The 72,089-nt window shown below is 36.3% G+C and overlaps 4 protein-coding genes across 8 annotated transcripts in view; 2 read left to right on the top strand and 2 right to left on the bottom strand.

The window, feature by feature from the left end:
* The window catches only part of LOC127516581 (C-type mannose receptor 2-like), a 14,688-nt gene extending 4,158 nt beyond the window's left edge, over window positions 1-10,530 (top strand). Inside the window, exons 4-5 of the mRNA XM_051901355.1 lie at window positions 9,559-9,903; window positions 10,069-10,530. Coding sequence (XP_051757315.1) covers window positions 9,559-9,903; window positions 10,069-10,433 — 710 coding nt within the window. The 3' untranslated portion in view covers window positions 10,434-10,530. The remainder of the gene's footprint in view (window positions 1-9,558; window positions 9,904-10,068) is intronic.
* A 9,029-nt stretch (window positions 10,531-19,559) lies between these two features.
* Window positions 19,560-34,448, bottom strand: LOC127516574 (protein KHNYN). Of its 2 annotated transcripts, none has more exons than XM_051901346.1 (9): window positions 34,029-34,448; window positions 32,106-32,353; window positions 30,646-30,780; window positions 27,389-28,833; window positions 25,726-25,856; window positions 24,817-24,913; window positions 22,323-22,430; window positions 21,304-21,405; window positions 19,560-20,356 (listed from the first exon to the last, which is right to left on the bottom strand). In XM_051901346.1, exons 2-9 carry the CDS (start codon window positions 32,340-32,342, stop codon window positions 20,050-20,052), a joined length of 2,562 nt encoding a protein of 853 aa, XP_051757306.1. In that variant the 5' UTR covers window positions 32,343-32,353; window positions 34,029-34,448; the 3' UTR covers window positions 19,560-20,049. The 2 variants fall into 2 exon arrangements, with proteins under 2 accessions (XP_051757306.1, XP_051757305.1); XM_051901345.1 differs by having other exon boundaries at window positions 19,560-20,359; window positions 34,029-34,447.
* Window positions 34,449-35,785: 1,337 nt separating this feature from the next.
* On the top strand, window positions 35,786-48,205 carry LOC127516575 (receptor-interacting serine/threonine-protein kinase 3-like). 4 transcript variants are annotated; one of them, XR_007931027.1, is made up of 13 exons: window positions 35,786-36,153; window positions 36,457-36,781; window positions 39,432-39,583; window positions 41,153-41,202; window positions 41,271-41,426; window positions 42,414-42,496; window positions 43,084-43,141; window positions 43,352-43,398; window positions 44,649-44,685; window positions 44,758-44,804; window positions 44,885-44,903; window positions 46,434-46,705; window positions 47,661-48,205. XR_007931027.1 is itself a non-coding variant. In XM_051901347.1 (12 exons), the coding sequence occupies exons 1-12, from the start codon at window positions 35,996-35,998 to the stop codon at window positions 46,577-46,579; spliced, it is 1,278 nt and encodes a 425-aa protein (XP_051757307.1). In that variant the 5' UTR covers window positions 35,786-35,995; the 3' UTR covers window positions 46,580-47,613. The 4 variants fall into 4 exon arrangements, 1 of the variants encoding a protein (XP_051757307.1); XR_007931026.1 differs by having other exon boundaries at window positions 47,615-48,205; XR_007931025.1 differs by lacking the exon at window positions 47,661-48,205 and adding an exon at window positions 47,420-47,613.
* A 2,734-nt stretch (window positions 48,206-50,939) lies between these two features.
* On the bottom strand, window positions 50,940-53,236 carry LOC127516587 (cerebellin-1-like). The gene is made up of 3 exons (XM_051901362.1): window positions 52,676-53,236; window positions 52,467-52,586; window positions 50,940-52,099 (listed from the first exon to the last, which is right to left on the bottom strand). Exons 1-3 carry the CDS (start codon window positions 52,943-52,945, stop codon window positions 51,902-51,904), a joined length of 588 nt encoding a protein of 195 aa, XP_051757322.1. The 5' UTR covers window positions 52,946-53,236; the 3' UTR covers window positions 50,940-51,901.
* Between the last annotated feature and the right edge of the window lie 18,853 nt (window positions 53,237-72,089).

Raw genomic sequence — 72,089 nt, 5'->3', positions numbered from 1 at the left:
ACATAACATTTTAATTTATGTAAAGTAATCAGAAGGGAAAAGGGAAAGGAGTAGATTAAGTCGGGAGACACATCATTAGAACCCGGTGCTCCACCCATTACAAGAAGAGGGTAGGGGGCGCTACACATTTATGGGGGCTCGTCCGGGATTTCTTCTTTCCTGTCATTAGTTGACCCTAGTAAACAAGAGTTGAATTAAATATTGAGTTTATTTGAGTGGACCGACAATAACTTTCCAGAGCTCCAAGCATGGCTTTTGCACGGGATCCAATTCTGCTTGCTGAGTTGTCCAAATGGTGTAAGGAAGTGGACATTGAGGAGAATCATGGCATACTGTTAATAGGAGTGCCTGCTAAAACTGATGTGGTGTTTATAGAAGAGACAGTGCAGACTGTAAAAGCTTTTGGCAGGGTTCGTGTGAAAGACTCAAGATCAGGACCAAGTCCTGATACTGGCTTGGTGCTCTGTGAATGCAAAGAAGTCATTGATCCAGCTCGCATTCCACCAGAATTACTGCCCGCTGAAGGAGAGGAAGCCTGGAAAGTAGTAGTGGCTTTAGCTGAGGTGCCCATTTCAGAATTCTCACAGAAACTGTCCAAGTTCTTAAGTGAAGAGGGAAAATCTATGTCTGACTTGCAAGCTCTATTCACTCAGTCTACCTCTACTGCTAGTTCTCCTGAATCTATCATACGTGCCGTGGGTGAACTATTGGAGAAAACCTCCAAACCATCGACTGATGCTAGTGCTTATCGCCGATTACGTACCTTTTCGGGTACTGTTCCCACACCAACAGGAGAGGAAAGTTTGGAAAACTGGATGGAACAAGCCAGATTGATGACTGTAGAGTGCGAATGTTCTGAAAAGGAGAAAAGAAGAAGAATAATGGAGTGTTTAAAAGGCCCAGCATTGGATATTGTTAAGGCTGTGAGATTTTCAAGTCCAGATGCTAGTGCTTTGCAGTATCTGGATGCTTTGGAGAATACTTTTGGAACATTTGAATCTGGAGAGGATCTCTACTTTGCTTTCCGTCTTCTTCGACAATCACCAGGAGAGGCGTTGTCTGATTTTCTGAGGCGAATAGAGAAATCCTTAACTAAAGTGGTTCAGAGAGGAGGATTGGCACCACAGTTAATGGACAGAGTGAGGATTGAACAACTGATCCGAGGAGCTGTTGAAGCGGATCTTATGCTGCTGCAGTTGAGACTAAGGGAAAGGAAAGCAAACCCTCCCAATTTCCTAGCATTACTGAACGAAATTAAGGAAGCAGAGGAAAATGAGTCTGCCCGTCATAAGATCAAAACCTCGGTAAAGCCCATACATCTGAAACATGATGACAAAATGAACTCTTCTGAGGTGAAACAACTACGAGAGGAAATACAGGAGTTAAGATTACGATTGGGAGATGATTCTGGGAAAAACCCAGTTGCATCATTGAGAGTGGAGTCTAGAGACCAACAAGTTAAGAAAAAGGCTGAAACCCAGGAAGAGTCGGAGGTGCAACTGTTAAAAAAACAGGTTCAAAAGTTACAAGAGCAATTGTCAGTGATGAATGTGTGCTCCACTAAGCAATCACCACAGGACATTTTGAATCCAAAGCCAGTTCAGTCTCAAAATCAGAGAAGATCATCAAGGAATCGAGAAGATTTCTTCTGCTACCGTTGCGGAGAGGATGGGCACATTGCCACTAAGTGTAAAGCTCCAGAAAATACCACGCTAGTGATACAGAAACTAGTGCGCTCTCTTCGGCAAGCCAAATCTGAGAAAAGCAGATCGGCTGGAGACAATGCTTCTGCTAATAGTCTTAATTGTTCCTTTGATCAGAGTCAAATGGCCAACAATAAAGCCAATTCTCTCCCCAGTGGACTAGTGGGTCCTGTTTCTACCATTCCTGTGGAGGTGAATGGATGTCCATGTACAGCCCTTCTTGATAGCGGATCGCAGGTGACTATTGTCTTTGAACAATGGTATTCCAAATACTTGTCCCACGTTCCTATTCAACCGCTTGCTGGATTGTCCATTTGGGGACTGAGTGAATCAAGTTATCCGTATAAGGGCTACATAGTGGTAGACATCTCCTTTCCTGCTATACTCACTGGTGAAGCTGAGACTGTTTCTATCCTGGCATTGGTTTGCCCAGAACCGCAAAGTACTCAGCAGGTTCCGGTTATTATTGGAACCAATGCAAACTTCTTCCAGCGACTGACCACATTCAGCTTAGACTCTAGTGCCTCTAATCAAGCCTACTCGTTGAGAATCCAATCAGAAGTGCTTAAACTACATGTGCCACAGATCAAAGGGAGAGTGGAGGTCTCCGACTCAGATGAGGGACAAATATTGTGGACGGGACCAGGAGGGTTAACTATACCCTCGAGAGGTGAGAGGTATGCAGTGTGCAAAGTAGAAATGAAGAAGCAACTGAGGAAAGACATTTTTCTTCTCGAAGCATTTGAGGATAACCCACTTCCAGCTGGAATTCTTGTTCCACCTATGGTTCTCCATTCGTCTAACCTGAATGTGGATAGTTTCAAATTGCTAGTGTGCAATGACACCTCCCGAGACATCACTATACCTGTAGGGACGGTCATTGCTAAAGTATTCCCCACTGACATTGTCACAGTAGCACAGGGAGTTCAGACTGCTTCCAAAAGATTAGATCCACAAATCTTTAAGTTTGGTGACTCCCCTATTCCAGCCAATTGGAAAGCAAGGATGAGAGAGAAGCTGTCAGAGCGAGGAATCGTGTTTTCGGTGACCGAATGGGATGTGGGGAAAGCTAAAGATGTGAAACATACCATAAGACTAAATGATTCCAGACCCTTTCGTGAGCGATCTAGAAGAATTGCACCAGCAGACATCGATGATGTCAGGCGACATTTGAAAGATCTACTGGCGGCAGGTATCATAACTGAATCTAAAAGTCTGTATGCTTCACCAATAGTCATTGCCAGGAAAAAGAATGGAGCCATTCGAATGTGTATTGACTATCGGACTCTAAATGCCAGAACCATCCCAGACCAATATACCACCCCTAAGATAGAGGACGCTTTAGACTGTTTGTCGGGGAGTAAGTGGTTTTCTGTTTTAGATTTACGCAGTGGATATTACCAAATTGAAATGGCTGATGAGGATAAAGAAAAGACCGCGTTCATTTGCCCTCTGGGCTTCTACCAATTTGAACGTATGCCACAGGGTGTGACTGGGGCTCCAGCCACTTTTCAACGATTAATGGAGAAGGCTGTTGGAGACATGCATCTCCTACAAGTTATTGTGTACTTGGATGATATTATTGTCTTTGGACGGACATTAGAAGAACATGAGGAGAGGCTGTTGAAAGTGCTGGATAGACTACAAGAGTATGGTCTAAAAGTCTCCATTGACAAGTGCCAATTCTGTCAGCCGAAGGTCAATTATGTAGGGCACGTGGTATCTGCAGCAGGAGTATCTCCAGATCCTGAAAAGGTGAAGGCTGTCATCAACTGGAAAATTCCCACTGATTTAAAGTCTTTGAGATCTTTTCTTGGATTTTGCGGATTTTACCGCAGATTTATTAAGAACTACTCCGCGATTGTAAGACCATTGACCGAGTTAACTAAAGGGTATCCTCCTGCGAAGGGTCAATGCAAAGCTGTGCTAAAGGGGAAATACTACCAGGAATCTGAGCCGTTTGGTGAAAGATGGGACAAGGCATGCACAGATGCTTTCCATCACATCATTCATTGCCTTACACATGCTCCAGTGCTTGCGTATGCTGATCCAGCTAAGCCCTACATATTACATGTGGATGCAAGCTTGAGTGGACTGGGTGCTGTGCTGAACCAGGAATACCCAGAAGGGTTAAGGCCAGTTGCCTATGCAAGCCGCAAATTGAGTACGGCTGAACAGCGTTACCCAATACATCAATTGGAGTTCCTAGCATTAAAATGGGCCATAGTTGACAAATTTCATGATTATTTGTATGGCGCAAAATTCACGGTTAAGACTGACAACAACCCCTTGACTTACGTGTTAACAAGTGCAAAACTGAATGCCACAGGTCATAGGTGGTTGGCTGCCCTAGCCACTTACGATTTTGATCTCCAGTACAAACCTAGTCGTCACAATATTGATGCTGACATGTTGTCAAGATATCCTATGTCCAGTGATGTGCCGGTTGAATGGATTGACATCCCTAGGTCAGGTGTGAAGGCTATCTGTAAGCTTGCAGATACTAATCCTTCTGAAGAATCTAGTGGTAGGCTAGTAGATCAGTTAGGAATTCCTTCAGAAAGTATCCCCTCTGCATATGTTTGCCCCATACAGTTGGAACTGGAACATAAGGCGCAGTTGTCCAACCTAGACTTGAGACTAGCTCAAGAGCAGGACTCCATCATTGGACCTGTGAGACTAGAAGTCAAAAAAGGGAAAGTTCTTTCAGCTACAAAGAACTCAACTCTTTCTGAATCTTTGCTGAGACAACAGAGAGACAAGTTAGTCATTCGCCACAATCTTTTGTACAGAGTTACTAAGAGCCCCTGTGGAAAGGAGATTCAACAGTTAGTCCTTCCAAAAGAATTCAGATCTCAAGTATTGTATTCACTTCATGATGAGTCTGGCCATCTTGGGATTGAGAAGACCACAGAACTATGTAGAAACCGTTTCTACTGGCCATGTATGAGCACAGAAGTGGAGCAGTACATCAAAAACTGTGGCCGATGCATTGCAAGAAAAACATTACCCCAAAGATCTGCTTATCTGAGTCATATCACAAGTAGTGGGCCGATGGACCTAGTTTGCATTGACTTCCTTTCCATTGAACCTGACTCTAAGGGGATTTGCAATGTTCTGGTTATCACAGATCATTTCACTCGCTACGCCCAAGCATATCCAGCAAAAGACCAGAAGGCATTGACCGTAGCCAAAATCCTAGTTGAGAAGTTTTTCGTGCATTATGGTCTGCCTGCCCGCATTCATTCCGACCAAGGTCGTGATTTTGAAAGCAAACTCATCAAAGAGTTGCTGGGAATCTTGGGAATTCGTAAGTCCCGAACGTCACCTTACCATCCTCAGGGAGATCCACAACCTGAGCGGTTTAACCGCACTCTTCTTTCCATGCTGGGAACACTAGATCCGGCCAAGAAAAGCAAATGGAGTCAAAGTATCAGTCAATTAGTACACGTGTATAACTGTACTAAGAATGAGACAACTGGGTACTCGCCCTATTATCTGCTTTTTGGAAGAGAGGCTCGTCTTCCTGTAGACGTACAGTTTGGAACTTCATCAGAAGGTGAAAATGGTCTGAAACATCACCAGTATGTTAAGGGTGTGAAAGAAGACTTACAACATGCATACCAGTTAGCAGTGGAGAATTCTCTGAAGACGCAGAAAAGAAACAAAAGGCTCTATGATCGGAGAGTAAAACATCAGATTCTGGAAAAGGGAGATCGAGTTCTTATCAAGAATCTTGCTTTAACTGGGAAGCATAAATTACAAGATCGCTGGAACTCCCTTCCTTATATAGTCCAGGAGAAATTGTCAAACTTACCAGTTTACAGACTGAAACCAGAAACTGGTACTGGAAGAATAAGAACATTACACAGGGATCATTTGCTACCAATAGGAGAGAGTGTGAGAATAAACTTACCTGATCCAAGACGCGATGTTTCGCCAAAACGGGTAACAAGGTCCAAAGCTGTGAAACGAGCACAGAAACAGCAGATGAAAGACAAAGACCAGGAACCTGTAGAAATAGAGTCTGACAGTGAAAGCAGTAGCATTGATGAATATTATCCAGTTCAGCAAAAGAAGTCATTTGACAGACTGCTCATTTCTTCATTGGCATCAGAGAGAGCCAAAGTACCTTACAGAGCTACTCAAAGCTCTGCTCAATTGGAAGTGACAGAAGACCTTACAGAACATGAAATGGGGAGTACTGATTCACCAATTCCTGATTGTATTGAAGGTCTAGAATCAGAAGGGGGAGACCATCCATCCTTTAGTACACCAAAAGTGGTGGAAAATGAGAAGAGGGAACTTCGTCCTAGGAGAGAATTGAGGCCTGTAAAGAAACTAAGTTATGATGAACTGGGGAAATCCACAGATAAGCCCTTAACACTAGTCTATAGGGGTATGGTGGTAAATGTTCAAAATTCTACCAGGCAAAAAAAATCATGTAATACATTATGGTGTCATCCTTTAGCTAAATGTGATTCATGTGCTAGTTGGGGAACTGACTACAAACCCAAAGCTCTAATACAAATGTAGGGGGGAGAAAAAACTCATGGGGACATGAGAATATCAGAAGGGGGAGAGTGTAGCCCAGCTAAGGTTATTTATTATCTCCTAAATGCATATTTCTGAATATGTAAATGTTTCTGATATTCATGGGTTAAACTGGTATAAATGCCATGGGCTCATATAATGGTATATCATTTCACTTGTACAAGTGTTACATAGATTATGGTAAATGTTTATGTGAGATGTACTGGCTAAAAACGTGGGTTTGACAAGCATGCATGTTCTTTTATTTGTGATTGGTCTTTATTTTATTTAGTCCCGCCCTTGTTCAGGCACTGAGAGTTCTGATTGGAAGCAGGAGTAGTACGAGGGAAAAAAGGATGATGGAGGCAGATCAGAAAGTGATGTCGCATTTTTTCCTTCTGATTCAGAAAGAAATAGTAAAGTAACCGCTGATTAAGTGGTCGAAGATTATATTCAGCGAATGTAGGAAGTGTTAAAGAACGTTTCTTTAATTTGTTTCATTTGTTCTACTCTGACTAAGAGTTTAAACGGACTTATATTGATTATTGCGGCTGTGCGCGCTGTAATCTCCCTTTCTTTTACGGAGAGTAAGAGACTATAATGTGATGATTGACCAGAGTTTATTAATCGCTCCTAAGAAGACGTCAATAGGATGGAGGAACCAGATAGCATTCTAAATCCCCGCGCGGTTTAGAATTCCTCTGGCATCGCGGGATTCATTGTCAAGTCAAGTCAAGTCACCTTTATTTATATAGCGCTTTTTACAATGTAGATTGTGTCAAAGCAGCTTTACATTGATAACTGGTACATTGTTTGGCTGCACAGCATCTCTTAAAGAATAGTGTCAATGCAGGCAGATCAAAAGCACTGTTGAATATCAAATGTCAAGTCAAGTGTCCCCAACTAAGCAAGCCAGAGGCGACAGCGGCAAGGAACCCAAACTCCATCAGGTGACATCAGGTGGCAGACAAGTGGCAAATTGGTGTTAAAATGGAGAAAAAAACCTTGGGAGAAACCAGGCTTAGTCGGGGTGCCAGTTCTCCTCTGGCCAACAGTGCTTTGTTACAATTCATGTTGCTATCATAGGTCCAATAGGATCGCAACATTAAAAGTATTTATTTCAGTTCCATCCAATTGAGGATCGTATTCATCACGCCGGTATGGACGGTTGTTGAGGAACTGTGTCGTGGCTGTCGTGTCGATGAGGCCTTCACAGGGGATGATCTAGTTGACTCAATCTCTGCTGATACTTCAGGGCTGCGTTGTGGTCGTGTCAAGGTGCAGGTCCTTGGTCTCACCTGGATACGGCCCGGATCCGGTTGACTACGGTGAACCTCGGGATAAACAGAAAGACTAATATTAGCGTAGATGCCATTCTTCTTCTGATGTAACGAGTACATCAGGTGTTATAGGAAGTGTTCCCGGTTCCGGCTGACCTAATTTATGCAGCCTAATAATCCTTTAACGGATTTGGAAATATAAATTGGTAATGTGTTATGTGTATGCCAGGTTAAAGAGATGCGTTTTTAGTCTAGATTTAAACTGACAGAGTGTGTCTGCTTCCCGAACAATGCTAGGAAGATTGTTCCAGAGTTTAGGTGCCAAATAGGAGAAGGATCTACCACCTGCAGTTGATTTTGATATTCTAGGTATTATCAGCTGGCCTGAATTCTGAGATCGCAATAGACGTGAAGGACTATAATGAATTAGGAGCTCGCTCAGGTACTGGGGAGCTAAACCATTTAGTGCTTTGTAAGTAATTAGCAAGATTTTAAAATCTATACGATGTTTAACAGGAAGCCAATGCAGTGTTGACAGAACTGGGCTAATATGGTCATACTTCCTGGTTCTAGTAAGAACTCTAGCTGCTGCATTTTGTACGAGCTGTAGTTTATTTATCAGGCGAGCAGAACAACCACCCAGTAGAGCGTTACAGTAATCTAGCCTTGAGGTCATGAACGCATGAACTAACTGTCATTCAGCGGACAGCTGGTGAGACTGCAGACACATACGAAGTTCATAACGCGATCGGTAGACAGCGCGAGTGTCAACACACGGAGACACAGGTACATTCGTTTGTTTATTTAGCTCTCTGGAGCGAAGAGGCCATTTGTTGGTTTTGACGGCCACACCGTTCTCAAGCGACGACACAGGCCTGCAACAGGTTGGGGGTTTTGAAATTGTGAGAGTGTGTGTGGGCCCACATTACATATTTGGTTTATTCACGTGATTTATACTAAGTGTATATTGCATTTGATTTTTGTTGTTATATTACTATACCTCAAAAGAGAATTGCATTATTGTTTCTTACTGGTAAAATTTGAATATTGATATTTGAGTATCAGGGTTTGGACTTTCTGATCTGAGAAGTTCGGAAAGTGATTTTATGTGAAAGAAAATACATAACAGACGTTTGAATTTTCCTTGAGTCATTTCACTCTTGATTTACAGTATTTCAGTATTATTTTCTGTTAAATAAAATTACTTAGTAATTGATAAGAACTTACCTTTTTGTGATTTACATTAACAGTTCTTCAGACAGACTATCACATAACATTTTAATTTATGTAAAGTAATCAGAAGGGAAAAGGGAAAGGAGTAGATTAAGTCGGGAGACACATCATTAGAACCCGGTGCTCCACCCATTACAAGAAGAGGGTAGGGGGCGCTACATTTGCTTCCAGAACGACAAACAAACACTCGGCTCCGAAGCAAAAGCTGAAGTATGCGATGCACCTGCTGCTCATTAAATACCCGCACTGCGGGGTGGCGCAGCTGATGCAAATATTACATGCCAATGTGCATTGGCTCGTTTTAGTTACACTCGAAGTAGATTGGCCTCTCTAGCGAGATCCCAGTTCGTCGGTCACAATGAGACGTCGAACGTGACCGACTGAAAGGGAACAATCAGACTAGAAACAAGACAAACATTAATATTAATATTGCAACAATATTCATTTGTCTATATTATTAGTCTAAAATCCAACATTTTGAATTGACTTTTTACTGACATATTTTAGGGACTAGTTAAAAAAAATATTTAGCTGCAGTGAAACATCTTCATCTGTTTGATGTTTCTCTCATTCGGCTCTTTGTGTCTGAATCAAGTATTCTAGAGAAATGTGTAACAAAACATAATGAAGAAATATAAAGTTATATTAAAATTATCACAAAAATTCACAAATATTATTTTGTTATATAAGCAAAATCAGTTGACACGTGTTTCTGATGCTTCAACTGCTGCTCCTGTTTACAACTAAACCCGCATACGAATAATGAACAAACTGATTCATGAATCTGTTTCCATTTGTTTTTCTTAAAGTGAACACAGGACTCGTCTTTGTTAATCAGATGAAGAATTGGAGAGACGCTCAGAGTTACTGCAGACAGAATCACATTGATCTGGTCAGTGTGAGGAACCAGAATGAGAGTCAACAGCTTCAGAAGTTCATCAATGATAGTCTCATATCTGGTGATGTCTGGATCGGTCTGTTCAGAGACTCATGGCAGTGGTCAGATCAGAGTAACTCCTCATTCAGATACTGGAATACTGTTGAACCTGATAATTATGGAGGTGTTGAATTCTGTACAGTATTTGATCAGAAGATTCAGGGACAATGGCATGACATCCCTTGCAACAACCAACATCCTTTTGTGTGTCATGAAGGTGAGCAGATCCTCACAAAACACACACAATCCATCCATCACCTCCAGATATCTTAAAGTTCACACTACATGTCTGACATGACAAATTCCTCCACAGTGTTTGTTCTGCATGTTGTTTTTGATCAGTCTCTCTCTAGTTTCTGCTTGTGGTTTGTTTTGTGTCCAGATAAACTGATTCTGATCAAAGAGAATCTGACGTGGTCTGAAGCTCTGAGATACTGCAGACAGAATCATACGGATCTGGTCTCGGTTCATTCAGAAGAGATTCAGCGTCGTGTGATGAATGTGGTTAAACGGGCGTCTACTGAGGAGGTGTGGTTGGGTTTACACAACTACTGCAGCATGAACATGTGGCTCTGGTTGAGCGGAGAGATCGTGTGCTATCAGAACTGGGCCCCAGGGAACGGAACGACACCGGAAGACTGCCGCCTCGAGAAGAGAAAAGGAGCAGTTCAGTCTGGAGGAGATCAGCGCTGGATCAGCCTTCCTGAGACTCACAAACTCAACTTCATCTGCAGAAATTATGAGTGAAAAGACACGTGTTTGTGTGTTTACTTACATTCACTGTTTTTATTCTCCATTATTTTTCTTATTTACTTGTTTGATTTGTTCTTTAATAATTTCTGAGTGAATCTACTAATTGTGTTTTAAAAGTCTCTGTTTTATTTCTGTATGTTAATGATCATGACAATGTGATCTTATCAAGGTTTTCTAACATTAATGTTTAATATTCTTTAAATATCTAAAATACAAACACAATATATGCGTGTTTTAGGAATCTCTTTGCATATCTGGTGTGTTTATGTGTCTTTATGTTTTTTACTAAAGCAATAACTGGTTGAATGTGATTCTGTGAGCAGTAGATCTTAATGTGGCAGAATAAGTCATTTCATCTTATTGGTTGGTTGGGGTATAGTTTGCAGACCAATGAGGTGGTAGCAGCCGTACTATTTAAGGACCCTTATTTCCATTTCCATTCCCATTCCTATCCAGGAATGTTGAGTTTCGGCTAATGGTGTAATGATGCATGTGTTGCAAGGCTAATATGCGCTATTTATAGTTTAATTTAGAGCGGGGCTGGTGGCGTTGGCGTTGTGGGCAAGTCGTGGCGGAGTTTGCTTGCAGGTATGTTTGGTGTTTAAATCTTTTGACCGCCTCAGTCGTGGTATTTATTGTGTGTTGCTCTCAGTAATAGCAGCGAGGGCAGGTGTGTGAATGCTGGCCAGTATTCATACAGTAACCATACAGCTGTGCGTCTAGTGTTTGTTCAACACAAATCGTGAGTATGCCTCTCTTGCCTTTCACATTTGGGGATTTGTGAATTTAGATTAATTCTCGTACTTCTTGGTTAAAGGTAAAGGGGGAACATCAAGATTTTTAAGCCCTGTTCCAAGCCAACGACTGCATGCAGGCGCGCCGTTGACACGGGGGACGGGGGGTCAGGACCCCCGCAGTTTTGAAAAGACAGAAATCGACCCCCACACTTTTGATAAGGGCTGCTTCAATCAGTCACACTATATCATCTTTTAGCTTAGGATATTTTCTTTCAAATGAGACCATTTTCACGTTTCTGTGAGCTTTCGTTTGTAAATAATCAACTGTTTTGTCGCGGATGTGAACAGAAAATGCGCTCTCCAACGGAGAAACACGCGATCTCCACACAATCGATCAAAGCGTGCTAACGTTTTAGGACAGGTCGATGGTATATAAATCATGCCCGAACGTTAGCGTTTGTCAATCCAGCCAAACCATCCATTCAGAAACCGAGAAATTTTACACTTTAAGGTAAGGAGGCTGATCTCTCAGGTTGACGCGCGAGCTGGTTTGACTGAAGTTTTCGTGAGGATAGTTTAGATAGTTTATGGACTGTTTTGATTTTGGTAATTATATCTAGAAAGGTAAAAGCATTGATGGCATCTATAAAAGAGATATCTGAAAGCGAAACGAAAGTGATTATTGATTCGACCAGCGACGCACTTGGGAGGGCGCACGAGAGAAGACCTGCACGTTTAATTGGTATGTGTATACTGTAATAGTGCATTTACAATGCTTATCAGTGGCGTGCACTTTGATCGCGAAAGTAAAAGTGCCCTTTGCGGTCGCATCGCGCTGCCCCCGCGTTCCCATTTCGGAACGCGATTTCTACCGCGGGAGAATTATTTCTATCATTTTTGGTGTGTTTTGTGAGAGAGAGAATTTTATTGATGATGGTGATTTTATAATAAAGTATATTTTGGTATTGATACGTCTCCATTTTTCTCTTTGACTTCAATTGGTAAAACTTACCTGTCTGTCTTTATTGGGAGTTATTTCCCTGGCATCCCACCAGGGTGGCGTAGTCTGACAAATTTAAATTGTGATTCATATTTTCCTTCATTTGGTAATGCCACATCTTGGCGTAGTCGGCAGGGTTTACCTGGCAAGGCAAAGATTTTCCTAAGTGAGACGTGGGTGAAATTCTGTGTTTTGAAATTGGTTGTGATTTTGTTTTTCTTTCTCCTCAGAACAAAACAGCAGCGTGTGTTTCGACCTCTTGGACAAGTTGTATTCCTCCATCAGTGGCCCTTTTCTATTTTTGGGGTGAGTGTAGTTATGACAAGTATGGAGGAAGAGATGCAGGAGTTGCGAGAATTAGTGGCACAGTTGAGAGCCGATAATGTCCGGTTGCGTCGTGAGTAGGTGCCAGGTGAGTTACCTGGTCCTAGTACTGCACTCTGCAGCAATGCCTGACCCTCCTCAGCCAGCCGAGACTGATACTGTTGTGCCGGACTGGTTTGTTTTTGTGCCCAGCAACAGACGGTTTCCAAAATTTATTGGCAAATCCGGCATAGGTATTGATGAGTGGGTGGAGGAAACTGAGGCATGTATGTGGGCTCGTTATTTGTCCAAAGCTGACAAAGCATTCTTTCTCTTCGACCATTTGGAAGTGCGTGAAGAGATTAGACACCGTCCCAGTGGGGAACGGGGTGATCTGGATAAAATTATTGCGATTTTAGTGAGTTGTATGATTGCTCTCAATCGTATGTAGCACTCCAAGAAGCCTTTTTCTCCAGGAGGCAGCAAGATGGGGAATCTCTGTTAGAGTTTTCCCTGGCCTTGATGACTCTCCTGGAGAGGGTTAAACAGCAATTACCCAATGCTATTCCTAATGCTGAAATTGTATTGCACGATCAGTTTGTCGAGTACGTTGCTGATGGTGCCCTCCGCTGGGAACTGAAGCAATTGGTTCGCCGCCAGCCCGCCTCTACCCTCTTAGAAATGCGTGGGGAAGCGATTAGGTGGGAGCGGGAGGGAATGCCAGGGAGTGTGAGGGGTAGGAGTCAGTCAGTTTCAATGCGGCATCCAATACGGGGTGCAAGGACATTCTCAGTCGGAGTTGAAGGAGCTGCGGGAGATGTTAAAATCACAGCAGCAACAGTTAGATCAACTCACTCAGAGTGTTGCCGGCATGCGGTTTCCTCAGAGTGTTCGCCGGCCCTCCTGTACTGAGGTTTTAATCTGTCGTCAGTGTGAAAAACCTGGCCATTTTGCCCGCCAATGCAATGGAGATCGCGTTATTCCTCCTTCCTCCTTAGCTCGGCATGAGTCGCCTTCTACGATGAGGGCTCAACATACTTTTTTCCTAGCCAACGGAAAACTAGGTCCCGCCGAACTGCAGAGTCACAGTTCGGTACGGAAAGATTGTGACTCAGTGACGTTAGGTCCCTTGTCGCATTTAATGGCATCATGTCCTCACCTCGTTGTTTGTATGGGAGGGGTACAGGTGATTAAACAACACACTATTCTTTTTAAAACAAAAACTAATGAATGTCAGTGTAGTGAGAGTGTAGAACATGTTAATGAAATGGATTGGTAAAATGGTCTCAATTTCACAGCAGTCACTGGTATTATGAAGAAGATTGAAAACTAAGGAGAATTCTGTCCTCCTTTCTCCCCCCAAAACAGGTGTTGGTGTAATAAATATTTACAACCCTTTTGTTCTGGTCTGTATATAAGGTAAAGTGCAAAGCAGTCATGGGGGATCATCTGTAGCCAGAAGTTGGATGAATGTCTGAAGACACTCACACATCACTGTGTGTATATGCATTTCTTTGGGTAATTGATGTTATGCATTTATTATTTCTGAATTGGCTTCTAATTGTCCAACTATGTAATTGGCATGATACATTTTTACTTGACAAATAAAATGTTATATTTGGTTTATTCTGTATTATTTTTGATTCATTACTTCTAGTAGATTAAAGCGAAGGTATTACCGCAAATCTGTGTTCAGGATTGATCATACGGAAGGTTTAACAGATGGAGCATAGGGCACATCAATTAAGTTCGATTTCTGACTATCGCTGCCTTAAATAAGTTGCGGTTTTCGTAAATATATAAAAACTATGCTTTTTGTTACGAGTAAGCAGAGCGCGACCGACTTAAAGGTAGATATTTACCCTGCATCCAATGTTTAAGGTCAGAACTGGCGAGTTTGTGTCCGAGAAGAGCACTCAGTCGGCCGAAGTGACTTTTCTAAAGCGACACCGGGAACGAATAATTGAAGATATAAGGTAATCAGAATAATCAAAAATCTAAATTAATGCATAACCAATGATTCATTTCTAACTGGAAACATAACCTAATAGTAAATCATTTGAAATTGGAGTCAGATTAAACGAGTGAAAATTAAGTGAACTTCACAGAGGCGCTGAAAAGACATAAACGCGTTAACCTTCGCCCAGGCCGTCGGATTCCGTTTTTGGGCTGATGCAGGGTTCCTTACAAAAGTCAGCACCTTCTCCTCTGATTCTGACCACCTTTCATTCTACATCTCAGGAATACCTATCAATAATCACATTTTGACACCTATTTGGGCATCAAGAAAGTCTGCTTTGGCATCTATTACTATCATTGATTCTGCCAATTTGTGTATGTCATCTTCATTTGATTTGCAGTTTGATGACAAACTGGTACTTGACACTTTTAGATCATCCACCTCCTTTTGTGTAAATTGGAGGCTAACTTTCAGTTCCTGCAGTTCTTTCAAAATGGCATCCATTCTACTGTTTGTTGTTTCCATGAAGGTACACATACAAACTTTATAATTGCTTTCTTGTTGTTGTAACGGTTCTTTATAGAAAGCTTTCTGTTGCTCCATCAATTCACACACCAGCTCATGTGAGATACATTGTCCATTGTCCTTTTCTTTCTCCTTACAACCAGCCATCTTGTGTGATTTGAAGAACCTTTGTTGTAGGCCACAACTTCCAAAAGTGAACAAAACGTCTATCTCCATCAAATTTCAATCACAATTTCACTTTTATGTTGTGTAGAGAACTTATTTAAAACCTATGAAACTTTAATGTAAAAAACAATGAGGATTTGAAAGATTTCTGATAGATTCCAACAACCAAATTAGCAGGGACTAGCAACACCCAACCAGACAGGAAGCAGAAAGCATTGCAGGTCAGCTTGTGTGCGTAGTGGCCGCTAAAGCAAACTCAGCATTGGCACCTCCAAAGTAAAATTAACTGAAAAACCTGAAGGTCTTTAGGAGGAAGGAAAATCTGAAGGATTTTAGGAGACATATCTGAAACACTACTGATATTAAAAACGCCATTTGAGTTACTTTTTTTTTTATCACTCGATGTCTGTGATTTCATGTACCTATCCGGACGGGACTAACATCTCTCTGTGTTTATTACAGAGGTAGGAGTGTGTGTTTTCTAGACGTGGGCGTTAAAGAGGGTCATGTGCTATGCTTGCATGCATCATGTGTGACGTATAAGTCTTTTAATGTATTGTTTTTTAATATAATTTTAGTTGATTATAAAAACCCTACTTAAAGGGGACCTATTATGTCCCTTTTACAAGATGTAATATAAGTGTCCCAAGAATGTGTCTGTGAAGTTTCAGTTCAAAATACTCCACAGATCATTTATTATAGCTTGTCAAATTTGCCCCTATTTGGGTGTGAGCAAAAACACCCCATTTTTGTGTGTGTCCCTTTAAATGCAAATGAGCTGCTGCTCCCGGCCCCCTTTCCAGAAGAGGGCGGAGCTTTAACAGCTCACGCTTCGGTTGCTCAACAACAACAAAGCTGGAGAATCTCACGCAGCCAAAATGACGATTTTTTTCAGCCTTACATTGTTCAAACCGGAGTCGACACTGATGGAGAGACTCAGGAAGAAGTTACAACTTTTAGAATGAAACTGGACGTTTCTGAATGGTTAGTGGATAAATTTATGTAGTTGCTGTGGAGTTGATTCATGTTAATCTTTTGTGCAAATCCAGTGTTGAATTGACCCTCGTTTGTGAAGCAGTCCGGCGTAAAATGACGGCATGTCAACAACACTCTACTACAACAACTCTTCCTCTTCTCTAAAGCAGCCCAACATGGCCCCGCCCCCTTTGTTGCGTGTTCTGGAGGCGGGGTTTATGTACGTTTTTGGGCTTCGTGACGTCACCAAACCAAGAAGAAGCTTGTTGTAGTTCCTACCAGCCATTTGTTGTAGTCCTTAAAAAGCAATTTCTGTAAAAGAAAATATCTTCCTTTTGCATTGAAACGCAGATGCGTTTTGGCCAATCGGATCACAAGTGGACGACACTAAATACAACTGTAAATGGGGTCTAAAACGTTTTGAGCTTGTCCACTTTCGACCACTTCCAGAGGGAGTCGAAAAAAACACATTCGACCGGATTGCTTCCGTAGTGTAGACGCTCATGTCTGGTCTTGCAGCTGTCAGAGCAAAAACGAAAGCTGATGCTCTCTGTGTGTGTTTTTTTTCTTTCTGTCATCTCTGGTCATGTTAATATGTACATTGTGCTAGCTTATTTTGTCCATTAGATTGAAAGAACTAAAAAAAAAAAGCATGCATTTACCCACCCATAGATCCTCCCTTCAAAGAAATCAGGACAGAAGTGCTTGAAAGTGGACAAAGGAGACGGATTAAAATATCAGGTGTAAACAGGTGTCTCCCTTCTCTACTTGTGATCCAAATGACCATCTTAATACCAGGTGGAAACAGGGCCTAAAACACATTCGTTAGCCAGTTGTTGATTCTCCACAGATTTTGGGATTGGTGTCTTTTACTTGGTGATGTTCCTCAGGCCTGTCCAGACTGATGCCGGATTGTTGGATGAAAACTGATGTTTCAGTTTTTCAGAGTAGATACTTTTAGCCACTCTGATTTCCTTTGTTAGTCTGTTTCTGGCCTGGATATTCAATATTTTATCCCCACTTAGTAAGCATCCTTATTGGCTTGACAAAGCTGTCTGAGTTTTCCGGTAAAGCATGGTTACACATTAGAGAATAATAAGAATGTCCTGGTAGGATTGCATGTATCCTCCAGATCGGTGGCAGCTGATTAAAAAACACACAAATCTAAGCAGGCTTGTAAATCCTGCTCTGCTTCACTAGTCCATCTCTTAACAGTCCTTATTACAGGTTTAGCTGATCTCAGTTTCTGCCTATAGGTCGGTATAAGATGAACCAGACAGTGATCAGAAAGCCCCAAAGCTGCACGCGGGACAGAGTGATATACGTCCTTTATTGTGGTGTAGCAGTGGTCCACTGTCTCTGGTGGGACATGTAACATGCTGTCTGTATTTTGTCAGTTCACGGGAGAGATTTGCTTTATTAAAATCCCTGAGAATGATTGAAAGAGAGTCTGGGTACTGGGTAGAATAGTGGGTTGGTGGACAGCTCCACATTAGTCTCTGTTCAAGGGTGTGGCTCTTATTATTCCTCCTCATCAAGGACATCAGAGTATTTTCCCTAAGGAATCTCTTTATTTGCTCAAATTTATTTATATATTTCAATATATAATAAATATACAGTTGAACATTTCATTCATTAATACAGTTTATTCTCTATAGTTTTAAAAAATTGTAATAAAACATGACAAGATCTCAGAGTTAAACTGTGTCAGAAAAAAAGAATCTTAATTATGTCAGATAACAAACATGGTCAGGTCAAATTTTTATCAATTTTACTGGTAGTCCACTGTATGAAGAATTTTTAGGTATAATATGCCACAGTTTACTTTATTTTGCTCTCCTCACTTACATAAATGAACTATAGTGTCCTGCACCCACAGTAAAAATATATCAAAAATGTCTGAATAATTTTTGGTTTGATTGTATGTGTGTGTATAAAATACATTATATATATATATATATATATAATGAACAATGTTGATTTTCTCAGATTGTTTTCAAATGACTCAGTGTAGATATAGTGCCCTCTACCTAGTGTACATGGCATGTCCATGCATATTTAGTTTTTAAAAAGTTATGTGTAATTTACATTTATTATAATTTGTTGTGTTTGTTTGTATTATAATGTTGTATTTTAATGTCTGATTAAATTTCAAAAAACTCTAATGCATCATTAATCCACATTTTTCATTAGCAGTGTCAGGAATATAGATTATTTCTAATGACATTCTTGTAAACTGTAAAAAAAAAAAAAAAATTGTAGTTAATAATTGTTCTCAGAAAATATTACTTTACTTGCTCAAATTTAATTATATATTTCAATAAATAAAAAATATCTCCGACCGGTTCTTGTCAATGCAACTGTAAATTTTATTTATTCATTTCAATGCAACCCGTTTTATTTATTTATTCATTTATTTATTTTAATTGATTTTAATAGGGACATTGCATGTTAATGAACATCAGTATAAAAATACAAAATATAAACATGCCAGATTACAGCAACATCGCTCATTTACATCTGTAGTCCCTGAAAGAAAATGATGAAAGCAAAAAAAAAAAAAAAAAAAAAAAAAAAAAATTTAAAGTAAACATTTTCAGTTTTTTCTTTTTCTTTTTTTTTTATTTGTTTATTTCATTTTTTAGTTTGGTCCTTTAAGAAAGGAGCATGTGAAAATAAATAGTAAATAGTCATCAACAACATTTCAAATACTGGTAACACTTTATAATAAGGTCTTATTTGTTAACATTAATTAATGCATCAACTAACATTAACAAACTCTGTGCTCTATATACAGTGGTGCTCCAGAAGGAAACACGATGCATTAAGAGTCGGGGGGTGAAAACATTTGAACAGGATGAAGATGTCCAAATTTTTCTTATTTCGCTTGAATATCATTTTTTTTCATTTGGTACTGCCCTTCAGAAGCAACAGAAAATACTTGCATGTTTCCCGGAAGACAAATTAAATACAATTTACCTTGATCTTTAAATTCCACATGTTTTCACCCCCCATCTATTAATGCATCGTGTTTCCTTCTGGAGCACCAGTGAATGTTTGAACCTTGTTTAATAGTTGTGTTTGAGTCCCTCAATTGTCCTCAGTGTGAAAAGATGGATCTCAAAATCATACAGTCACTGCTGGAAAGGGTTCAAATATGCAAAAAATGCTTGAAATCTGAAGAATCTGCAGGACCTGGAGATTTTTTCTGAAGAACAGAGCTCAGTTTAACTGCTCAGAACAAACAAGAGACTCATGAACAACCATCACACAACAAACAAACAGTCGTGGATCATCCAGGTAACCACACAGTATTAAGAATCAATGGTTCACATACTTATGAATGGGGTTATTTTAATAAATTCAGCTATTTTTTTTGTCTTGTGGATTATATGTAAACATCTTTTATGTAAAATATCTTACTCAGGACAGTACTAAATAAAAAATAACATGCATTTTGTATTATCTCCTTTATTTTTTTTAAATTATTAACATTTTCACAGATTCTGCAAGTGGTTCACATACTTTTTCTTGCAACTATATATATAATTATTTGTTTGTTCAGTGCATCAACTAATGTTAACAAATTCAATTTTTGATTTTAATAATGTTGAAATTAAAATGAAATAAGATGAATGAATGCTTTAAATAAATATTTTCCATTGTTAGTTCATGTTAACTAATGTAGTTAACAAATCTTAATGGAACATTATTGTAAAATGTTACCCAAATTATAAACTTCTCCTAAAAGCACATTCAAAAGCAAAAGTTTAGTTTAAAAACATTTAAAACATGTATCCCCAGTACAAACACATTAGAAACACTTAATGAATCTATAAATTATGTTTAAAATTTAAAATGCATTATAAGATAGATGGGAGTCAAATAGTTTTAGAAAGGGAGAAAAAAATAGTTTTTCTTTGTTCAATATGTCTGATGTCAAAATCACTCCTGTTGTTCCAGTATGAGTTCTGTGAGTCGGTCCATGTCTCTGATCGTCGGGTGACACTGAAGGATCATGATAATGACGCTTTCCTGTTCTGGGAAGATGGGCACTAAACTCTGCTGCAGCTTCAGCGTCTCCTCCGCCGTCCTCTCCCTGACCTCCTGATCGCTGCCTGACCCCTGACCTCTGCCCCCTTGTGTCCAGTCTCGGTACTGCAGTATTTCAGTGTGAGCGCGCGGCGCGGGAGACGGCGAGGGAAAGGACGTGGATGCTCCTGCAAACGTGTGACTTCCTGGAACAGGTGAGCTGCTGGGAAAATATTAAGAAAAGTCTTTGGTTTGTTTTCCTAGAAGAGAAAGGCTGCGATGTTGAAATATGAATATCTGCTAAAAGTGATTATTTTGGTCAAATTTTAGAGAACACTAGCATTGGCTCTAAGCCACAGACATGAAAATTAATCGTTTATCATTGATTTAATATTTATAAATGTGGTTTACAGATAAACGGCATCATTTGGTAGATCTCCAAATAAACAAACCCAGATAATCGCCTTACAGTGCTGATCACTTATATAATGGCATAAATATTAATATTCAATTATGTGTATAACATCAATGCACTATGAATATTTAGTTAGTTTCAAAAATGAAAACAAATTATGTACACTACCATTCAAAAGTTTGCGTTCAGTGAGATTTTTAAAAGAAATTAATACTTTTATTCAGCAACGACACACTAAAAGTGACAGTAAAGACATTTATAATGTTACAAAAGATTCAATTTCAAATAAACGCTGTTCTTCTGAACTTTCTATTCATTAAAGAATCCTAAAAAATTAAATGTATGATGGTTTCCACAGAAATCTGAACTGTTTTCAACATTGATAATAATCATAAATGTTTCTTGAGCATCATATTAGAATGATTTCTGAAGGATCATGTGACACTGAAGACTGGAGTAATGATGAGCTTTGATCACAGGAATAAATTACACTTTACTATATATTCACATAGAAAACAGCTGATTTACACTGGAATAATATTTCACTGTTTTTACTGTATTTTTGATCTAATAAACGCAGCATTGGAGAGCAGAAGAGACTCCTTTTTAAAAGCGTTTAATAATCTCTCAGATCCCAAACTTTTGAACGGTGGCTTTTGACACTTGAGCAAAAATAACTGTTGTCATGAAAAAACAAAACAACAAAATGATTTATCAGTAGAAGTGATGATGTGGTGCGAGTGATGTATTACCTGTTGTGTTTATGTAGGAAGTCTCTCAGATGCGGCCCGCCGCGGCCCAAAGGATCGTCCGGTAACATGAAGAGATCCCCAGCAAACACGTACTGTAGCAAACTGAAACAAGCACGTTCATCATCACTAAATGACAGATATAAAGGCCTTTCACACATACGAAACCTTCATAGGGATCATTTTAAAGTCCCCCTATTATGCTTTTCTGGATATTCCCTTTCATGTAGTGTGTAATAAAGCTGTCTGTGAATGTTAAAGCTCAAAGTTTCAAAGATAAATGGAATTTTTTTCTCCTAAAAGAAAAAAAGAAAGTGATTCTGAACTGAAACGAGTCTTCAATAATTCAGTCTCACTTCCTGCTGGACCTACATAGGTTTGTTACTAATTTGCATAATTGTCTTCATTGGCTGAAGCCCCGCCCTCAATCAGCCCCGTTGTATCTGAGACTGGAAGAGTTTGGTTCGTGTTGTTCATGTCGAGAAGACGCTGTTTTCTGCTGCCAAAGCAAATCTACATTGATGAGACTGATAGGGTAAAACCGACACCATCGTTACTGTTCGTATCATTGTGTATCAAGTGCTGAGATTCAGATATGATAATGAGCATTTGATTTTTGACCAATCAGAGCAGCTCTCAGAAAGGCGGAGCTTAGAGAGACCGAATCCGTTTCAGACACTGAGAGAAAAGATCTAATGCTGCAGTGGATATTATGAGAAAATTAAAGTGTTGTTTGACTTTGGATGAAAGTGAATCTGTTGTAGGAGACTCTGAAACCAAACTAGGAACGTTTAAAATAGCATAATGGGGCACTTTAAGCCGTTGATAATTCAGTATAATTCTTTAAATCTGAAGACTGTTTCAAAAGGAAGGCAGCAGAAATATACTGCCGTCTGAAATACCTCGCTTTACACATAAAACAATCACATAATATATTATGCCAGGGAAAAACTAAAGATGTAATGTAAATGTACTTCATTCAATACTGAAACAGTTCGATCTAATATTACTCAGATGCCCACCTTTTCTTAATGATGTCTCTCCACGCGGGCGATTCGTCCACTAGATCTCTCAGGTTGTCGTTTGTCACAATCACTCCATTCGTCTTCTGGGCCAGCGCCAGCATGAACCTGAAGAACAATCACTCATTATCTAAAGAAACGAGCGCAGGTTTCTTTCCCACATGTTTACATCACGGCTGTTGATGATCTGCTACTCGCTATAAATATTCAGGCCTAAATTTAAGATTTATGGGTTTGAATTGCATACAGTTGAAACCAGATATTTACATACACTTCAGAAAAAAAAAAAAAAAAAACACGAACTGTTTTTTTCTTTACTGTCATACATTAAATCGGAGTAAACTTTTTCTGTTTTAGATCAATAAATATTGGAGGAAGGAGACGGAGTCTGAGTCCCAGAGAGGAACGTTTTTTTGGTGCGAAATGTGAGAATCAACCCCAACAGCAAAAGACCTTGTGAAGATGCTGGCTGAAACTGGTAAGACAGTGTCATTATCCACAGTAAAACGAGTCCTGTACCACCATGAGCTGAAAGGTTACTCTGGGAGGAGAAAGCCATTACTTCAAAACCACCATAAAAAAGCCAGACTACAGTTTGCAACTGCACATGGGGACAAAACTTTTAATTTCTGGAGACATGTCCTGTGGTCTCACGAAACAAAAATTGAACTGTTCGGCCATAATGATAAACGGTATATTTGGAGGAAAAAGCTTTGAAGCCTCAGAACACCATCCCAACTGTGAAGTATGGGGGTGGTAGTATAATGTTGTGGGGCTGCTTTGCTGCAGAAGGGACTGGTGCACTTCACAAAATAGTTGGCATCATGAGAAAAGAAAATGATGTGGATATATTGAAGCAACATCTGAAGACATCAGCCAGGAAGTTAAAGCTTGGGCGCAAATGGGTCTTCCAAATGGACAATGACCCCAAGCATACCTCCAAATTAGTTACAAAGTGGCTTAAGGACAACAAAGTCAAGGTATTGGAGTGGCCATCACAAAGCCCTGATCTCAATCCCATAGAAAAATTGTGGGCGGCACTGAAAAGGGGAGTGTGAGTAAGAAGGCCTACAAACCTGACCCAGTTACACCAGTTCTGTCAAGAGGAGTGGGCCAAAATTCCAGCAAACTATTGTAGAAAGCTTGTGGAAGGATACCCAAAATATTTGGCCCAAGCGAAACAGTTTCGGGGCAATTCTACCAAATACTAAGGAAGTGTATGTATACTTCTGACTTTGATGAAAGTGATAAAAAAAAATACATAAAAATTCTCCCTCGCTCGATTCTGACATTTAACAAATGCAAAAAATATGTTAATATTTATTGATCTAAAACAGAAAAAGTTTACTCTGATTTAATGTATGACAGTAAAGAAAAAAAAGTTCTGTTTTTTTCTGAAGTGTATGTAAATATCTGGTTTCAACTGTATAAACTTCCATCCGTTTGGATTACACCGTTTTAACATAAACAAACAAACAAAGTAAATGTGATGCATATTTGTCAGTGAAACATAAATGAAACTGATCAGATTTCATGGCATAGTTTTTGCTTTGATTTTATTTAAATAATTTTCAAAATGCATTTATTCAAATGGCTTAGAATCAGTATAAATTATTGTGAAAACAATTAAATTCAGTTAAAAAGTATGAACATGATCTAAAAATTAAATATAAATATAAATATAATATAATATAATATTGTCAGTCATACATAAATGAAACTGGTAAGAAAAAGGTAACATTTATTTACATTTATGCACAGGTCTGATTTCTGTAATAAACTGAACATTTTAAATATACAATAACCAGGTTTGTACATTTATCATCAATAAATCCAATTTGCTTCAATCTCATACATTTTAACTGAATATTGATAGCCATATTTAACCATGATCATGCTGATTCTCAGCAATTTGAATAAATGCATTTAAAAAATGAGATTATTTAAATAAAATCAAATAAATGCAGATAATTAATAAAACTATGCCATGATTTTTGACTGACAAATATGCATTACGTTCATTAAAACTGTGAAATCCAAATGAATGGATATTTTATATGCAATTTATATACATTTTAAATTTAGGTATAAATATTTTTACATACTCACTTTCAAGTCTTCACACAAATGAGGATTTAAAAACACAAAAACTTAAATTCTGATGATAAAATTGATAGTTGTTGTTTAAAGCCTTCAACTTGACTGTCAGGTATCACAGATGATTGATTTAAATCTGACATTAATTTCTTTCTGTCATCATTTACTCACCCTCATGTCTGTAAAACGAACTTCTGCAGAACACAAAAGAAAATATTTTGAAGAACGTTGGGAACAAAACAACACTGAACTTTCATTTCTCAAAATACCTTCTTTTGTGTTTTGCAGAAGAAAGAAAGTCATGCGGTTTTAAACGGCATAAGTAAAGGATGACAGAATGGTGAAATAATCCCTGTTGAACATGGCTGTGTTGATCTGAGATGGAACCAAACATTACCGGTCATCATATGAGTTGATTCTCTTCCCCTCGACCTCTCTGGAGGGAGTGTACGAGATGAAGCCCAGATCATGGAGTTCAGTCAGGTAGTGCTTTTCTACAGAAAACACAGAGCCACATGATGCTGTCACACGAGAATAAAGCGCCGTTGGACGATTTTGAATCACTGTTTTATGAAACATTTGTTTTGAATCAGTTGTTCGGCGCTCATCATATCAAACTCACCAAGAAACAAGTTTCAAAATCCAGATTGCTAGATGGCACTGATCTGGAGTGTCTAATAGTTCTTAGCTGATCTCGGGTCAGTTTTATAATGTAGGCTCATTTTTAAATTATCTAATTAATACTTAATAATGATAAATGATGCTTCTAATTAACCTAGTTTGCCAAGCATTGCTTAATAACACACAAAGCAAGGAGTTTACAGAACCTGCATATTTAATAGCATTTAATTATGTAGCTCGCATACACTTTCATGAAAAAGTGTGCAGTTGGCTTGTAAAATGTGTCATTAATACATGTTTGGACTGAGTTTTCCTTGCATTTACACCGTTGTGACCAGCAGGTCGCAAACCTTTGGTGTTTCGAGCGCTTCGAAACAGCGAATCATTTTGCGAATCAATTGGTTCAGCTGATTCAGAGGTTTGAAAAGCTTTGTTTATACCATCACTAACGGTAACTACCAACTATTACGATACTGACGTAGAGGCACGATATTGTTAGAATCACATTCAAAGCGATTCCAGCTGATGATGGACAATAAAAAGACCCCAAAGACGTCCATCTAGCACGTGTTTACAGTGGAAAAAGAATGGAAAAGTAGCGCAGTGGAACAGAAAAACGTGTTGTGTCTGAACGGCCCTTTAATCTTTATAGTTATCGTTCATATAGGAATAAAGTGAGCATCACCTTTATTCTTCGAGTTATTCTTCTGCCTCCACTGAGGGATGAACACTGTGATTTCGCGATGTCCTCTTCCCCAGAAGTGCTGAACGGCCAGAGCGATGCCTCGACAGGAGAAGAACACTCCCAGACCGTGACTGTGGAAGATCCAGCGCTTTCATCAGATCACATTCACAAGTGCACGTACAGTTCATGTGAGTCAGTGTCATGTGAGTCACACTGAAACACTCACTACCTAGAAACTACCTGAACACACTGTGTCAATCATCATCAGCTGCTCAGTATTATCTCATCAATAACATCATGTCTTCTTGAGTCAGTATTGACACTACAAAAGTGCTGTTCATCCTCAGTATTTATATCTTGTTTACCAATACAAATACATAAATATGCATAAAACGGGACACATTTACTTGAGAAGAAGAACTATATTAAGGCTTTTTTTTCCAGGGAATGAAATAAACGTGTATTTTGAATTGTAACATTGCATACAAATTTTTCAATTACTTTTTTTTTCATTATTAGCAAACAAGACAAAAATACTCATTTAGAACTTTTTTGTGTTCATTTACACTGTAAAAAGAGATTTTCTTCCTCAATCTTGTTTTCCAGTACAAATATCTAAAGATTCTTAAATCAAGGTACATTTACTGGAGGCTCACAGTGACATAAGATGTCTTGTTTTCTAAGAAAAGTTTATCAATTTTTTTTGCTTAGAACAAGAACAAATATCTGCCAATGGGGTCATAAAAAACTAACTTGACTCAAAGAGAAAACAAAAGTATTTTCCTGGCCCCAATGACATATTTTAAGCATAAAACTCACTTAACACTACAGGCAAAACATTGTTAATATTTTTTTATGGATGTTTTTATTAATATTTTTTTAATAATATTAAATGTAAGAATTTAACTAAATCTAATTAGATTTGAATAATAATGGCATTTTTCTAACCTAATTAGATGAATATTTAGATATTTGATAATTAAGATAATTGATCATTTCAATTGATAACTGAAAATACTTTTTATCTCACAATTCTGACTTTTTTTCCTTGCAATTGCGAGTTAATATCTTGTAATCCTGAATTTTCTTCTCGCAATCACAAGTTTCTTCTGACTTTTTCTCGCAATTCTGACTTTTTTTTCCGCAATTCTGACTTCTTTTTCCCGCAATTCTGACTTTTTTTCCGCAATTCTGACTTTTTTTTCCGCAACTCTGACTTTTTTCTTGGAATTGCGAGTTTATCTCTCACAATCCTGACTTTTTTCTCCCAATTGCAAGTTCATATCTCGCAATTCTGACTTCTTTTTGCATTTGTGCGTTATAAAGTTAGAATTGCAAGATCTAAACTCAAAATTACCTTTTTTAATTTTTATTCAGTGGGGGGTACAAGCTTCCATAAATAATGGTAAAATGCCCCTGAGAAACAATTTAATTTAGTTAGTTCGTCACTGCTGTGAACTAACCACCACACAGAATATGAAGTATATGAAAAGCTACGGGAGTCAGCCAGCACAAAAACACACCAAATATCATCTAATTATCGATGTCGACAAAATTCCACAAAATATATAATTTTCCGTCAATATGGCAAGGGAATTAGGGCGTCGGCTGAGACACACCCTCAATCTGACCACTATAACACACATCATATTGCGGTTTTTACCTCATTGCAACATTGCTCCCATCGATGATGACCTGACGCAGCATGGGGTCACCGGGCTCGTCCGACAGCTGCAGTTTGAAGGGCGTCTTGAGGCTCTCGAGGAACCGCTGAGGTCCCGTGACCACAGATGCCGCCGCCGCTGCGCCTGCTTTGCCCGGTCTCGGTTTGGGCGCGATGGTGTGGTTAGAGAGATTTGGGAAACTGAGATCCATGTTTGGTTTGATACTGCGTGGAGGCGATTGGGCATGCAAATTCATTGGTTGTGGCTCAGGGTTCATGGTTTCAAAGGAGTACGTAGTCTGTGGCGGGCCTTTCACTGATAAAGAGCTGCTGTGAATGCTCAGCGGTTTAGACACGTCTAGTTTTGTTGCTCCTTTTCCGCTCCCAATGTCGAGTTTTTCAATATCTGTCACTGAATTCGGCTCAATCGTCCAATCAGCTCCCTTGCTACCATTTCTCGTCCCGTTCGCCTTTTTGGCTTCTTGTTTCTGCAGCTGCATGAGTAGCTCGTGTGGCTTGAGCTCAGGTAGATTGCCATACACTTCCATTACTCTGTCCTCAGTGTATCCACAAGTAGCCGCAGCCTTCTTCAACACCCCCAAGACAAAGTCTTCCTCTTGAGTGTTCGCTTCTCCTCCATCACTGGCCTCTAGTATGTGAAAAGCCTCATGCGTTTCGTCACTGATTACCACCGCATTGTCTTTATTCTTGGCGTTAGGGTTTGACTGCTCAGTTTTTTCATGCTCCTGTTGGATCAAATCCAGGATCTGCGAGGCTTCTTTGGGGCCGGTTCGGGCCAGAACGTTGCGCACCACATCCTCAGTGAAACCCATTGCGGTGAAGAACTTGAGGAGGTGCTCGAATTCCTCTGTGCTTCCCGTGGACGATAGAACGGCAGGCGTCTCGGATTCAGTTTCTCGTTCTGGAGACTCTGGGATTTCGAAGTGTGTTGGGTCGAGGATGAAACCTTGGGAAAACGGATTATGGGATTCATTGCTGAAATCATCCGTGTCATTAACTCTGTCATAAGAAGATTGCGGCTGCTGGGAATGTGAGTTCTCTGCATTATGATTTGATCCTCTGTGCACAATTTCATCAACACTTCTCTGCATCGCCCATGATCCATTGCCTTCCAATGGGATCAGACCTTCCTGGTATTGTTTTGAATACGAGTCCAATCCAGACTGCTTCACCAAATCCAGCAGAGCCTCTTTCACCATCACCGGTAACACCAGCAGGTCGAGGGTGTGGCGGTCCTCCAGATTCTCCACCAGGCACTTGAAGGCCCGACGCGACTCCAGGGATTCTCCCGCTATCCCGAGCCCAGCCTCGATGCGCCGCCCCTGGCTGCTCTTGTATTTCTCCACCAGGTCTGTAATAAAGGAGTAGGCTTTCACCACAGGTTCTGCCAGTCCGGTTATGAGGAGAAAGCCTTGGGATCCCACCTGCAGGAGAGATTTAGAGATTGAAGGTTATACCTGAGATGCGTTTTGTTTGATCGGATCACAAGTAGACGAGGGAGATGCATTCCCATTTACACCTGGTGTTTTAATCCGTCTCCTTTGTCCACTTTCAACCAATTCTGTCCTGATTTCTTCGAGGGGAGGGTCTATGAGCTGGTAAATGTATGGGATTTTTCAGATCTTTCGATCAAATGGATGAAATAAGCTCACGCAATTTACATTATGAATGCGACCGGAGACAATGGAAAAACATATGGAGAGCATCAGCTTTCCTTTCTCCTCTAACGAACGCTGTGAGTGTGTGTTAGAAATCAGGAATGGTATGTTTTCCATCTTCAAACCAAACTTGGGTCTTCAGCCGACAAAGTTCAAATCCCGTCTGGCTAGCGTGCTTCCCATATTGTTTATGCGTTAGGTCAGTCGGCAGAGAGTAGGCGGTCTGTTTGAACACATTTGACCACATGAGCGCTTACACTACGAAAGCAATCCGGTCAAATGCATTTTCAAATACCTCTTGAAGTGGTTAAAAGTGGACAAGCTCAAAATGTTTTACACCTGTATTTAGAGTCGCCCACTTGTGATCCGACCAAAATGCATCTTTATACCAGGTGGAAACCAAGTGTTCATTAACAGAAACTGGATCATAATTCTCTAGGTACATAACAGGATTTACTATGGGACAGTAAACAATTCAAAAGCATATTTTACATTTGTATGCATTTTAATTTAATAAGGTAACCTTTATCTTGTTTTAAGGATGCTTAAGTATTTTTGGAATAGTAATACATTACACTGATTATGAAAACAATCTGTTAGGGCACACTAAAACCTTAAGTGCTTTCACTTTTTCCATCAAAATGTTAAGTTTTCCAAAAGTACACTTAACGAAATGAATACTGAATGAATATGTGCATGTGACAGATGTCTGAAGTCAACATAGAATCAAATCTTGCCCAATACACATTCCTGGGGCCTCACGTATAAAAGTTGCATAACCACAAAATGGCATCAAAAAGTGCATATGTTTCCCATGCACAGACAAAAACCACAATTAAAATGAAAATGCCACACTCACATGTTTTACAAAGACACTGTACATTCAAATGGTTTCATATATTGAAATCAAGTTATGCTACTTTGATTTTGTTTCTCTGGTAACCTTCATCTTGCATGTTATGCAGTTTTATTTTGTATTTCCTTGAAACTTTATCTTGGTTTAAGGATGTTTAGGTATTTCTCAGGACAGGAAGACAAAAATACTGGTAATGAAAATGATTTTTACTGATGAAATATCCATCTTTTTGTTAACAGAGGACACTCACCTCCTGTTTTCCTAGTTTCCAGTAACAAAGGTGCTAGTATCATGTATGGGTGATGCTATATGCAAATCATGTCATGCATTGTAAAAAGGCATTGCTGGAAGGAGGCGGGGTGGAGAACAACACACGTTCACGCACGCAGGTTGGAACAGAATGGAAATTTTTCATACATAGTCATGCTAGACTTTTTTTTTTTCTTGCTGAGAAATCACAATGGAGGAGGGACGGGACTAATATCACACTGACCAACCGCCTCATCCTGCTTTTACAACAGCAACAGATGACAACAATGGTACTTTACATTGTGTCATTGTTCCTCATTAAAATAGTAAAATAATAAAAAATAAAAATAAAATGACATTTTTATATTCAGAAACAAACTCTCTGCAAAATCAGATACTAGTAAGACTTTTGCTTATATTCCATAAAATAATGCATTAAAGTAAATGATCTTCAGAAAACACTTTTTACTTACCACTATATGCGCAGAAGTGTTTTTAATCAGGCAGTCCATGAACAGCCCTTTTGCACCACAGAACACACAGTGAAGCACTTCAGGAAACTGGATTTCTTTTTGAGCTTCCTGATTGACGACACCTTTCACGAACATCTAAGAGTTGCATAATATACAAGACAAGTAAATCAACAACAATTCTCACAAAAGCAATAATAGAAAACATGGTCATACTTTACAGTAGGTTCCCGTCAGTTAACGCATTACCTGACTATGAGCAATACATGTTACAATATTTATTAATCTTTGTTTAAGTTAGTAAGGGTCAGTTCAGGTCCATTAAATAACATTAACAGATACTTTTGATTGTATTAATAAATGTTGAAATGAACATAAAAGGCGATTAGTAAATGCATTAGGACTATTGTTATTGTTAGATCATGTTAACAAATGAAACCTTATTGTAAAGTAGTACCAGAGGCATTAATATTGTAATTATGGGCTCTGAACTAATCTTACATGGAAGCCTCATATCGATTCTAGTTAGTAAGATATATTTTGACTGTAGCTTGATGTCAGTTAAAGTGGACCTATAATGCCCCTTTCACAAGATGTAATATAAGTGTCTCCAGAATGTGTCTGTGAAGTTTCAGCTCAAAATACCCCACAGATCATTTATTATAGCTTGTCAAATTTGCCCCTATTCGGGTGTGAGCAAAAACACCCCATTTTTGTGTGTGTCCCTTTAAATGCAAATGAGCTGCTGCTCCCGGCCCCCTTTCCAGAAGAGGGCGGAGCTTTAACAGCTCGCGCTTCGGTCGCTCAACAACAACAAAGCTGGAGAATCTCATGCAGCCAAAATGAGGATTGTCAGTAACGGTGTTCAGCCTTACATTGTTCAAACCGGAGTCGACACTGATGGAGAGACTCAGGAAGAAGTTACAACTTTTAGACGTTTCTGAATGGTTAGTGGATAAATTTATGTAGTTGCTGTGGAGTTGATTCAACTCATTGACTAGCATGTGTCGTCATGTTAATCTTTAGTGTTGAATTGACCCTCGTTTGTGAAGCAGTCCGGCGTAAAATGACGGAATGTCAACAACACTCTATACAACAACTCTTCCTCTTCTCTAAAGCAGCCCAACATGGCCCCGCCCCCTTTGTTGTGTGTTCTTGGGGGGCGGGGTTTATGTAAATTTTGAGGTTTGTGATGTCCCTAACTCGGGAAGAATCCTGTTGTAGTCCCTACCAGCCATTTGTTGTAGTCCTTAAAAAGCGATTTCTGTAAAAGAAAATATCTCCTTTGCATTGAACTTTGAGCGTCTTTTACAACTTTGCAGATGTTGTTTATGCTCAAACAGCAACATTACACACTAACTAAAGTTAAAAAAGTGAAATCATAATCAACCACCCCTTTAAAGTGCTGTAATTGATCATGTTGTTTCACTTTAGGTGTTGAGAAACTGAAAGTGTTCAGACACCTTTGCTGCGTCCACATCTCTCTCAGAGCCGCGCAGCTGCAGCCAGATCAGTCCGTTCTGCGCCGACAGCGTTTCTTCCCCTCCGATCATCAGCTTCACCCCGAAGACTCGCTCCACGGAGGGCTGCAGCGCCACCAGCGCCCCCCGCAGCACACCTGCACAGGTGAACTCATCCTCCACCTCCCGCTCCATCTGCTGGGATCCACGTCCGTCCAGTGTGAGACCTGACAGAGCCATGATGACACTCACTGAAAGAGACACAGTCACTCCAGTGTGATTATGAGTCAGACCAGGCCTGGACTATAACGTGGACTATGAAGTTCTGCTTATGGATATGAAAGGCTTAAAGCAAAAGATTTAATGTCTCTAAACTAGCTAATTTAGTACTTTAAGTCCAAATAATACAAAAACACTGTATTTGGATAGTGGTTTTACACATTTAGATATGGAATAGGGATGCACGATATATCGGCCACCATATCGGTATCGGCCTGATAAGAAAATTTGGCCGATATATTAAAGCTGATAAATAATGGATTATTTCCTTCAGCTGAAACACTTCAGATGCACACTGTCCACCATTATGGTTTTGAATTGCTTGAAATATGATTTAAAATCACTTCAAAAAGGAAAATACAGTTAAGTGCAACATGTACAGCGCAAGTCTGTCATATAAGCTACATAAAATTATAATGAGAACATTATAATTGTGTGCTTGGGGCATGGCTTTCAATGGTGAGACTTGTTTTTGTAATCAGGCTCTCAAAAAAAAAAAAAAATTATAATTTTGATTTAGATTTATCGGCCAATATATCGGTTATCGGTTAGAATTATCGGTAAATAAAAAATAAAAGGTCAAAATTGTGATTTCAGATGTCATATGTTTGACTTATGTCATAATTATGACTATTTAATTTAGAATTTCCAGTTTTTAATGTCATAATTTTGACTTTTCATCTCATATATATGACTTAGTATGTCATAATTTGTAAACTTACCCAATATAACATACACCCTATATATATATATATATATATATAATGTAAAATACTAAATCAACTATTCTTTTAAAATGGTATTTTGACAATTTAGTTGAATAATTAAATAACCGATGACTGAAAAGAAAGTAGAAAAAAGGAAATTTATCTGAAAGGTAAATTTATTCTATGACTTTTATAAATGAATATTTACATATTTAATTGCACATATTTTAATTAAAGATATGTCATAATACCCACACTATGAATTCCAACTTAATGATATCACTCATATTATCTATAGGTTCTGAAATGTACAATTGGAATTATGCCAGCATTCATGCCACTATAGGCAATTAAAATATGGGCAATTTAATATGTAAAATATTCATGTACCTTTCAGATTAATCTTTTGTTTACTGGGATTTTACATTGTCATCGGTTATTCAATTGTTCAACTAAACTGTCAAAACATCTAAATGTCTAATTTTATTTCACCTCAAAATAAGAACAATAATTTTGACCCCACAAATTTAAAAACATTTTTGTCTATATGTTAATCCCTCATTAACATATAGACACACAAAAAACTTTGACATTCAACGTCATAGATCACTATTTTCCGGAGGTACAAAATTAGATCAATTAACCTCGAAACGGTTTCGACTATGTTGATATTCAGATAAATGACAATATTAAAAATAGCGTAGCCATAAATATATTCATCCGATTATTAAGTAGGTTATTACTCATACAGTCATCTGCAATTAAACATTGCCAAAAGATTAAAGATCAACTGGTTGCATAATAATGTTCTAACGACTGAAAAGCAGATCACTACTAACAGAAACAGATTCACGGTGAATTCTTGACAAACTAAAAACAGAAGAATAAAATAGTAAAATGTAAAATATGTAGGACTGAAGGAGTAAACACGCGTTCTTACCATAATCGCTCGTAACTTTAAACTGCGCCCGTTCGTCGTCTGTTTATGAAGTGCTCGCGATCTGAATTATAAACAATTCAAAACACAATCTAGATTTAGTCCTTCTCGGTTATAAAAGGCTCGTTTTGTCTTAGAAATCACCCCGAGCTTTGGGGAGACTCGTTTGTCCACATTCAGTACTGGTCATGATGATTGTTGCTAAAATGAAACTGAGGGAAACTTTGCGATGACATTCTACCGTAACTGACGTAAAGGACGTGCGTCGAGAATCCAGTCGGAGCGCTTTAATGTTCGGTCACGTTTATCTAATGACACAAAACACACGACTGTTGAGCTGAAACGATGTCAAAACACTTAACACAACACAATCTATGAAAACGAGTGAAAAACACATGAAGTATCTCCTCACAGACTTTATTATGAATTTGCTGAGATACAGTCACATTTTGTGGGAATTTCCACTGACGTAAAAACCACATCCGTTTAAAGTCAACAGCAGTGAAGGGTATAAACTCCAAACTTCATTAGTGTCAGCTGTCTTTATAAGCTCGTTTTTTAAATATTTCTATTGTTTACATTTTTAAACATTTCATTTTCACTTCTATATCAAAATAGGATCCTTTTTTTTTTTTTTAATTAACTATTTTAATGAGGAACAAGTAATTACACAACATTTTAGAACGACCACAACATTAAAAAACACAAAGCAAAAATACCCACATTCTTTCAAAAGGAAAGTCATGTCTAGCTTCTTTTTTTTTTTTTTTTAACTTTGCCTATTTTTTTTAATTTTGATAAAGAGATGTCAGAAGTGAATGTGACAACGGTGGGGATTTGAAATCGATCTGTATGTATAAAACAGTATATAAAAATGTACTAGTCTTTATAAAATGAACAAACTGACATTGTGTGCCAGTGATCTGTATGGAAGCCCATTTCTACTAGAAATACTACATAAGAAAAAAAATCTCAATTATGACATAAGTGTCATAAATATGACACAAGTGAAAAGTCGAAATTATGGCTTTAAAAATGTCATAATTATGACTTTTTAACTATAACTCAAGTGTCATAATCATCTCATAAATATGAATGTAATCATTTCGACCTTTTATCTCATAAATGTGACTTTTTTATGTCATAATTTCGACTTTTCATATTACAAATTAATGACTTAGTACCTCATAATATTTGTAATAATATAATATTTTCACATTTCCGGGTTTCTCAGAAGCGGAAGTCGTCATAGTTGGGTAAACTTTTATAGCGGTGAATGAGAGACTTAGATACATATATTTTTTTATGTTTCCATTAGCACAAATAAAAACTCCACAATAGTGTTTTCATAACTTTCAAAACGAGGGAAAAAATAGAGAGCGATTGATAACGTCAGTCAGAAGAGAGAAAGATGTCATTTTTACCTTCACTCCCACAGCAGCGGTAACTAGTTTTTTGTAATTTGATGCAACGGTAATATAATACTAAGTATAGTGTTATAAATGTAGGCTACATACTTTTTTTTAATGAAAATATATTTTAAAAAAAAACTGCAGGATTTACGATATTGATGACCGTTAAAACGCGTCATCACAGTCTGTGAAAAGGGTCAATCATTTTTTACCTTTTATCTCATAAATGTGACTTTTTATGTCATAATTAAGACTTAGTACCTCATAATTTCTACTTTTTATGTCATAATTAGACCAAATAAGCATGATTTTTCTCTTTGTGTGGCGGAAATGGGCTTCCGTAGGTCTGAGCAGGTGAGGTGACGTCAGTCTTCAGCGCGCGCGCCTGTGTTTGTTTTGATGGGGAAGTGAAACAAACGAACTTCTCGATGTGGAAGCGCCGCCATTTAACAAGGAACTTGGAGAAAAGAGCGATGGTCTCAGTCATATCATGACATGTTTAAACTCGAGACTGTTTGAAAGTACTGATAAAGCAGGTGTTGAGTAAATGCGCGTGCGATGGCCGGTCAAGTCTGCTTTCCGCCGCTTGTGATTCGTGATGACAGTCTGAAGTGTTTTGTGAAGATCGGAGCCGGTGGCTTCGGGCAGATCTACAGGGCGAAGCACACGAAATGGGGCATGGACGTGGCCATTAAATTGCTGCTTTATAAAGACGGGTAAAGTAAATCCTACATCATTTTTCCTAGTGTATACAAGTTCTTTATAGCAGGTTTCCACTGTGACAACTTGCCCCATAAGGTGCAACATCCGTTACTGGTCAAATTACCACAGATTTAGTAACAAAAACAGCTTTGGCAGAAACTTTATCGTGGTTACCATGCTATATTTGCATTACTATATATTTACACGTACACAGACAGAGACTAATGATATTATTTTAAAGATGAATTGCGTATTTTGTATCTTTTTTGTATACTTTTATAATATCAGCTCATTTATATCTCTCTTCCATTGAGCAGGTCTACATCCTCTATTCATAGAGAGGCAAATCTGATGTTCCAGGGTGGGAATCCTAACGTCATCCGGATTTTTGGCCTGTACGAGGGCCGTGTGGGCGAGCCGCAGCTGCCGCTTCAGTCCGGGCTGGTGATGGAGCTCATGCCGAAGGGCTCGGTGGCCGGACTGCTGCAGACGCTGGCCGCTCCTCCTCCGTGGCCCCTCGCCTTCCGCATGGCTCATCAGATCGGCCTGGGAATGAACTTCCTTCATCACTTGACTCCTCCGCTGCTGCACCTGGACCTGAAGCCCAGCAACGTGCTGCTGAACGACAGCCTCGATGCCAAGGCGAGTCCAGCCCGTTTCACACGTCCCGCTTGAGCCACGCACATGATCATTCACTGATGCTCTATAGACCTGATTAGCCACACAATCTTTGGAAAATATATATCTGTATTGATGCTGAACACATTTTTTGGCTTAAAAAGTGAAAATTATAACATAAGTCGATATTATGACGTTAAAAAGTCAAAATTATGAGGGAAAAAAAGTCAAAATTATGAGATAGACAAAATTATTACATACCTAATAGTCAAAATGATGACATCCTAAGTTAAAACTGTGAGATAAAAAGTCGAGCTTTTGACTGAACAAATTTTATCACACATTTATTTCAGTGCTCTATGAAAATGCACTATAAACCTACTTAGCCACACAATCTTTGGAAAATATATAATAATATATCGGCATTGATGAAATTTTGAACAAATTTTTTGGCTTAAAAAGTCAATTATGACATTAAAAGTCAAAATTATGATATTCTAAGACTTGTGATAAATATTAAATAAAAGGTCAAAATTGACACAAAAGATAAAATTATGACAAAAAGTCATTATGACAAACTAAATGATAATTTTGACTTATGTAATAATTATGAAATAAAAAGTTGAAATTGACGTAAAAAGTTGAAATTATGAAAATTCTAAGTCATAATTTTGACTTAATAATTATGAAAAGGTCAAAATTGACACAAAAGATAAAATTATGACAAAAAGTCATTATGACAAACTAAATGATAATTTTGACTTATGTAATAATTATGAAATAAATAGTTGAAATTGACGTAAAAAGTTGAAATTATGAAAATTCTAAGTCATAATTTTGACTTAATAATTATGAAAAGGTCAAAATTGACACAAAAGATAAAATTATGACAAAAAGTCATTATGACAAACTAAATGATAATTTTGACTTATGTAATAATTATGAAATAAATAGTTGAAATTGACGTAAAAAGTTGAAATTATGAAAATTCTAAGTCATAATTTTGACTTAATAATTATGAAAAGGTCAAAATTGACACAAAAGATAAAATTATGACAAAAAGTCATTATGACAAACTAAATGATAATTTTGACTTATGTAATAATTATGAAATAGTTGAAATTGACGTAAAAAGTTGAAATTATGAAAATTCTAAGTCATAATTTTGACTTAATAATTATGAAAAGGTCAAAATTGACACAAAAGATAAAATTATGACAGTCATAATTATGACAGACTGATAATTTTTAACTTATGTAATTGACATAAAAAGTTGAAATTATGAAATAAAGACAAAATTATGACATTAAATCAGCGAAAAGCGAAAAAGTCTAAATTATGAGATAAAAACTTGAAATTTTGACTTTTATGTAATAATTATGACATACAAAGTCGAAATTATGACAATTTAATAATTCACAAAAAGTTGAAATTATGAAATAAAGACAAAATTATGACACATTAAGTCATGAATAAGAATTATGAATGAAAAAGTCTAAATTATGAGTTAAAAATAATTTTGACTTTTATGTAATAATCATGACATAAGTTTAAATTATAATGTTGTCATAATTATGACTTATGTAATAATTATGAAATAAAGTCAATATTGACCAAATGAAAATTGTAGCATGATATACTAAGTGATAATTTTGACTTGCATAATAATTGACATACAAAGTCGAAATTATGACATAAAAGGTTGAAATTTTGACTGACGTAATAATTGACATAAAAGTTGAAATATTCTAAAATAAAGACAAAATTATGACATTCATGAGCTGAAATGATGACAAACTAAGTCATAATTTTGACTTTATATGTCTTAATTTCAACTTGTCATAATTATTACACAAGTTATAATTATGATAAAACTGAAATTAAATTGACACGCCAAGCAAATTTGTCACTGCAAGTTATTTTGATTAGAGATAACAAGAGACATGAATTTAAAACAATAATGATGTGCAAAGATATTCCAAACAATGTTCCATAAAAACAAGAATTGTCCATTTGATTTCATGGTGACTTGAATGCGGTTGAGGAAGTAGTCTGATTTAAAGATTTACACGACTAAAGTGTTTCTAGATGAATTATTGGAGCTCTACGGAAGCTCTTTGTGTTTGCTGCTGCTTCAGTTACACAGTGTAGGACACGAGCTGAAGTTCACCAGACAAGAGCACTGGGGAAACCCCCTCATGTGACCCACAAACCATCAGTCGCGCCTCTGATCATCACCACATCTACTGATTATAAACAGCTTTAAACACAAAGAAGGACTGTACAGATAGCAGAATTCAGCACTCTCAGCAGGACCAGCTCTGTCAGCTCAGGACGTTAAATCTAAGCGATCCTCCTCCAAGCCGAGAGTTCAAACAGACTCCTGAAGGAATGTGACCTCTTGACCTTTTCTGCACTTCTGTCCTGTGTTGATCTAGTTTAGTTTCTGTGTTTTACCATAGTTTGTGACACTTTACAGTAAGATCTAATTTGTTAACATTACTTAATGCATCTCTTTCAGACCCACAAGTCTAATGTAGTGAACTAAACTAATGTCAAAAAGTGTCATGTGCTTGAGTTAACGTGTTAAACTGCCGATCTTGTTTCTGATTAATACTAGTTTCAGGACACTGGCTCTGTTTAACCCTGTCTTTCTCTGTCTCTCGTCCTGCAGATCACAGATTTCGGCTTGTCTCGAGTGGCTCGAAGCGTTTCTAAGTGTGCGAGAGAGAAAGACGAGGACGAGGGAGGGACGCTGAGCTACATGCCGCCGGAAGCGCTGCAGTCCATCAATTACAAAGCCAGCAAAGCCTCCGATGTTTACAGGTATAACTGCACACGTACTGTTTTCATGTGTTAAATGAAAACTTTAAATGAAAGAGTCTCTTCTGCTCACCAAAGCTGCATTTATTTGATCAAAAATACAGTAAAAACAGTGAAATGTTTGAATCAAATTTCATTTATTTTAGTCAGTTTATATACTTAGTGGGTTTTTTTTGTTTGTTTTTTTACATTTTTAAACTGCTTTTCTTTTTTTTTATTTAAATCAAGTTTATTGATTTATTTATTTAAATGAAGCCATTTATCGAATCAGTTTTTATTTATTTTAATCAAATGCATTAATTTTTTATTCATTTAAATGTTATTTGTTATAATAATTTTTATTTATTTTAATCAGATTCGTTAACTTATTTATTTAAAAAAACATTATTTATTTGTTATAATCATGTTTATTAGTTTTTTATTAGTAGTATTTATTTATTATTAGTTTAGTAGTTTTTTTTTACATTTTTACACTGCTTTTCTTGTTTTCATTTATCAAATTCTTTATTTTAAGTACTTAATAAATTATTATTTATTCAAATTTTATTTATTTAATTTGATTTTTTATTTATTTTTTACATTTTTACAGTGGTTTTCTTATTTTTATTTAAATAATTTTTTTATTGATTTAGTTATATTAAATGTATTTATTTTATTTAAATCAAATTTAATTTAATTTATTAGTTTTTTATTTATTTTAATCAAATGTATTAATTTAAAATTAATTTATTTTGTTATAATAGTTTTTATTTACTTATTTTAATCACACATTTTTATTTAATTTTATTTAAATAACAGTATTTTTAATCAATTTATTTTAATCTAATATTTATTATTATTTATTAATTTGAATAAACTTAATTGAATTTTAATTTTAACATAATTGTTTATTTAGTTAATCTTATTTTTATTTATTTTTACACTGCTTTTCTAAAAACAGTGAGATATTATTCCAGTGTAAATCAGCTGTTTTCTATGTGAATATATAGTAAAGTGTAATTTATTTCTGTGATCAAAGCTGAATTTTCAGTATCATTACTCCAGTCTTCAGTGTCACATGATCCTTCAGAAATCATTCTAATATGATGATTTGCTGCTCAGGAAACATTTATGATTATTATCAATGTTGAAAACAGTTCATATTTTTGTGGAAACCGTCATACATTTTATTTTTCAGGATTCTTTGATGAATATAAAGTTCAAAAGAACAGATTTCTAGAATCTTTTGTGACATTAGAAATTTCTTTACAGTCACTTTTGATCAATTTAATGTGTCCTTGATGAATTAAAAGTATTAATTTGCACTTTCTTCTTACTAATGCAGCTTCAGACTGTCAAGATTACAGCTTTGTTTACGTCAGCCTCCTCGAAACCCCGCCCACCAAAGACATGACAGCCATTCAAAAGTCAGATAAAGTGATTGACAGGCAGAGAGAGTGTTTCTGATTGGCTGAAAAAGAACGACATCTTCTAGTGCCGTCACTGAAACAGATGTTTTTTTTTTTGTTTTTAATCAATGAGAGTGTGAAGTAAATGTGATAATCAGTGTTTTCTGAATGATTTGATCTGCAGTTATGGTGTCCTGCTGTGGTCCATCATCACTGGAAAGGAGCCGTACGACGGTAAGCACCCATAAGCCGCTCTTTCATTCCCATCTGCCCCAGTGTTTTCAATCGAGTGTCTCTTCCAGGTGCGGTGTCCAGTCTGGTGCGGTTTCGTATCCCTCTGGGTGACAGACCTGATGTGACACTGATCGACTGCGGTCAGACTGAAGGTCTGGAGGATCTGCTGAACCTCATGAAGCGCTGCTGGGATCAGGACGCCAACAAAAGACCAACTTTCCTCAGTCAGGCCTTTTCGAAAACATCATCATCCATCTTATAATCATTTATTGTTTATTTAAATCAAATTTCATTTATTTATTTTTTTATCAGTTTATTTACTTATTTAGTTTAGTAGTGTTTTTTACTTATCCATTTTAAACTGCTTTTCTTTTTTATTTAAATCAAGTTTATTGATTTATTTATTCAAATGGAACATCATTTATCTAATCAGTTTTTATTTATTTTAATCAAATGCATTAATTTATTATTTATTTAAATAAACATTTTATTTATTTGTTATAATAATTTTTAATGATGTACTTTAGTCATTTTTTTTATTTTTCAATAGTATAGATGCCAAATATAATTATTGTATTCATTTATTATTTATTTAAATCACATTTAATTAATTAATTTAAATTGATGTATTTGTTTTAATCAATTTAGTTTTTTTAATTTAGTAGTATTTTTTTTTAACATTTTTCACTGCTTTTCTTATTTTTAATATATTCTAATATATTATTTATTTATTTAAATAAAATTATTATTATTTTTTATTTTAATCACATTTATTTATTTAGTTAATTTTCTTATTTTCTATTTATTTTTATTATTATTTATTATTAAATTTTGATTTATTTAGTTGTATCAAGTTTATTTATTTGATTTATTTAAATCAAATTTCATTTATTTAATTCGTTTTTATTTATTTTAATCAAATGTATTAATTTATTAGTTATTTAAATCAAACGCTTTATTTGTAATAATAATTTTAATCTAATATTTATTATTGTTTATTAATTTAAATAAACCTATTTTAATTTTACCAATTTTTTTATTTAGTTAGTTTAATCTTATTTTTATTTATTTATTTTTACACGGCTTTTCTCTAAACGTTTCTTCCGTGAGGGACCTGTCCTAGGTGACACTAGAGCGTGCTGTAACGAACACCGTGTGATTCTGCTTCTCTCTGGATGTGCTCAGCTCATAGTCTTGTTTTCTGTTTTCAGATTGTGTTAATGCGACCGAGAAGATCTTCGAGCTGCACCAGCGTGAACTCAGTGACGCCGTCCGGGACGTGCTCAAGCAGCTGGTACACGGCTTATTTTGTTTCGTTCACCAACTTCTGTTCACTGATTGCAGATGCAGTTGCAGATGGTTTTTCCAAGGGGTCCTTAAAAAGTATCAAATTTAAGACCACAGAATGTCTTAAATATCTTAAAAGGCATAAGAAAAGTCTTAATCATCATTTCAAGAGGTCTTACAATTGGGGACAGAAAAACAGGAATCATATTTTACATGAATATAAATATAATCGTTTATCATTTTGACGACTCTCTTTTCTTCAAAAAAAATGGTTTAAAGGCTGAAATGTGAGGTTTATCATTTTATCAGACTGTCAAAACATTATTTGAGCTGTAATGTTGTTTAAATGGCCGTTTTTACAGTCATCTCATGGTTCAGATACCATAGATCTCGCTCTGTCCTGCCCATATGGTGATCATTTTATTTGGGCAGGTCTTAAAAAGCATTAAATTTGCATTAAATGTTTACCAAAACAGAACCAGATGCCAGTGTGAAAGAAATGGAAAATTCACTGTGTATTTTTACCCTTTTTTTGCGTCTTGTTTTTATCCTCGGAGCCGGTCGAGTTAACCAGAATGTTTTTCTCATTATCAGGAAGGTGACATCTGCTCCAGTCTGAAATCAGTCCACATCTCCCGTAAACCACAGAACGGTTCGTTACATTCACATTAATGCGTTCAGCAGACGCTTTTATACAAAGTGACTTAAAAAAGAGGAACAAAAGCATTTCATCAATGAGACAATACTTACAATCAATCCAGTACAGTATTGATTTTCCCTTGGAAGTGTGTCACATTATGGGATTAAAATGGGTTTTGAAGCAAATGGTATTTGACTTCTTGTTCATCTTTGTGTCTTTTAGAAGTACGTCCAGTTTTGTCCTGCGTCACTGGATCGCTTCCTAAACAGGTATATTATTTTATTTTATTTTATTTTATTTTATTTTATTTTATTTTATTTATTATATTATATTATATTATATTATATTATATTATATTATATTAAAATAAAATACAATTTTTAACCATTTTAACTAATTAAAAGCATTTTAATAATAATTTTAAATCATTTGACTGATCTAATATTGTGTATTATATTTCTGATCTAATATTACTATGTAGTAATGTTTAATTATTTATTTATTACTTGAATTATTTTTTTATCATTTGTTATAAATGTTATTTCTTATTTCTAACTAATTGTACTTTAATAAAATTGTTTTTAATAAAATGTAATTATTACAATTTTATTTCATTTTATTATTAATTTTATTACATTTTATTATCAAAATGTTAATATTTTATTACAATTCATTATTACATTTTATTCAATGTTATTTATTTTATTAAATTTTAATTATAAGGTATATTACATTATATTATAATATTATATTATGTTATTAAAATTATAATTAATCATTTTAACAAATTAAATGAAGTAAAGTAAATGAAGTAAATGAAATAAAGATTATTTAATAATAATCTTAAATCATTTGACTGATCTAATATTATATTTATTATATTTCTGATCTAATATTACTAATAATTAGTAATATTAGATTGTAATATTAGACAAAATATTTATTACTTAAATTATTTTTTAAATCATTTCTAGTTGTGCTCAGCTCATAAAGATCAACAATTGAAATTTTTAATAAAATGTTATTATTAAAATTTTATTATTATTAATTTTATTAAATTTATTATCAAAATGTTAATATTTTATTACAATTTATTATTAAATTCTATTAAATGTTATTATTCATTTTATTACCAAAATGCTATTAAGATGTTATTAAATTTTATTATTAAATTCTGTCAACACTGCCATTCTTGGTCTACTAAGTGAAGATAAGAGTACATGACACAGCAGATGTGACTCTAGACACACAGTATGTGTTCAATCATGCATAAGTTAAATTGTATAAATATTGTGTACATATTGATGACACACTCATGTGAACAGATACGACAGCTCACACTTTACACAAACACCTTTGAGTAAATCACAGTGTTATTCTTGATTACTGATAATATTGCATATTAAAATAGTTAAATCAGTTTTCAGGAGGAAATTAAGAGAGAAATTCAAATAACAGCACAGGATTTTTACTCAACTAAACCACAGTTTGTATCTTCACTTTGTTCTTTGTCTTGTAGGAAACCGCAGCCGGTTACACGAACACCGTAAAGAAAGGTAATGTGAGCAGCACGAGTGTATTGTGATGATTGTGATGATTTGGTGCTGAACGCAGTGTTGTTTCTGTAGAACCGTCTCCTCGTCTAGCTGCTGTGACTCCTCCCAGAACAACACAGGTCTGAAAACAATCAAACAAACATATCCGTTTAATACATGACTGACCGTCTGACCTGTTTTGTGTTTGTTGTTCCTGCAGCGTCAGACGTCCACACCAGGTCAGTGTTCTGAACGTTACAGTTCTCGGTTTCTCTTGAGAAAGTGCGATAGAACGCCACTGAAACTCGTGCAGAAATCTGCAAACAGTAGTCCGTTTTGTGTTCATTGTGTTCACTTCCTGTTCGCCTGTGTTTCCTGTGGTCATGATGAACTTATTCAGGTGTTTCTCTGTGTGTGTAACCCTCAGATCATTCTGCTCTTTGTTCCGTGTTGTCTGTGTTTGTGCTAAGTGTTTATGCTAATTCTCCTGTGTTTCATTTTGACTGCTCCTCCGCCCTGCGCTTTCTGTATAACGTGACGAAATACTAAGAAATGTGAGTAACTTTAGCCCAACAGAATCACTAAATGTCCTCCCAACACCGCTGTCTGAACAAACTATTAAATATTGAACAATTCTGTTGAAATGTTTAGGGTTTGTGGGTTCCCAGCATGCATTGCAGCTTGAATACATGATGTGGTTACTGTTCTAGTAGTGTTGTTTTGCTGACTTCACATTTTAAGTGTCCTATAAAACATAAAATATACAGTATATTAAATATATAGCTTCACATATTAAATGTCCTATAAAATATACAATATAAAATATATATTAAGTACCAAATACCAAAATGGTGATCAATTTATTGTGGTACTAATAAAAAATTTATATTTTATTATTATTTAAAATCATTGAACTAAAATTTAGATTGTAACCATTTTAACACATTAAAAGCATTTTTAATCATTTTAAATAATTTGACTGATCTAATATTATATTTATTATATTTTTGATCTAATATTACATTGAATTATTAATTATTTTGAAATCAATTGTTAATGTATTTCATTTCTAACTAATTGTACTCAGCTAATAAAGAGAAATTTTAATTTATAATAACATTTTATTACATTTTTATTTAATTTAATTTTTTTTTTTTAAATGTTGATAATATTTTATTACATTTTATTATTAAAATTCTGTTAAGATGTTATTAAAAATCTGTTATTATATTTTATTATTATATTTTATTAAGTGTCCTATAAAACATCAAATATATATTAAGTTTATATAGACAAATACCAAAATACTACCAAAATGGTTGATCAATTTATTGTGGTACTAATCAAAAATTTGCTGAACCAGAAATCTGATGAATTTATTACCTGAAAGAGGCATTAATTTGACGACAAAAAAAGAAAAGAAAATAGAACAATGAACACAAATGATCAAGTCTTCTTTTCCATCATCACTGAGCATGGAGGAAAATCTGAAGTAACATGTCAGTATCATTTGGGAACTTTTCCATGTAAATAAATAATCAGCTTGTCATGTCATTACTTCAATTACAAATTTTAAATGATTGCCAACTCTAATTTTAAGCAAATAAATTGCATAAATTATGCACAATGCATGATAATAAAACTCCTTTAGCAAACATCAGGTGTGTAAACACAATGAATAATGCTCTTTGTTGATGATCGCTCACCTGCAGAACAAACAGTTATAGTGAAGTGTCACTCACTCATCTGTGTTTGTGCTTCTCTCTCAGGTGGCTTCCACATCAACATGTCCAACGTCGTCGGAGTTCAGTTCGGCAACAACAACAGCATGAATATTGTTCAGAAGTCCCGGCAGAGGCACCGGACGGCTCCTTCTAGAGTCAACACATCAGAGAACGCTCAGAAGAAGCCATAAAGACATTATGACGCTCCAGTCAGTTCTCTTCATCAGCTGTGAAGTGGCTGACTTTGTTTTACATGTGGCCAAACTATGAAGTGAAGTGGATTCAGTCTGGCTGAACGGAGCTGAAACCTGTCACGAGTATGTACAATAAATTTCACTTCAAAATCAAAAGAAAGAAATTATATTTTGCATGCAGAAAATCTTTTTTTTTTTTTTTTGCATTGACATTATATTTTAAACCTCCCTCGTCCAATTATGTAAATGTTAATATATATATATATGTGTGTGTGTGTGTGTGTGTATATATATATATATATATACATTTTGAAGTACAATAGTAAGTGCACATCATATTAATGTTTATTGTGCTGGATTTTATGCTGATTTTCATGAGTGTATTACAGTGGAAAATATCAGATTTTAAAAAAAAAAAAAAAAAATCTGATGCTCCTAAAAGTTTTAATTTTCTTTATTCAAAATATATAATTTTTTTCTGTCTGTCTTTTGATTTTGAAGTGAAATATACGTAAGTCCATTTCCGCCATATAAGAATGTAAATCGTGCTTTTGTAAACCAAAATTATGACAAAAAAGGCAAAATTATGGCATATTAAGTCACAATTATGAGGCAAAAGGTCAATATTGTGTAAAAAAAAAAATCGAAATTGACAGTCAAAAGTCATTAATTTGACAGTCATAATTTTGACTTTTTAATCTCATAATTAGTCATATGTAGGTGTCAAGATTTATTTTTTTTTTATCTCATAATTATTACTTAGTTTGTCATAATTATCACTTAATGTGTCAAAATTTCAACTTTTTATGTCATAATTGAGATTTTTTTTTTTCTTAGATGGCAGAAATGGGTTTCTCAAGAAATATGATCCTGAATAGGCGAATAAATGAGATTTGAATTCAAATCATCAGATTCAACCGTCATCTTTTACTGAAGACACTGGGACATGTGACTGTTTTAACAATCAACTACTGTAACTAGCTATCAAAGTACTTTTCTACCTTTGATTAAATTTTTATATTTTTTTCCAAGATGTGTCTGAGTATGTGTTGGGATATTCCCTGCGCTTTATTATCAGATGAAGCTCGTACTGTCACGCGATGAGGAGGATCCGTTGCTCTAATCAGGAGTGACGGTGCGTGTGGTTTAGTCAGCAGGCTCCTGGCATCATAACCTTCCCAATCCCATCTTCCCATCTGTCTCACCGGAATCTGAGCCGTATCATCAGCACCGTGTCGCATCTCTCCTGGTGCTCTGGACAAAATGCTGTGAAACGGGTGGGTGGCTGCGGTAATAATAGAAACTGACTGTAGTCCCCTTGAAAACCATCAAGTCGCCAACCGCATTTACCCAAGACGTGTTCTGTATGGTTAGACGCGCTTGGATATTTATTCCTGTTTAATGCTAGACACAGAGGTGCCATTTGGTGCTTAACTATTTGTGCCTTTCTTAACTATATATAAATTTCTTAAGCAAAAATGCTAAAAATACAAGTACATGTACAATATTGTCTGGAAAATACTTGACACTGTATCCTTCTTTTGGCCACTATAGTTGTATAAACCAATAATCTCCTCATTAAAGACCTGTCATTAGAAATCAGAATAAAAACGCAATGACAAATTCTGTATCTTAGGCTATTTATTTTGTTACAGTGATTTGGTTATATTGTTTATATCCATTTTCATATTAAATGTCATTTTCTCTGAACTTTTTCGTGGATCACCTATACAACCAACCGACTAGTCAAAAATGTTGTTGTAATTCGTAACTTAAATTGGCAACTAAAGCAACGGTAACGTTAACGATATTTCAGTGAAATTCCACATGCAAAAACAGGTTCATTGTCAAATCATATATCAATATCATAGCGATGTATGAAGCACAGCTCACACTTTCAAACCAAGCAGCTTAGTTTCTGTAGGTCAGCTCGACGAACTTGAATACGAGCGAAATCTGCGCGCAGAACTCGCCCTTACGATACTCCCGATCGCGCTGATTCCTACTGGAATGTCTGGATTTCACCGAGCAATGGTAATTGTGATTGCACGATTATATAGCACCTAGACAACCAACCAGCTAATCAAAAATGTGGTTGTTCGTAACTTCGTTTCTACGAGTCGGTAGGTAAAGCTACGGTAGCCTTAGCATTTCAGCGTAATTTTGCATGCAAGGTTCATATTGGAATGACTGGATTTCGTACAATCTGCTTAAGCCCCAGTGACGGTTAAGTTTACAATTTTCCTTAAATATAATGCTGTTTTCCCCCCTAAAAATCATACATTGTCATATTTATTTATTTATTTGTATAGCAACTGTCACCGTTCCACTTTCGGGACGCTTGGCACGCTTGCCTTTTTTTTTCTATCACATATTTTAGTAATCATCATAAATTAGGTATCATTTGAAAGATTACTTTTCATAAAACTCAAAATCCATCCTGTGAAAACAGTTTTGAAATCAGTCATTGCTGCTATGGACAAGTACCAACAGTACTTTAAAACCTTTTAGCGAACACCTCCCCCTAGTGTCATGTTTCAAATTACAAAATTTATTTTAAATCAAAAAATTTTCTAGTCTGGACAAAACACATATCATCGGAAAGGTCTGAGACTCAAGGTTCCATATTTGGCAGCTGTTTTGTGATAGAAGTGATATTGTGACATAAATTTATTAATTTGTTGCAGGAGAACAAATAAACAAAATTCAGTGGAATATGGGTGTCACTCAGTGGATATTTTTGGTACTACGCCTAAAGCATTCATAAATTACAACCATGTTTGCACTACCATAAGTTTGGATAGTGCATTTTCACATCTATGCTCAAAAAGGGGGGTGACGGTTAAGGGGTTAAAAACAACTTAAGTTGGCCAAAGTGCTTTCCATTAAAACTACTTTTCAACAGCATAAATAACAAAGAACCAAAAACATGAAACACCAAACCAAAAATACATTAAAACTCCATTGCAGTGAGGTTAGCACTGGGGAAACTCTGACCTGCTTCCTGTCCCAGTCAAAAGCCTAGTGGCTGCATTTTGTAAAAGTTGAAAGTACAAAGAAATCAGTATGGGTTCCAGAATTGACCCCTGAGGAACCTCACAAACACAGACTGCAGAATCAGAGAATTCTTTTCCCCCCAATAGTACTATAGAACTTCTGTCCTATAAATAAGTAGAAAACCATTTGAGGACATTTCTTTGGATCCCTACCTACTGACATAAATGCTCTAAAAGTATGATTCACGTCATGTGATTTCATACAAAATTACCACATCGTAAAATAGTTACATTTTCCGTGCATATCCCTAATTCTAACATTCTGTTTTAATATGCGAAATAATTCCGTTAGGTGCCTCATGACAAACACAGAACATGTGATGCCAGAAAAGAGTGTGTGAGTTTTATCGTGCCGCCAAGATTGACTCTCAGACCTGCTGTCCTCGGACGGTCTGGAGGAAGTTGCTTCTTTGGCTCTGACGTCTGTAGCCAGAACAACAGATGGCAGATAATGATGATAAATAGACACTGCAGCCACTTGTGTCCGTTTACACTCTGACCTTCATGGCAGAATGAAAAAAGATGAATCATGAGTAGATTTTAAGGCAAGACGCTACAGGTGAATAAGGTAAGAAATGTTTCTAAATGTAACCCGATTGATTAATCAGTGTACATTAAGATAACTTTTTTGTATTAGGGGTTCTCTGAAATGTTACATGCAAATGAAACATCTAATTAAATATGCACACATTTGCATAAATTTCCAGAACTAAAATCTGAACACTGGATAAAGACCGGTTCAAAATTCTTGTTTGATTTCATTTACATATTAGAGTTAAAGGTTTTTACAGAGGGGATTTTTTTTTTTTTTAATCACTCCATACATCAGAAAAAACTGTCAATGAACAGAAAAAGGAATAAAATGTTGTATAAAATCAGGTGAATGATATATGAACAAATCCCACAGTAAAAACCTTCAGAATATAGATAGGAATAAAATTGTAAGTTTTGGTGCATGTAAGTGTTACTGAAGTGGAGAAAAAAACTTCGGTCTTTAAAAATATGCATTGTAATCAACAGAAGCAAATAGATAAAGTGCAATAAAATAAATGCGTAAATGTGTATTTTGGATGTTTTCTTTCCACTTTGTAAACAAAATAAACCAAAATCTCAAAACTGTCTAGTGCATGAAAAAACAATGGTTTTGCCTGTTGGGTCTTGCCTTAAAATGTTTTATAGGGATTTATCAGAATATCATGAAAATTGATAATTATTTTTGTAATGACCATTTATCGAAATGATGGCTGAAATTATAAACCTATATTCTTTCAAAAACAAAGGAAGTTCCAATCTAGAGTCTATCATGCTTCAAGACATCAAAATTTTATTGTTTAGTTGGAAAGATTTGTTTTAAACACACAAAATGTCGGTATCCCTCCCCTAAATTGGTGATTTTTGGCCTGTCTAAGCTCAGATGACTCAACTGCATCTAACAATTAAAATCATTGTGACATAATCTGTTGAACTGATATTTGAAAATATTTATAATTATTCAGTTTAATTACCAAAAACATAATATCTGAGTTCCACATTTTGTTTGCAGTCCACATACACACTTTTTTATGTGTCCTTGTTTCCCCAACCAACCAAGTGTTTTTTTCTTGACATTTTATTTCTGTTTAATATGTTTGTTTGACAAAAATGACAAAAATCAGGGTTTTAAATTTTGTCCTAAATTCAGGTTATGAGGTTACAAACCCCAAGCAAAATTAAAACAGAAGAGCTCAAATTATATTAGTTATGATCTGCACATTCTGAAGGTTCAGCACTTTTCACTGATTATTTGTTGAAAATCAAGCATTTTTATATCCCATTTTGTATCCTGAAAGCGCAATATAACATGTTAAAGGGGCTATACGTATGAATTTTTGAGCATTAATTATTTTTTTTTTTAAATGCCAATGTGTGAACTGCTTGTAATGAAACTTAAAAAACGAGACCAGTCTCTTGTGCATCACGTGTGCACGAGTGTGAGCACGAGCACAAGTAAGTTGCTGCTGCAGTTCATTGAACGGCCACCGGTGTCGCTAATAACAAGGGTTTCTGAATTCTACATATAGCCTCTTTAATCGCACATTAACAAGCAGGTTCATGCAAAAAAGAAAGGTTGCAGAGGAAAGAAGTCCATCAGCGAAGGTAAGTAGGCCTACATGAAAAGAACAGGCTGAAGAATCGTCGTCATGAACTTCTTCTCCTACAAACGTCCCTCTGCTGAATTTACTCTTTCCATCAATGTCTCTATTTTCCACGTAAACTTCTATTTCTATAGAGGAAAAACAAGGAACCCAGAGAAGGTGGAGTATTTCCAGCCGCCCATCAGGTTTCCTCTCTCCAGTTTGAGGTAGGCCTTATCTCCTCTCTCCATGGTAACCAGACCGGCGTTGGTCGCCGCCTCACGTGTCACGTCCTGATCGCCAGCGAAGGCGGAGATCACCGGCCAACCGTTCAGCATGAGACTCACCTGGGCGGAGAGTCAGAAAGTAAAGACTTTTAATGATTTTGCAGTATTATATTTTACAATATATTTTTTTTATTTTATTTTTTATAATTGCTTGGACACATTTCTCAATACTTGGGTCAATTTTTCATCACAACATCAGTCTATGTGAAATAAACTGTGGATTATTTATCATTTTGGAACACTAGATTATTTTTTATTTCATAACTTATGAATTTTTCAACATAAATACTGTTATTTTCCTGCTTATCTCTGTGAAGCTGCTTTGAAACAGTCTATTGTATGAAGTGCTGTAGAAATAAAGCTGGCTTGACTAGAAAAGGACATAAAAATGAAGTTTCTCATGAGAGACCTGGATCTTTGGACTCACCTGTATTGTTTGCCTGTTGTAGACTTTGACCACATTGAAACTGAAGCTGTACACTCCTTTTCTAGGAGCCAGGAAAACGCTCCGTGCTGGATCGAAATGACTCCCGACGTTCACCAGAACCTTCGACGGAACACAAAAAGACACTGGTTGCTTCACGCACTGCTGATAAAACGGCTAAAGCATCAATCGCATATTTCACGCATCGTTACCTGGTCAAAGTATATGGTCATGGTGCGGTTGCTCATCTCAGACGGTTCGTGATTGTTGTTCCGAACGGCTGAGAAGGCGATGCGGCCGCTTCCGGAGCGCACCGACATTCCCAAAGCGTTCCCGGCCGGCTCTGTGGTCGGAGTGGAGTCACACACGACTAAACACTTTCCCTCCAGCACGATGGGCTCCGTGTCATTTTGGCCCCAAACCAGCAGGGGCCCCATCAGACAGAGGAGCAAGGTGTAGCGGGCAAACCGTGAGCCGCCCATCCTTGACGATCCTGATCCACTTTAGTGTTTGAATATGTTGATGTCTCGTCGTCTGTTTCACCTGCTTCTCCTGCAGGTCCAAAACAACTGCAGACGGGTCCAAATATCCAGCGATGACCCACTAATGAACCAGAGTCCAGATCTCAGCGCAGCGCAGGTCTGATTGTGTGCGGTTACATGAGACATTGGGTTATTTTGCACTTCAGTGTTTCTGTGTGTTGTGAGATCACTGCGTAAGTCACTGTATTACCACAACACACATACACACACACACACACACACACACACACACACACACACACACACACACACACACACACGCCATCTGGACGAGACATCCCTCATGAGGAGACCATCTGCCTTCCCATCATGCTTCCCAACATTCCCACACACACACATACACCAGTGTTATTTTAGTATCATTAAGATACTATTTTAATTTTAATTATTTATTTTAAATTTAATTCAGTTAAAGGGTTAGTTCACCCAAAAAAGTTCTCACCCTTTCCACTTTCAAGGTCCAGAAAGGAACTAAAGACATCGTTAAAATAGTCGACGTGACTGCAGTGGTTCAACCTTAATGTAATGAAGAGATGAGAATACTTTTTGTGCGCAAAAACAAAACGAAAATAACGACTTTATTCAATAATTTCTTCTCTTCCATGTCAGTCTCCTACTGTTTACTACGGCTGGGACAATAAATTGATTCATCTCGATTCGTGGATTGATGCTGAGATTTTCTGAATACATCGCGTTTCTCTCTTGAAATGATTCTGAACTTAGTTTTTAACAGCAGATGGGATTTTAGGCTGGTTTTTAACCATACGCTCAAATGCAAACGAAGAAGAGCGCAAATCTCAGAATCAATCCAGAATCATTTCTCGATTCAACGATTTATTGTCCCAGACCTTCTGTTTACATTGTATAGACAGTTCAGCGCTTCTGTGTTTACGTGAGAACGCCGACTCAGTATAAACCCCTGCCCTACATTTGTTCTTGTTTGCGAAGCAGTTTCACTCGGATATACGTCACAATAAGGAAACAAAGATTAGTGCAACTTCTCTTTCATTAATGATCAAAGCGTGCTCAAGTGTAGGGATTTATACGATTATAAACTCAGTCACTCAAATATCTGCATGTTGTCTGAATATTGTGTATGTTGTACAAAACAGCACAACAGGGAAGCGCACTAGGGTTTGGAACAGAGCCTGTCCTTCTGAGTTCTGCCAAAGTTCCCCACCGTTCAAACAGACATTCAAATTCAGCGATGTTTCTTACTCTTTCTCGTCCCATTATCATAACAAGTACACATACGCTCTCACGTTCTGTCCATTCTGTTCTTCCCGTGTGTTCGTGCTCTCTGTCTCTGTCATCAAAATAAACATTTGCTCTCAATGAAAGCTCAATTATTTCTCTAGTGCTGTGTTGATTGAACATACTGCATCAGTTCGTGCTATATTAATGCTGAAAGATGCATGTTTCAAATATGAAATCATGAATGTATAAACATTATAAAATGTACTTTGTCGTGGCAAAGCCCAAATTTAAGGCCTGTTTGTGTTGAACTTGTTTTTTTCCCCCCTAAATAATAGATGATTTCACAACATTTCATGTTGCTTCATAAAAACATTTTGCAAACAATTTTTGATAAATTTACAGTGCATACAATGGCAGTGAGAGCCTAAAAAAGTAAAAGGTGTATGCAAATGAGCGTTGAATGTCTTTTTTTAAGGCCAAAGAAATAATGACAATAAATAGAGAAAATAAATAGCAAAATAAGATAAATGCAAACATTATTATTAGTATTATTATATATATATATATATATATATATATATAAAAAATAAATAATAAAATAAATAAAAATAAAACCAATCAGATTAAGCGCTGTAATTAAATCGCTCCGCTCACTGAAGCGGAAATTTCCATTTCAGTTCAGTAGTTCTGTTGAGCGGGAGAAAGAATCATTGAGCGTTAGAAATTAACAGTGGAAATTAGCTGATGAAACTGACTGAACATACCTTGATCTGTTATCGGATATATCATGACGAACCAAACGCCATGAAACCTCTTCTGTGAACATGGAGAGTTGAGGTAACGAAATCAGTTATGGTTTATGAAGAGTTCTTGGTGAGTTTTCGTCCTTTTCTGTTCAAAATATGTCTGATTTTGTGAAATATCTGTTTGATTTTATTGTCACTTGGGAAGGTTTAACTTTTAAAGTTGATATATAGTCAAACCCATTGATTTATATCGTAAATAGGCCTGTTGAGTGAGTGAAGTCAAATGATTTAATGCGCCATTGTCCATAATTTTGCTCAGCTCTTTGAATATGAATCTCATCTGACAGAACTTGATCTTCTCAAGATCAAGGAAATATCCTCAGTTATGTGGAGGGCGTGATAGAAAGTTGTTATTGTAATAGAAAATGTTTGTATGTCTGTCTGTCTTCTGTCGCTCTATTATGTTATGTGGCTTCATGAATAATCGAGTATTTCCACTCACATATGCTGATCCAGCCCACTGTTGATGTATGACCTGTTTTACAAATATTTCTGTTGGTGAGAAAATAGCCTAGGTGGCGGGTGTGCGCGTGATTTCTTCCGGTCTTAGTGACGCTTGTATTTGGTGCAAGAAGAAACTTAAATACGAAACTTGGCTAGATCTGTTGAATGTTTCTTAAAATTAAAGAGAAGATGGCGGTCTATCAGAAACGAAAGAAAACATTTTTCTTATATTATTGTATCCTCTTTGTGGTAATTCAACGAGATAAGCAGTGATTATCTTTCTATCTTTCTCTTGTTGATTCTGCGGTTCAGGCTCAGCGGTGATCCACAGGGATCTATTTATCCATACAAAACACTCAAGTGTGTAATATAATTTCCCAAAGGCCTCAAAAACTGCCTTCTCTTTCTGTGTGGAACAACACTCAACCTTCATGAAGATTGTCAACCGAAGTATCAGTCCTCATCCAAGATGTAAAAACGCTTGGGATTATTATACGGACTCAGTGTATGCTTTATTAACTTTATTTGGTAACATTATTATTGTTATTGCTAAGTGTTATTTAAATGTGTAACTCCTCCTGTTTGAACCGCCCGCTCTAAGCTGGGCTTGAACCCGGGTCCGCCGGCATGGGTGTCGGACACTCTAACGAGGAGGCTAAAGACCGCAGTCTCTAGCGTTAGTCACTCAGGGGAGTGAAGTTCACACGCACAGCTCTTACTAGCCAAATACATGTAATTTTCAGTGTTTGTATTTCCCATGTGCTTTTCTATTAATTACTGCATTTATTTTGTGCAAGTGAGATGAGTAAAGAGCATCTGTTGCATAAATCATTATCTGTCTGGTGTCTATAAGCGGCACCGTATTTTATTATATGTAAAATATACACAGACTTAGCTATATTAAACTGTTTGTGTTAACTACAGTTAAAAATGTAAATTAATTGCAATTATTGAGATTATTTTTACAGCCCTTGTTTTTATCTAAAAAGATAATTGATGCAAAGAAAACATGTTAATGTAAAATATGTGATAATATTGACTGAGCAATTGATGTAGGAAAGTGAAAATGTGTGCAGAATTGAGAAAATAGTATTTATGGAGATAAATTGTCACCATCACAGGGCAAACGTGTGAATGTTCACGAGGCGTTTTATGCAAACAACTATAATTGAAGAGTTTGGTTCCAAAATGCTATAACTCCATTTTGATTAATTTGAGTAAAAAGGTGTTTTCTTTACCAAGAATGTGGCAAGATGAGAACCACTATTTTCTGTTTCAAACTTTCACATAGCATCTTTTGGTTATAAAAACATTAAAAATTCAAATCTACATTTTGATTTTAAAAGGTTTATTATAAAAACTGATTATTTTTTTCCCAAAATGCAATAAATCCATGACACGTTTTTTTTTTTTTTTTTCAAAATGCAATTAATCCATCAATATAAAAGTTATTTTTCATATTGAAAATACACAACAAAGTAAGTTGATTCACATATGCGACAGCCTCTGAGCTTTGTCAATACTAATCTTATATACAGGCATTTTACTAAAAATACATTCAGTCGTCGCTCCCAAAATGAATTCAACGAGTCATCTTGTTAATGCTATAAATAATTATGTCTCCGTTTGTCATTACCGATTAAAGAGTATTTGGCGCCACCGCACGGTTAAAATAAACACATTTACAGAGTACATTGGTATTAAAAAAGGCTTTTAAAAACTGTCCATAGTTTTGGGGACCGTGACAGAAGTTTGATGCTGTTGTGGAACAAGCAACTGCTTGACCGAGTGCCAATCTTCTTAATCTCCTCACGTAAATGATTAGATTTCGATGACTTGCGTTTCTTCCCCACCGCAGAAACCACCACAGGTTCTTCAATGCCGTCAAAATTATTCATTTTTTTGTTTTTGTTGATCACAAAGTACAAAGCAGGTAAGGAAAACTAGGATGCCGGGTGTATTCAGAGCGCCGCCATTACTGTTTTCAGTGCGTGGAATGGTGCGCTGTGATTGGTTGAGCGGATATATCACATGCTGCAGAGAAAGGCGACTGGCGTTTGTCGCGTTTTGGAAGGAAAGCATGACAGAATAGCACGACGGATATCACATTTTGCGCAAAATTAATAAATGACTTTTCAATACCGACCAGATACAATACTGATTTTGGCAGAAACTAAATTTTTTTTTAAAATGGCGTTTATCGCGTTTTGGAACCAAACTCTTCAATTGTAGTTGTAACTTTATATAGTAGACATAATTGTCATTGTGAATGTGTGCACCATGAGCCCAAGACAGTTTTCTGTTTGTGAACAGTAAAGTGTATTTCATTCTGACTCATGCATGCGTGATTAATTACCATTGGCTCATAGTAATATAGATCTTAGTAGCATTTTAAGTGATATAATAAATTCTATAAACAACTATAATGGGGCGTTCACACCAGATGCGACTTGCGCAAATAAATCGCGCTATTCGTGCGTAGTTGGACGCTTGAACATTTTGAGTTTACTCGCTTCATTCGCGCGTGAAATTCACTTCACAACAGGCGCGAATTCGTGTCTTGAGAGGGGCTCTCCCTCTCCTTTAAATATGTCCCTCAGACTCTTCCACTTACTTCTGCACACTTCCTCTGAATAAACACATCAACTCGTCAGTGGGAAAGTAGTTGTAAAATACGTCGAATAAGCTCAATTTGCCAGCTTTAGCTAGCTTGTAGTCTCAATATGTATATATAGCTCAAATTGAGTAAAGACCGTTTTTTTACAACTTACCAGATTGTCCGACCTCCTCACTCACTTTCTTTCAAGCAAGATCCTTTTTATTCCTGTTTCTATAAAAGTACGATGTATCGTACAGCGACAATGATTTTGTCCTCCATTGTTGTTTCGGATTTCTGCCTCCGCTCGCTACGTCACTACTAGAGCAAGCTTCAATATACGCGTGCGAATATTCACCAAAGTTCCGATTTTTCAACTTGCGCGATTCACGCGAATCGCGCCGCAGGATGTCTATTCGCGTCTTTGCATTGACTTAACATGTAAATCGCTCGTGCTTCACGCTTCATTCGTGTCTGGTGTGAACGCACCATAAGGGATAATTTTTGGCTTTCTCCGGCACTCTGAACTGGCGTAGAGTGAAACCAGAAGTGTCTATCCTCAGAAATCCAACTTGGCGGCCACGTGCAACTAGCCTATTCACCACAAAAAAAAATCACATGTATGAAGTGGCTTATGTGTGTTAGATTTTAGTTCTACTGTATACTAGTGTACTAATATCTTGACTAAATTCACAGCTATGGAAGCTTGTTACCGCCAATGAATAAAAAGTAAAAAAATAAAATAAAATTTGAGGCTATTTCTAAGAGTTCTTAATTTTTTCTCGCATATGCAAGTTTACATCTTGCAATTCTGATTTTTTTTTTTTTTTTTTTTTTTTCAGAATTCAGAGATATAAATTTGCAATTGCGAAAAAGTTTTTTTTTTTTTTTTTTTTTAAATTCTGTGGTAGAAACAAGTTTCCGTACACAGCAGATTTAATAAAATAAATGAAAATTAAACCTACACTATGTAACTTTAGCATAAAACTATAAGCTACTTGTGGAGGAATATTGTTTGTCATTTTGCATCAGTGAATTATTATTGTTATTGTTATTATTGTTGTTATTATTATTATTTTTATTTATTATTTATTTTTTTCTCTCATCACATTTTTTTTTTTTTTTTTTTTCCATTATGTCCCTTTAGACATTATGTCCCTTTAGGTGCTCTGTAATAAACATCCCAGAATAACTAGATTAGAGATAAACAAAAACATTGTTTTAAAAGAAATATAAAATAAAAATAGCAAATTAAATTTGTTCATCATATAAAGCAGTTGTCTCTGAAGACACTGGTGAAGCTCAAAACACAAAGCATAATATTTTGTCATTATGTGAAGAATGACTGACCAACTCATTGAACAAATGCTCTAAAATGATTATTTTCTTAAATCCTATTTCATTTAAACTGCAAGTTAAACCTGCAGTCACATCCACAATGGTTTTCATATGGAGTTAATATTGTGCCATAATTAAACAAACAAAACCAGCATTTTGCAAACAAACTCGATCTACTTTGCAAAGGAAAACTCGACTCGCAAACAAACAGAAAGTGATGTGCAAATACAAAGGTCAGTTTGAGCAAATACGCAGATGACTAACAAATATATGTATTTTTGCTTTACAAATATAAATAAATGAGCCTACATCATATTTCACAAATAAAAACAAACCATCATACAAATGGCATGTAACCTTTGAACAAATACCAAATCTAGTGCAAACACACACCTGTCTGTTATGATTGTAAAACACTTGACACTTATAGCGCCTTTAAAAGTTACATCTCAAAGCGCTTTACAAGAACATACAAATAAAATACAATGGAATAGGGGAAATAAAAGATAGAAACATACATCAAAACACATTTAAAGATGCACACACACATATATATATATATATATATATATATATATATAATAGTACACACACATAGGCTAGCCTGAAAAAAAAAGAGTTTGCAAGAAGTTTCAGCTGATGAAAATGAGCGGTGAACAGGTGAGTATGATGATTTCTGAAGGATCATGTGACACTGAAGACTGGAGTAATGATGCTGAAAACTCAGCTTTGATCACAGGAATAAATTACACTTTGAAATATACAACAGAAACCAGTTACTTTAAATTGCAATAATATTTCACAGTATTACTGTTTTTACTGTATTTTTGATCAAATAAATACAGCCTTGGTGAGATTAAGTGACTACTTTCAAAACATTAAAAAACCCTTAATGTTTACAAGCTTTTGAGCGGTACTGTACATGCAGTGAAGATAATCAATGTAAGCGTTGCCTGAACCAAATTTGTGTGGCTATTATGTTTAAATGAAAATGAAAAGAGGCAGATTGTTGTTTCGTAACATGTTGCTGGCGGTTATACATACAGAGATAACCGCAGTAGCCAGAGCGAGCCGAGTGATGTTATCAAGATTGCTGCTGTTACATTTTGCAGATAATGTAGAATTACCAAACTTGATATTGAAAAACGCCCAACTCACCTGTTCACCGCTCATTTTCGTCAGCTGTAAACTCCTTGTAAACTTATTTTCTATATGTGATTATTTTGTTTTATATATAACTATATATGTCTTAAAGGGTTTGTTCACCCAAAAATGAAAATAATGTCATTTATTACTCACCCTCATGCGGTTCCACACCTGTAAGACCTGATTCGACATGCTGATTCATAACGCTCCGAAGCTTCATGAAGCAGTGTTTTGAAATCGGTCATCACTATATAAGTCGTTATTTTGTTTTTTTTGGCGCACCAAAAATATTCTCGTGGCTTTATAATATTAATATTGAACCACTGTACTCACATGAACTGATTTAAATATGTTTTTAGTACATTAATGGATCTTGAGAGAGGAAATGTCATTGCTGGCTATGCAGGCCTCACTGAGCCATCGGATTTCAACAGAAATATCTTAATTTGCATTCCAAAGATGAACGAAGGTTTTACGGGTGTGGAACGGCATGAGGGTGAGTAATTAATGACATTATTTTTATTTTTGGTTGAACTAACCCTTTAATGTGTTTTGATGTATGTTTTTATCTTTTATTTCCCCTATTCAATTGTATTTTATTTGCATGTTCTTGTAAAGCACTTTGAGATGCAACTTTAAAAGGCACTATAAAATAAATTTTATTATTATTATTATTATTATTATTATTATAAATGCATGTTTCAGGGCTTCACTCAGGAGACTAGTGTAAATTGACCCATAGCAAAGCGCCATCTGTTGTTTTGGAAGAGGAAGTTGCTCAACTGCATTTGTGAGAAAATCAAGCCGAGAGAGGTTCATCATGCATGAGGCTTTAGCGATGGATGTTTTGCCATGGATTTGTTTTTCATGAGAGCTGTTTCCAAATCTGAACACATTCGTCACCAAAAACAAATGTGGCAAAAGAAATCCAGTGTAATGTTTGAATAAAGTCTTGTTGCACATGCGTGATGATCCTCATGAGACTCTCACTACTGTAATACATTCATGAAAATCATCCAGCCAGCTCAGAATGATCTTGAGTTGGGTGAGAATTGAATTTTAATACGTTCCACAATTAATTTTAGTCATATGAGTATTATAAAATCCACCTTGCGTAAGACGAGTGCACTCAGTGTAGCGTCGTCTGCATTCTCACTGGCTTTCACCTGCACTCGGATCACCTGCTGCTTCCTCTTGACTTCAGGACAAGCACATATTATATCTTACTTTACTTTGTTTTACTATATTTTACTTTATGAATATGTAGATCAGGGATTCCCAAACTTCTTGTCCGCTGAACCCCTTTGACCAAAAATATTTACTTAAAGAGCCCCCGTGAGATTTCAAGTTGGGTTTATGATGAAGGGCCCAATTTTAACGATCTAAGCTCATGGTCTAGTGCACGGCGCAGGTGCAATTAGGGCGTGTCTGAATCCACTTTTGCTAGTTTAAGGACGGGAAAAATGGTCGACACATTGTCTAAAAGGGTTGTCCCTATTCTCGTAATGTGCAATAAACCAATCAGAGTCTCATCTCCCATTCCTTTTAAAAGCCAGTTGCCAGTTGGCGGGATTTGCAAGCGGAAAAACTGAACGCTTCTCTAGCGAGGAAACGGATCTGCCTGTGCGTGAGGTTAAAGTGTGAGCAGACCATCTACAGGAAAATTTCCACCGGATTCCACCAAAGAATTTTTTCTTTATGCACACAATAATAATCTTTTACATATTAATCCTTTTATTTTTAATATTTGGCATGTTTATGTGCTGCTGCGCGTCCCTGTGTGTATAATAAGCAGAATGTAAGCGCGCCGTGCACCCGCATATAGGCTCATATTACTAGCGCGCTCTTTAAATAACAAAACAAATACTGCTCCATTGACTTTAGAGCAGGTTTCAGTTGGTCAATGACGCAGTCTAATTCAGTTCCTCAAAATAGCAACACGCCAACAATGCACCTCAACACACCTAATTTTCAGACCAGCACACCCATGGACGCACAAATGGGCGCAAATGCATTTGCTATTTAAACAACGTGGAGCAGGACATGAAATGATAACTGCGTCGGGCTGAATATAGCAAAAAACACTTGCGTTGCGCCTGGTGCCCAGTGTATGATAGGGCCCTAAATCATAAAAGTGTAAAATTGACAGGAATTATTTTAAAATAAAACGCTTAAGAAAAAGATGAAGTATTTTGTTTATCTGCATGTCATGTGACCGTTAACCAACCTCAGAGAACTGGGAATGTGTTGTTTTATTATTATAAATTATATAATATTTATAAATAGGGATGCGCCAAAGTTTTTTGGTTTCAGGCCGAAAATGTTTTGGAAGGAATTCTGTCTGTTTAAAAAAAAAAAAAAAAAAAAAAAAAAAGTGGTTGTTTTGATAACTGTAGCGCGTCTCAGTTCAAGAGTCTCGTGAACCGATCATCTCTTCCTCTTTACTGCTAGTTACAGCTCCAAATAAACTTGAATGAACATCAGAAGATTCAGAACAACTTACTGAAATCAGTCATGTCTCATGTAATCGATCAATCAGTGTTTCACTTAACCTTACATTTACCTATTCGGTTGTTAAGTCTGATGTCACGCGGCAGCGCTTCCGGGTCCAAACGCTCTATCTCATACCACAAGCAAACAACAAACGGTGCTAATATACACACACAATGTGGTGTAATTCTACCAAAAAATTATAATCATAACCTTTATGGCCAGACAGTGATTCATCTTTTATAAATGTTAAAATATTAATGTCTGTGACGCTGTGAGCACGGAGACGGTTGTGTAGACTGTAAGTATTTTAAATGTTTAACTTTTTAAAATGTTAAATGTTTAATATGAATAAATAGCGCTCATAAACAGCCATCGAGACGGCATTCTTACGTCATGACTTAAAGGAACACTCCACTTTTTTTGAAAATAGGCTCATTTTCCAACTCCCCTAGAGTTAAACAGTTGAGTTTTACCGTTTTCGAATCCATTCAAGTTGGATATCTGGTCGTTGTCATCTTGACTCCTAATGGTAACCAGGTCTGTGTAATGCTGTCTGCAGTACTTCTGAGCATCAAGCCATGTCTTTTCTGTTTTGATTAAAACCATTTTCTCTGTTGCATTGGCACTTTCTGTGGAAAACAGAGTCAAAACATCAAAAGCATGACAAGCCAAATTAGTATTTAACAGGTGTGAGCCTCTTAAACCTGACAAAATTTTCAGATTGTTTCCAGAACTCAATTTTAAAATTATTTCCATAATTTACATGGACCAAGCATGGATAAAATGGGATTTTAAAGGGATAGTTCACCCCAAAATTAAAACTATCTAATTTACTTCCAAACACTGCAAGACTTACACTGTAAAAATGATTTTTCAAATTTGTAAATAAGAACTCTATTTCGGTTTTTCTTTTTCTTCAAAATTTCATGTTTAATTCAATGTGTTTCTTGGCATTTCTTTTGCAATTATTGTGAAATTTACTAGCAATTTTGGAGTGGAAATTGTAGATCTTACACAAGAGTTAAGGTCATTGTGTGATGAAATGATTATATAAATTTAGGGGTGGGTGATAATACCGAATAACATCCTTTTGAGTTGTTGCACATAAAAACAAACGCAACTGAAGTGTTGTCCAATTCACAAACAAATGACTCCTTTGAGCAGCTTCTTTTAATGATTCATTTTCACTCAAGCGAGTGATTTGAATCGGTCTGAAGAATCGTTCACTGAATTGGCTTCTGAATCAACATCTGAACTGCAAGTTACATTTCCTTTCAAAATAAAACAATTTTACCCCTAATCATTATAGTCACTATATTAAAGGGTTAGTTCACCCAAAAATGAAAATTATGCCTTTAATTTGCTCCCCCTCAAGCCAATCTAGGTGTATATGACTTTCTTTTTTCAGTTATAATAAAAACATATTCTGGCTCTTCCAAGCTTTATAATGGGAGTGAATAGTAACTGAGATTTTGAAGAGATTTTCTATACATCATAAAAGTAATCCACACGGCTCCAGGGGGCTAATAAAGGCCCTCTGAAGTGAAGCAATGTGTTTTTGTAAGAAACCTATTCATATTTATAACTTTATAAACTAACTAGCTTGCACTGTTTTTCATTTTTGGGTGAACTAACCCTTAATGTCTTCATGCATGCTAGTGTTGTCACGGTACCAAAATTCCAGTAGTCAGTACCAATACCATGAAAATTTTACGGTTCTCGGTACCAATTTCGGTACCACAGCAAAATCTGTTGGAACTATTTTACTATTTTATATAGCCTATTTTAAAAATATATTAAATATGATTTGGAGCATGCGTGTATGTTTGTGTGTGTATATAAAGGCTGCCTCAATGAAATATATTGCTCAAACATCCATTGTGTACTGTTGAAAAAACCAGCATATGCTTGGTAAGGTAGGTTTTGAAGCTGGTATGCTGGTTTATGCTGGTCCGTGCTGGTCCTAAGCTGGTCCTGGACCAGCTCAAACCAGCATACCAGCTTTAAAACCTACCTTACCAGCATATGCTGGTTTTTCAACAGGGGTAACAGACGTGCGTGTTTATTTTAGCCATTCCGTCAGTGAAACAACACACTACAGCCTGTAAAACTATGAAATAAATATCGGTAAATAATGGTAACCTAAATAATAAGAAAGTTAAATATTATTTAAAAACATTCGTTTTCTTACTTCCACACAAAGATGCGTCATATAGCCTCCCGCTCTACGCTTTGAGAGGGATGAAGGACACGAGCAGGAAAGAGACCATTTCTCTTTAATAATATCTTCATGTTATCTCCTGATGTTACAAGCAACTGACACTTGTTGTAAAAGGTCTGAAGAGCGAGTTTTATCCTCCACAGGGTTAAGACATTCAGGCTATGTTTGATTTTGTGCTGCCAGAAAAAAGCGAAAGTAAAAATCACCAGCGTGTGTAAAACGCGCTATAAACAAATAAACTTGATGCGCCTTATAAAGTCTAATAACAAACACAAACTGTGTTAAATAGGTTTCTGTCCCACGATGTTTTTTCTACTTTACCACAGTAAAGAATGTGAATAGCCTATAATAGGCCTAAATGCGAACGAAAGACAGACACGTTTATAATCCCCTTCGTGAGTGAAGATTTGGGAAAAGAAACAGAGATTCCATGTTCAGTGGCTAATCCGGTGACCAGATCGCGATTCTTAAAACAGAATACAAAGCTTAAATGTATGGACTCACGTACCTCTCTCATTCGGCATGAACCAAAATGTGTCCATGGCTGCGATGTCACACGCTAACCTATTATTTCTTTTGTAAACAAAGCTTTGTGCTTCACTCGTGTCATATTAAAGTAAATACTGGCACAGCCCTATCAGTGGGTACCGAATATACCCGGATTCTCGGTACTACAGAAATGCGGGTATCGTCACATTTTCAAAATTTCACCGGTAAAAGTACCGGTACTTTTGACAACACTAATGTATACCATGTATTCCTCATTTGAAATAAATGTAAATGTAATAAATGCATACACTGAAATGAGCATCAATAAAGAGTGTTTCTCACCGTCATTACACACAAAATATCTTGTGCTATCACAACTGTAATCAGTCCACTGTCCACTAAAATATATCGCGACACACTGCAGTCCTGTGCCGTAGTTATCCGGCTGGCCAGAATACCAGAACTCAAACTCTAGACTCTCATCCTGATAAGACCATCGCCAGCTGTTGATGTCATCGTAGAGTCCAATCCAGGCAAATCCATAAAACCCTTCTTCGACTGCGACTTCTTTCAGATTCGTCCAGTCACTCAATGAATTTGTTTCTATTTGGATGGATTATTTTTTTTATTCTGACACCATTGATCATCGTCTTTAATTTTGATGTTCACAAGTTTGATGTTTAAGAAATTAGTCACTGTAGTATTTCTGTTTTAAAGCAGTGGTAAAATATTAGAGATAATTAGAGAGGTAATTCCAGTCTTATTTCCTGTTGAACCTATATAGGTTTGTAACTAATTTGCATAATGCCAGCCTATGGTCTTCATTGGCTGAACAGCATCTCTTTGCCCCGCCCTCAATCACTGTAGTTGTATCTGAGACTGGAAGAGTTTGGTTCGTGTTGTTCATGTCGAGAAGACGCTGTTTTCTGCTGCCAAAGCATTGATTGATACGGTAAAACCGACGTTACTGTTCGTATCACTGTATCAAGTGCTGAGATTCAGATATGATGAGTGTTTGGTTTCTGACCAATCACAGCTGACTGGGCCATCTGACCAATCAGAGCAGAGCAGCTCTCAGAAAGGCGGGGTTTAGAGAGACTGAATACTTGATCAAACTGTTTCAGACACTGAGAAAAGAGCTGATGCTGCAATATATGAGAAATTTATGAGAAAAATTAAAGTGTTTTTTGACCTTGATGTAAACCTGTTGTAGGAGAAACCAAGACAAAACTAGGAACCTTTAAAATAGTTTAATAGGGCACTTGAAATATAGTTCGATCAAGATTAAATAAGGATTTGATTGTGATATTGTTCTTTAAAGTGTAAAACAACAATTGCAGTGTGTTAACGTTAACTCTGGTTAAAAAGTTTATCCACATTATTATTATTATTATTATTATTATAATAAACTTCATCACAATAATTATTTAAAATTACATAAACTATGAAACTTGCATTATACAATATTGTTTTGTTCCTTTTTTGGATACAGTCATTATTGCTAGAGATGCACTGATCGACCGGCCGGGGATCGGAATCGTCCGATTTTCCTCATGATCAGCCCAGATCGGTGACCAGCCGCTCACGTCTTACCGATTCCGAACCGATTCGTTTTGTGACCAGCAGCACAGGCAATAACGTCAGCTGCGCGTTGTCGCTCTCTTCTCTCTGGCGGCGAAGTGACGCACACTCGACTCCTCTCAGTCGCTCGTCTCATTCTCTCTGGTTAAATAGCGCTTGTATTGCGCATACATTTAGTTATCATTTATATATATATATATATATAGTTATCATTTATATCATTTATCTGTATTTAATTTTTAAAATGAAGACTATCCAGTGTTATTTTACTTTAGGTTACTTTAATTTCCATAGTATTTATTGCCTGAATAAAAATCTACTTAACCTATATAACTTTTAAAAGTAGAATTTTGTTTGTATGCTGTCAGTTATAGAAAATCGGAATTGGCAAAAATCGGTATCGGCAGGTCATAATAACAAGAAAATTGGAATCAGCCAAGAAAATTGCAATCAGTGCATCTCTAATTATTGCCAAGTTGTTATAGTTTATTTATTTTAAGTTAAGGCTTCTTTTTTTTTTTTCTTTTTTTTTTTAAACAAAGTATTTTCCCTTCTTTAAAATGAAAGCATGCTATGTTGTTGTTCATTTGAGTTTATTACTTGATTAACTTAAGAATATCAATCCGACAGTGACAGCTCTTGCCGTGAGTCAGCTTTTTGATTTTGATTTTGATTTTTTTTTTTGGTAGATGATTTCTTTGTCAGTTGATAGCAGCTCACTATAGAGGAGATAAATAGATAGCTCACTCTCTCCTCTACCAAGATTTGTAGGACATTTCATAGTACAGCTTCTTGTAATATCACTGTATGTAAAAAATGCAGATAATTTGGTGTAAAATCTGTTTTTATACATTTTTGTAATGTTTTTTATTTTAATTTTTTTTTTTTTTTTTAATTTGTTTTAATGTTTGGCATAATGTTTTACCTGAAAGAGAAAGAAGATTCAGAGAATATAATAAAAACAGAGAATACCACTATCTGGATGGAAGAGTTAGGAAGTTTCAGGGAGTTTTTTGTTGTCCGTCAGAGCGGATCTAAACGGATCTTCCTCATGCAGAGGGATAACTGTAAAAATATTTATATTTGTCAGGTAGCTGTGCATTTAAACAGTACCCTTACAGACAAATCTTCCTGGACTAACTCTATCCACAGCGCCATCCAGGGATAACTCTACTCAACTTTGTTGTCCGTCAGAGCGGATCTAAACGGATCTTCCTCACGTGGAGGGATAACTGTAAAAATATTTGTCAGGTAGCTGTGCGTTTAAACAGTACCCTTACAGACAAATCTTCCTGGACTAACTCTATCCACAGCGCCATCCAGGGATAACTCTACTCAACTTTGTTGTCCGTCAGAGCGGATCTAAACGGATCTTCCTCACGTGGAGGGATAACTGTAAAAATATTTGTCAGGTAGCTGTGCGTTTAAACAGTACCCTTACAGACAAATCTTCCTGGGCTAACTCTGTCAGAGCTCCATCCAGGGATAACAAATGCTTACTTCCTAATTCTCCCAGCTCTTTCAACCAGACAGCAAGATGTAAAATGTAATACATATGCATAGTTGACAAATTGACTTTTATTTATTTATTTTTTTTATTTTTTTTTTTTTTAGGTTAAATGTTTTTGTATAAGGAAAAAGTGCATATTTTCATGTTTTATGGGCATGTTTTATGACTCTTCTGCAAAATAACGATCTCAGATTGATCCCAGAGCTTGAGTGAATATGTGCAGATCAGACATAAATCTGCATCAAATCATTGAACAGGTGATAGTAGTCACGATTCTCAACTAGTATAACACAACCAGAGCATGTCTTTCCTATAATTTTGACATAAAGAAATAAATAAACAGACTTTAATTGTTTTGGGTGGCTTTGTGGTGTGTGTAATCTTGATATATGTTTATTTTTCAGTTTAAATGTCCTTGTGGAGCATGTAAATGAAGGACAAAGTGATATGCAAAACATACAGTGTCACAGAAAGATCATGTAGAAACATTGATTTTTTTATTTTTTTATTTATTTTTTTGTTCATGAAATCCATTCTCCTTTTAAATTCCTCTTCTAAAATTAACTTGTATTTTATATTGTGCACAAATGTTTTCATCAAAGCAATGTTGTTTTTGCATTAGTATGACGATGTGTTTGTATATGCAAAGCATTAAAGATTTGCTCCTTGTTCGTTTCAGGTCACCTATATTTGTGTAAATGCGTGATTAACAGAGTAAATTTTCAGATCATGCAAAATTTAACATCATCTTTGACTCTTCTGCAGTTATTTACCTACGCTTTTCTTTCAAATTTGTAATACAGACTCCGCAAAATAATAGAAAAATATATTTTATTAGTATATTATCTACTTATACAGTATATTATTGTTTATAAGAAATGTCATTCAATACAAACAGCCTCAGCTAAGCTGTAATAAGTAGTTTTAAATTCAATTAAAAGAAACAATTAATAGTTAATTTGCTAAATCTTCATTGTGAAATATAAAACAGTGGTGTAAAAGTCTGCAATCACATTCTTTTCATTTAAATTTGAAAAAGAAAACATTATGATTTAAAATTAAGAAACATTCAAGATGTCTAGGTGACTAATCTAATTTAAGTAAATGATCATGACAATCAGATGTTCCTCCATTTCAAGCTCTTTGAATCATCTCACATTCATGTTCATTATCACTCGATTGTTTTCCCACTCATCCTGGAAAACCTGGAAAATTGATGACAAATTTTCTAGTCCTGGAAAACACATGTACAATTAGAGAAAATGTAAAATGTCCTGGAAAATCGTGTTGTCCTGGAAAATTATTATTATTATTATTTACATTTCTTGGGTTCTTCTTTAGAATCTCATCTTCTTTAGCCGAGAACAAAGAGTTTATCGCTGGCCTAAAACAATTTCCATTAGTTGCAGAAAGTGCGATGTTCAGGAATGCTGAGTTTTGTAACGTGAGAGTATTATCTTCAATGATAATGCTTAGTCTTGTGTTTCCACTTGCAGCAGTTAAAGCACATTTTACCAATTCCAAACCACATCAATCTTGGTAACTACTATTTGTATTTAATCATTTATAAGTGATATATAATTGTTCATGAAGGCTAGAAGTGAAAAACGCCTTATATTCAGGTGTGCATAATTATTAAGCAGGTTTTCTTTTACAGATAAAATGAACCAAAAAAAGAGATTTAACTCATACTGAAAAGTCAAAAAATATTAAATGCCCATAAGAAGGATGCAATACTAATGCAATACTAGAAATTGCAAATTTAAAGGGGTGGTTCATTGCGATTTGCAAAGTTACATATAAATTAAATGATACCTTTACAAAAATGCTACTACTCAGTCATGTGTTCAGCTACAGTAAAGCTTTAATCAGGATAAAACCGTAATGTTATATTGAAAGCTAACATAAACAGCAGTAACATTTACAAGTGACAGCATATCTAAACACTTTGACACAAATACAAATGGAAACACTTGCCATTCATAAACGTCCTTTAAAAACCGTGCTTGCAGAGGTTCTGCTTGACCCTCTTCATCATTACTGCTATCTGGGTCTGATTCGGGCTCAAATTGATAAGGTAATATAGACGCCATTATTTACATTTGCACCAAATCACAGGTAACAACTAGTGGTAAGGGGCGTGGCGTTTCCGGACGCTTCAGCGAATCGCAGTACACTGGGTTAGCTAACCAATCTGAGCTCATTGCGTATTTCAGGGGGAGTGGCATTATAGAAGCAGGAAGTCAAACCGGCCGTTCAAATGACAATGGAAACAACGGTGTAGAATAAAGGTAAAATATATGAAAAATACACCTCTTTTTTTTTTTTTTCTTTTTTTTTTTTTTTTTTTAAACGAAGCATTAAGACTTGTTAAACGCGCCCCATAAACACAATCAAGCCTAGAAAAAAAACAGTGAACCACCCCTTTAAGGCATAACCATTGGACAGCGAATTGCTCATTGGATCAGCAGGGTCAGACAAAAAGAGATGAAGAAAAGACCAGAACTGCAACCTGCCTGGAGCCTCCAGAAGTACAAGGTGTCAGGATCTCAGAGACTTTGGTTAGGTAAAGAATCCTAAAATATGACCCCCACTTAATAAGAATCACATACTGAATTGTTGTAAAATACAAGACTTCCAGAATCTGGCAGTAAGATTTGGGAGTTCATATTTAGTCCATATCATATCCTGAAAAGTCCATCTTGCAGAGATAATGATCTTCCAAAACTTGCTGCCAGATTCTGGAAGATAAATTCTTCAAACAGTGGTACAATTTCTCCATCGCTAGCAGAACTTACTGAGCTTGTACTGAAGTGATTGACAGCTGCAGTGATTTTAAAGGGAACGCTCTTTGTTTGCTATCTGTTTAAACCCATTCACAGTTTTGAAAAAAGTTTTATTTTTCATTCTGCAGTACACACTGCAGTTTTGGGAATGACTAACTTATTTAAATGAATCCAAAATTGTATTGATTGACATGGTGATAACCAGCATTGGACGGGACAAAATTTCTGATGTCTCGCAATTCTGACTCTTCTCTCGCAATTGCAATTCTTTTCTTAGAGTTCTGAGATATAAACTCGCAATTGAGGAGGAAAAAAAAGTCAGAATACTAATGGTGTCAGACTTGGGTATTACTAAATCTCCAAAGTCAAGAAGTAAAAGATCTTCTGTAATGTTGGGTTCCATATCAATCAGGGGTGTTTCCTCTTCAAAAAAGTTAATAATCCATATTCCAAAAGTAAATGCTAAAATATTACAAA

Source organism: Ctenopharyngodon idella, chromosome 7 (genome assembly GCF_019924925.1).
Source record: "Ctenopharyngodon idella isolate HZGC_01 chromosome 7, HZGC01, whole genome shotgun sequence".
Classification (NCBI taxonomy): domain Eukaryota; kingdom Metazoa; phylum Chordata; class Actinopteri; order Cypriniformes; family Xenocyprididae; genus Ctenopharyngodon; species Ctenopharyngodon idella.
The sequence above is the reverse complement of the archived record's forward strand: the minus strand, read 5'-3'. Positions and strand labels throughout refer to the sequence as shown.

Excerpts from the sequence above, each read along its gene's own strand:
- LOC127516587 (XM_051901362.1), bottom strand. The coding sequence starts at position 52,945 with ATGGGCGGCTCACGGTTTGCCCGCTACACCTTGCTCCTCTGTCTGATG. Across the intron at positions 52,587-52,675 it reads TGACCATATACTTTGACCAG|GTTCTGGTGAACGTCGGGAG; the intron begins GTAACGATGCGT and ends GTTCCGTCGAAG. Across the intron at positions 52,100-52,466 it reads ACAACAGGCAAACAATACAG|GTGAGTCTCATGCTGAACGG; the intron begins GTGAGTCCAAAG and ends CTCTCCGCCCAG.
- LOC127516575 (XM_051901347.1), top strand. The coding sequence starts at position 35,996 with ATGGCCGGTCAAGTCTGCTTTCCGCCGCTTGTGATTCGTGATGACAGT. Across the intron at positions 43,399-44,648 it reads CTGGATCGCTTCCTAAACAG|GAAACCGCAGCCGGTTACAC; the intron begins GTATATTATTTT and ends TTTGTCTTGTAG. Across the intron at positions 44,686-44,757 it reads CACGAACACCGTAAAGAAAG|AACCGTCTCCTCGTCTAGCT; the intron begins GTAATGTGAGCA and ends TTGTTTCTGTAG.
- LOC127516574 (XM_051901345.1), bottom strand. The coding sequence starts at position 32,342 with ATGGCTCTGTCAGGTCTCACACTGGACGGACGTGGATCCCAGCAGATG. Across the intron at positions 22,431-24,816 it reads ATCAACTCATATGATGACCG|GTTCATGCTGGCGCTGGCCC; the intron begins GTAATGTTTGGT and ends ATTGTTCTTCAG. Across the intron at positions 21,406-22,322 it reads AGAGACATCATTAAGAAAAG|TTTGCTACAGTACGTGTTTG; the intron begins GTGGGCATCTGA and ends TGCTTGTTTCAG.